The following is a 63,401-nucleotide window of genomic DNA, read 5'->3' as shown; positions in this document are numbered from 1 at the left end:
GCTCGGTGGACACTTATCTCAAGTGCTGGGATGTCACCAGGCACATGCCACTAGCGCGCCCGGCGATCGGTCCGTCGATTAAAGAAACAAATCTCCGCGGGCCGGATATGGTGGCGTTATGTGTCACGATTCGATGGGCTGCGTGCGTTAAAGGTGGGGGAACAAAAGATTTGTGTTACTAAAATGGAAGAATTGCTCCTGGTAGTGCGCTGCGTAGGTCTGGTCCGAGGAACCGAATCTCTGGTCTACAACCCGACCGGGGTAGTAGTTCTATGTTTGGTGTCAATTAAAAACTTGAGGATCTGATTCTGATTTTGGTGTGTATTTGCTTCTTTCCTTATTCACGCATTCCAAGGAAAATCTTAAACGGCAAGGTGTATAATTTTGGCGTGTATTTAAGCATTTAAGTGTTGCCTTTTTTTTCTTACGGAAATTTTTAAGTGTTACATGGATAGGCCCGATATACGTCCTCGTACATCCTCGTGTTTTAAGCATGTACTCCCTCCGTTATAAATTACTCGTCGTAGAAATGGATGTATCTAGAACTAAAATACATCTAGATACATTCATTTTTGTGACGAGTAATTCAGAACGGAGGGAGTATAAGTGATCCCTAAAAAAAGCATGTATAAGTGATGCTAGTCACTTTTATCTTAAAGCATTTTTCAAAATAAGCAATTTCTAATGGTTGTGGTATTCTTTTTTAGCTTCAAAAAACTTTTTGGTGATGGTAGTGGTGGTGGTTGTTCAAGAGTTCTCACGGTACACTCGAGAAAATCACATCACCAATACAACCCGAAGGAATGTGCAACAATGCCGGTACAAAGTTTATGAAGACAACCTTCTCTGACTAATATGTGTGTTGCTCTGTTGGCACAACGTTTAACCCATTTGATTTTATGCTCACTCATGATAGGTTAGCAGTTCCTTGATCTCTTCTATGATAGGGCCATGCCTCGACCGGTCCAGCTCCTGTGGCATCAGGTTTGTGCCCACGTCTTGGTTGTGTGTCTCAAGCAAGAGTCGATGAGCTACCACGTCCATGGCGAGTTGTACTACTCGCCGGCAAGCAAGCAACTCGTTTAGCTCGGTTTTCGTAGCAGATGGGGTGAGGGTGGGGGATGACATGTTCTAGCCAAGAACTTGCCATAATGGTCACGCACGGCCGCTCCGCCGCCACCATAGCCATCTACCTTTATAGCAGCCCGTCTGCATTTGGCTTCAGCCAACACACCATTGGAAGGCGTCATCTCTCGATTGATGTAGGATACCCAGTCAACTAGCCCGTGAGCCCCTTCCTCTCGTCTACAAACAACGCAAAACACTTTGTGGTTGATGTGACGACAGTGCAATTCCGCTTCCAGAGCCAAGTCATTTTGCACTATGCGCCAAACACATATCATTTCTTTGTTTGGAACATCAAGGGCCCACAACTCTTGCCATCCTCGATGTGAAGCCACATAAGATAAGATCTCTGGTATTCCCGCCTTGTGACTGTTCAGCTCCATTTTCAAATGATAGGCCAATCCAAGTGTATAAGTTCCACTCTTTGTGTAATTTCACACCACATAATCCTCTCTGTTTGAGCCGCCAAAGACCACTTGCTTTATATCTAAGACATCACTATTGTAGAAGACCCATTGAGGTTTTGGCATATCCTAGTCCTCACAAATCGCTGATGGTGTTGACATTCAGGTTTTCCCTGGCTCCCATCGGTCTTCTTGATCCCTATCTTGGAATCCAATTACCGGACTGCCCCTCAATATTTGCCTCATACCCTATTCTTCAGATGAATTCTTCTTCCATCAGAGCATGCCCAAACATGCCCAAAGAAAGGCGACTAAGTCATCTTAGTTTGTGAACAATGACCCAGGTGCATAAACAGGTGCTTCACCACCACATATGGAAATTATTTCCTTTGCTTGACATGAAGGCCTATCCAGAAAAATTGTCAGCATACGAATGTGGTTCTGATCCCTCTGATGATGCTAGAAGTCGTTTTGGAAGTGAAGAAAAAGAAAATTAGGCTTGTGATACACCTTCCTTTACCTACTTCTAGATTAGAATAATTAAGTAGAGAAATCAAATCGGTAGTTGTTAGGATGAATAAGACGTGGGAAAGATATTCAATCTTTGAGCAGATTTATACTTTGCCATGTGGAAGAACCACTCCTCGGGGCAGTAGCCTGATACGTCCATTTTGCATCATGTTTACCTGCTGTTATTTATAATGTTTTTATGCATGATAATGCTTTTTGAAGTAATTATAATGCTTTTTCTCTCATAATATGCAAAGTTCACACAAAGAGGGAGAATTCCGGCAGCTGGAAATTTGGACCTGAAAAAGCTACGTCAAGCTACCTATTCTGCACAACTCCAAATGAGCTAAAATTCACGAGGAATTTTTGTAGAATATATAAGAAATACTGGAGCAAATAACTACTGGAGGGGGGCCACCTGGTGAGCACAAGACACCAGGGCGCGCCAGGCCCCCAAGCGCGCCTTGGTGAGTTGCGCTCAGCCCAGCCCACCTCTGGTGCCCATCTTCTGGTATATAAGTCATTTTGACCTAGAAAGAATAAGGAGAGGGACTTTCGGGACGAAGCGCCGCCGTCTCGAGGCAGAACTTGGGCAGGAGCACTTTTGCCCTCCGAGGGAACTTCCCTCCTGGAGGGGGAAATCATCATCATCATCATCATCACCAACAACTCTCCCATCTTGGGAAGGGCAATCTCCATCAACATCTTCAACAACACCATCTCCTCTCAAACCCTAGTTCATATCTTGTGTTCAATCTTTGTACCGGAACCTCAGATTGGTACTTGTGGGTGACTAGTAGTGTTGATTACATCTTGTAGTTGATTACTATATGATTTATTTGGTGGAAGATTATATATTCAGATCCATTATGCTATTTAATACCCCTCTGATCATGAACATGTTTATCACTTGTGAGTGGTTACTTTTATTCTTGAGGTCACGGGAGAAATCATGTTGCAAGTAATCGTGTGAATTTAATATGTGTTTGATATTTTGATAATATGTATGTTGTGATTCCCTTAGTGGTGTCATGTGAACGTCGACTATATGACACTTCACCATATTTGGGCCTAAGGGAATGCATTGTGGAGTAGTTATTAAATGATGGGTTGCGAGAGTGACAGAAGCTTAAACCCTAATTTATGCGCTATTCCGTAAGGGATCGATTGGATCCAAAAGTTTAATGCTATGGTTAGAATTTATTCTTAATACTTTTCTCGTAGTTGCAGATACTTGCGAGGGGGTTAATCATAAGTAGTAGGTTTGTTCAAGTAAGAACAACACCTAAGCACCGGTCCACCCACATATCAAATTATCAAAGTAGTGAACACAAATCAAACCAACATGATGAAAGTGACTAGATGAAATTCCTGTGTATATTCTTCAAAATATAATCTTATCAACTCTCAAAATGATATAAGTGAAGCATGAGAGTGTATGTATTTCTTTAAAATATAACCACCGCCGTGCTAAAAAAGATATAAGTGAAGCACTATAGCAACTGCCTAACTCAAAAGATTTAAGTGAAGCACATACTCTCTAACAAATCATGATAAGCGTGTGGCTCTCTCAAATATGTGTGTTCAATAGAGATGATTGTGATAAACTAAAAAGCAAACAAAGCAAAGACTCACATAATACACGATGCTCCAAGCAAAACTCATGATATGTGACCAATAAAAATATAGCTCTAAGTAAAATTACCGATAGTTGGTTGAAGAAAGAGGAGATGTGTTTCAGGGCATCAAGCTTAGTCGCTTGAGAGTCCTAGAATACTACCTTGGGGTGTCTCAAGCATCCCCAAGCTTAGACTCTTACCACTTGTTATTCCTAGAGGGCCCGAACCTGAGGAGCCCCTTTGTGTGAACTCTCTTCTGGCACTTTTGGCTACGTTCGCCATCCTACCGAGGGCACTCTCAGTAGGCAGGTACTCCAACATTCTTTATATGAGTAATTATTTTCTCCGATCCTAAATAAGGGGTGTGCATGGTGCTTCACCCTACCAAGACAAACCAAAAATCACCAATCATGCTAATGTCTACTCACTCATCTTATCTCCGGTTACAATAGGCCTTGGTTTAGGAGAAAAGTGAGAGAAAGTTATATGCCCTCTTTTGGGAGATAGAGGTTGTTTAGTTTTGGTTATAGCAAAACTGCTGTCAACTAAGGCCCTGTTTGATAGCAGAGTATTTTTTAAGTTTTTTGATAATACTATGGTTTTTGAGATTATCATAATTTTATTTACAATGAGCTGTTTTACTGCCTCTAAAAACTGTGGTTTAATTACTACAAACCAAACTATAGTTTTTTCTCTGCACAGAAAAAAGAACCTCGGACCTCTTTTTAAAAAAACTGAGCAACCGAAGAGACGGGACCGGCGTCATTATCTTCTTTCCCGTTGTGCTCAACAACTCGGTTCTTGCTATCTTCAAAGGACGGATCCTTATTTCCTCCTACTCCTACTAGTTCTCATTATCCATGAGCTAATTACTCCGCCGTGGTTGCTGCTGCTAATCACCATTAGTCTAACCAATCCATATATTCTAGTACTCCACCACGGTGGTACTTCCATCCACTATTTTTCGTCTACTGCTGTTCGTTCTTGTTGCCGAACTCATTGCTATCTGCATGTGCCTCCGGTGAAGGAGACTTCATTGTGTTTTGTGGTGTAGCCAAACAGGCCCTCTGTATAGTGAGTACTCTGAAAAAACGTTGTTATATTAAAATCATGGTATTTTGTACCTACAGGTTAAATCTCTACTTATATAATAATAAATGGACTATTGCTTTTGACGGTACGTCACAAAAGTTGCCCTCAAAGTAGTCATAAATTACTCACTATGCCATCTATAAGTGAAGAAAAACGATTCGTTTTTATTTCAAAGTCGCACCCCGGATTCATTGTTCTCATATACTAATACACTTACATAACATGAGCACCTGAGCAGCGCAATGCCTAGGACCTCCGCCCTCGAGGGCGACCAAAGGTTCCATACCTGGTTTTTACCCCCTTTTTTATCTCCTTTTTTCTCTTCATCTCCTACACGCGGTTATGGGTCGGCCCATTTGCAGGCCGTAGCACCCCCTGTTTCTATTTATTTATTTATTTGCTTTTTACTTTCTCATTTCTGTTTTAGTTCTTCCTACTTTAAATTAATTTGGGATCTCGAACCAAATTTCAAAGTGAGTTTTAAAAAATATTGAGAAATCATAAACTGTTTGCGAATTCAAAAAACATTTGGAAAATTATAAAATGATCATTATTTCAAAAAAATGTTCGCACATTATAATTTTTTTCACAATTTCAAATAAATGTTCATGAAATAGAGAATGTTCATGATTTTTAAAAAAGATACAGTATTCAAAACACTTTTGGGAATATTAAAAAAATGTCCAGGAAATTTTAGAATATGTTCACAAAAATTAAAACAGATCCATAAATAATGAACAAAACGGACCGTCGCTTACGTAGATGTTTCATTAGGGGATCTGAAGAGGTCGTCTTATGATTTTATTTAGTCCCTCGAATCGGGTAAAAAAGGTTTCCGTGTCTTGTACAACTTTGAGCCCACAAAAAATTGACACAACTTCCTATGGGTTAATTTTTGTAAGCTATATAAAATGACTAAATTTCTATTTTGCCTGCATACATAGCTACGTTTATTCTGGTACCACAATACTGATTATAATAAACATGGCTACGCTAGGTCAAGGCGAGACACATCATTCATCAGTCTAGTTCAGACAGGGTCCATCAATGCAGTTTGCTCAGCCAAAAAAATATTTCGTTATGTCGCGTTAGGAAATCAAGTCGTGATAAGACCATCGCATTTTTAGTTTCTGAAGTGACTTTTTAAAAGTCTCGTATCTCGTCATGACATGACTTAAACATAGTTTGTGAAATGACATTTTAAAAGTCCTTATCTCATTCTGGCATTTGATCCAGACTTTTTTTCTGCATCATCTAATAATTTTCTCCCGTTGCAACACACGGGCATATTTGCTAGTTACTCTAGTTTTTGATACTTTGTTTCTTTATAGTACTTTGCTAAGCACAAATCGGCTAAAAAACTGAAGCAGAAAGTTTAGTTTTGGCTAGTTCTACATGATAAAACCAATACGAGTAGTCCTCTGCAAAGGGAAAAAAACATGCACCTTCTGCATCTCCTTTGGGACAACCCCATTCTCCATCTCTCGGACTGCCCTTCTGCAGAACAATGTGGAATATTTTCTGACCCTTAATAAACAGAGGCATCTCTCATATTGATGAAATTTACAATCTCAACTTCCTCAAGCCCCCTTTTCCAATGGAAATCATCATTCTTGCAATCTGGAGGATCTGGAAAACTAGAAACGGTCTCATTTTTCAGAATGAAAAACCTTCTTTGGATGGTGTTGGAAGCACAGGGTAGAAGTAGATATTACCATGGTCCTCTGCGCAAATTACCTCTTTCCGAATGGCTTCAGCACTCCATAATGCTCCCTTTTTACCACAAGTATTTCCTTGTAGCTTCTTAGCTTTTTCCAGATGTGCATGAAACTTTTTTTTTACTTGATACAAAATTGCAGTAGCAAACTCTTTACTGTTTTGGGGTAAACAAAATTAGCAGAACCTTGCCACACCTTGTCTACTAAGTTGTCAAAAGCCACAAATAGCTCGGTGAAATTGGTGGCTGTAACCGTGGCAAGATTTGAGTCTACGGCATGTGAAGCGACCTAAGAAAGTGTGGCATGCCATAATTGTGGCAATGACACAAACAATAGCCATAGACAGTAGTCACACTTGTATGGCAAAGTTTAACCCTGAAAATGTGTTTAATGGCATGGTAGAGTAAGAGGCTGTGAAGTGCAGGAAGGTATGGCTGAAAAGACAGTAACAAGATGAGAGTACTCAAAACTTGTAGCGTCAACGTCAAATCATGTTTCCAGATCATTAGGGCATAAAAGATCTTCAATCAAGATGATATCTTGATTATGAGTCACGATAATAAAATGAAGATGGAAAATGACATCTAAAATTCATGGGAAATTTGGAGGTTTGCCACATGGAGTGATAGATATCTAAACTAGCCAAAAATTATCTAGTGCTGAACTCTAGGGTGCAGTCGCCATCAGATTTGTGTACAGCTGCGACTAATAGGATGCAAAAAATATAGAAAGAAGAAGGTTGGCCAAAGTATCCTTCTAATCTCGAGCTCAAATGCTCCTGCCATGAAAAATATAAAATAAAATAAATGCAAAAAAATCTGATTTTCTTTTATGGCAAACTTTAAATGTTCGAAGTGCATGCAAATTCTCATCATGAAATCACATTGAAGCAAGTCGTGTTAAAAAAAAAATCAGCGCTCAAAATGCGTTTGAAAGTAACATTTTCATAGTATCGATTTTGTTTTCTACCACGCCTTGCACCGATGTGATTTTGTGATGAATTTTCGCATGCACTCCAAACATTCTTTAAAGTTTGCCACAAAAAATATTCAGAATTTTTTTCTATTTTTTCAAATTTACTGTTCACACGGGAGCATTTGAGCTCAAGCTTAAAAACTCCACATCTGTACATGTACCGATGTATATTACTAGCCTGCTATACAAAACTGAACATTCATAGTTCACATTTCGGCCTTATCAGGAAAGCTTAGCTGCATCAACGCTGCTCAATTCTGCAGCTTCATAGTTAAGTAGCTTGTGCAGCGGGAGGAAATATGGTGCTATTGATGCCAACACAATGCAAATTAATGCTGCAGTTCCCACCCACCAGGCAAAATGTGGGATCCCGAGCAAAAGTTCGTCGCAAACTGCACAACAATGGAAATCACACACATTGTATTAGACATGCTGTTTAGGTGCTTGCATCAAACTATCAATCTAATCTATACAAGGGCCAGGCAATGATGGCCAAGAGCAAAGAAATGCATAACCAGATCTAAATAATTTGACAAATTCAAAGAGAATGACTGGAACTATTTTCAGTGAAGCTCATGCTATGCAATTTTCTAAATTCCTTTTGTGAGATGAGGACGGTGAATGATTTATAATAGAAACCACTGAATATGCGCAAGCCACAGTTTACCAGACAGGTTTGGGCTTACGTATCGATGTCATCAGATGGTCTCAGAGTAAATAAGCTGCACATTTCTGCTTTGTGAATACAGAAACTTACTACTTATAGTTATTGTTGCTTATGTGTACAGTATCACTGCACCTACTCATTTATGCTAATTCACATGTCCTTGGAGTAACCAAGCTTAGCTGTATAAAAAAATTAATCACCAGGACAAAAACGAGGAATCGTGAACCTAAATCGAAGATTCCAAGGTCTGTGTATAGAACCAATGTTCAAGAGCCAATTTTAGATATTTCCAACTGAGAATTGCTTCTGTCGGAATTCATAATGTATAAACCCAAGATCTCTACCAGGGCCAACTTCTCAAGACCACTCTCGAATTTTTATCCATTAAAGCCAGTGACCTATGAATGTCTATATCATTTGGTTACTTTTGGTGGCTTGACTGAGATCCAGTGACTTCACCACGTTGCAACTTTAGGCTCTTCATTTCCATCCAAAACAGACCCAACGGTCCATATCACACAAAGGCAAAAGCCCTCAGCACTTAGCAGTTTTGGACGAGGGCGGACTGAAGAAAACACTTCGCCGGAATCTGCTTCGCTCTCCCGCGCCGCGCCGGCGTGTCGTACAGGGAGACGGCGCTGCTCCGCCGCATCGGAGAGGAAGGGGAACCGCACCACACTGCAGCATCACGGAGAGAGAGCAAGGGATCCGCGCCGGCCACCGCATCGGAGAGGAACAGGAGCCGCGCGGCCGCGCCGGCCGCCGCATCAAAGAGGAAAAGGAGCCACGCGGCCGCACCGTCGCTGGAGGAGAGGGAGGGGCGGGCTGCCGCCGGAGGAGTACGAGGGCCACGCGTGCCGCCGCCGCCGCTGCCGTCGGGCGGGACCTCTGCCATTCCGCATCCAGTTGAGGTCGCACCGTCGCTGGAGGAGAGCAGGGGCGGCCGCCACCGGAGGAGAGGAGTAGGGACACGCCACCACTACAAGATCGTTCCGCCAAGGGGAAGTCCATCGCTGCCGCCATTGAAGGAGAAGTCCATCAGCGTCACGCCCGCGAGGTAATTTTACATGTCCCTGCTGGCCAGTTCAGTACATGTATGTAGCTCATGAGGTTTGGCATGGCCAATTGGCCGGGCGTACAAGTTCAGTACATGTACAGGTCCATATACTAGTACCAATCAGGTTCAGTACATAAGCAAACTGATTACCGATCAGGCTCATGTACAGATTCAGTACATGTAGTCATATCTAAGTAAAACTGATTACTGTTAGTCATATTTTAATTAACTTTACTAAACTGAAACTGATTTATTTTAGTGATATGTAAGTAAAACTACATCTCCAGCATACTAACTGAACTCTAGCATACTAATATTGTCACTAACTGAACTTTTTTCAGGTGTGAGTAACTGAAATCAGCATGAGTGCTCTGCTCTGAAAATCGAGAATTCTGTTATGCCTCACAATTTTCAGTGTTGTGGGATGACAGAAATTGGTAAGGGAATACCTCAAGTTGGTATGAGGTTCAGAAGTGTAGATGAGGCTTGGGCATTTTGGGATGCATATGGGGGTCACACCGGCTTTGATGTGAGAGACATACACAAATAAAAGTAGACTTGATGGTAAGGTTGGTTCATGCAGATTTGTTTGTTCCAACGAGGGTCGTCAAAGAAAAGGGTAAACTGATCGTGCACCAAAGCGTTTTAGAGCTGAAACAAGAACTGACTGCCAAGCTCATATGTGTTTTCAATTGGATCGAGAGGCCGGAAATTATGAAGTAACCGAGGTTGTGCTTGAACACAACCACTTGCTGCAATTGCCACAAACTCGCCACTTGATGATATCCCAAAGAAAGATTTCAGAAAGACAAGCTTTTGAAATTGAAACCGCTGATGATTCCGGCATTATGCCACAAGCTGCACATGAGTTTGCTTCTCGTCAAGTTGGTGGACCGATTAACCTTGGATATACTTGCCGTGACCAAAAAAATCATTTGCGAACCAAGCGGCATTGAAGAACCATTTGAAATCTGATTTCCATATTGTTCGATTCTTGATGCATTTTGAGAGAACAGTTGAAGTAAAAAGAAGAAAGGAATTGGAATCGGAATATGAGGCAAGAAAAAAGTTGCCAAGAATAAAAATGAGCACACGGATGTTGGTGCAAGCAAGCAAAGTGTACACTCCGACTATTCTTGAAGCTTTCCAAAGTGAATATGAAAGATCCATGGCTGCTTGCACTAGAGTGTTGGATGAAAATAACAAATTCGCTGTTACTATTGAGAGGTTGCATGGTGATTTGACTTATGAGGAGGAGGAGGAGCGCATAGTGGTTGGTGATCCTTTGAACCAAAGAGTTTCATGTAGTTGTCAAATGTTCCATAGAGCGGGAATATTGTGTGGACATAGTTTGAAAGTTCTTGATTTGATGAATGTAAAGACATTGCCACCACACTATGTCCTAAAGAGATGGACTAGAGAAGCACGAAATGGAAGTATACATGATAGGCAAGGAAGGAAAGTGGTAGAAAATCCAAAATTGGAAGCTCAACTTTGGTACAAAGACATGTCTCATAAATTTCATGATATGGCATATAAAATAGCCAACTCTCCCGAATGTCGTTTGCTGCTAGCGAATGCATTGTGTTTGGCCACAACTAGAGGATAAACTCAATGCATCAGCTACGAGTGCTACAAATGCATGTTCCAATGACCAAGAAAATGTTGATCCAAATGTGCAGCAAGCCAATGAGTTGCTTAGTTCAGCACGACTGAAGAAAAAGGAGGTTCCATCTAAAAATTTAAGAAGGAAGCTAACTTGGTTTGAGAAGTTACGCAAGGGGCGAAAGCCAACTAAATCAGCGGCAACAACAAAAAAAGGAGCAAAGGTAAGCTGCAGTATGTATCTATAATGAGTTGTTATTCATTGCTAAACTAACAAAATGATTTCTCATTTACATTGGCAGCAGCAACAACAAAAGAAAAAAGATAGCCAGCAACCTCAAGTGCAAGTGGAGAACGATGGCACAAACAAAGGAGGGAGTCCCATGGGAGAAAGTGAGAAGCGTCAAGAATATGATGCAATCGGCAGCTTTACCGAGCTCTTGACAACTTCACGAGTTGACGATCATATCTTTATGATGATCTGATCTAGTATCTTCAAAGTGGTTAGGTAGTATTTTGGACAGGACTAACTACAATATTTTGGGGTTTAACCATAGTCTCTTTTGGCCTAAGTGTACAAGTGAAATGGCCTGCTTTTGTGTACTTGAATGATTACTCGACATTGGCATTTTTTGCTGTAGCATTTGGATGTTCTATGATGCAGCCTTTCAATGTCAAATGCTACTATATAATCTGTTTCATGAGTATTGTCAGTAAAAATATGTATGTGCATGTATGATCTATTTATTTCAGCTAAGTGGAAGGTACAGCCAAATGATAACCTCGCTTCCTGTATGTTGAAACAGCTATAGACATGCAGTTTATATATTCAGAAATGAAGATTAGATAGTTGGCATGTAATCTGTTTTAACTGAATCCTACCAGCAGTGTTCTGTCGCTGTTGGGCTGCAAAACTGGCCAAGTGAACTTTTTGCCTTTGTGTGATATGGACCATTGGATCTGTTTTGGATGGAGATGAAGAGCCTAAAGTTGCAACATGACTTCACCAAGTGAAGTCACTGGATCTTAGTCCTATGTCTATATCATTTAAATTTTCAGGCTGCAGATCATCTCCTTCACCCATACACATTAGTATTACAGGTTAACTAGTAGTATACATTAGTATGTCAGGCTATCCTTCACAAGAAGTCTCTGCTCGGAGTGATTATAACAAATGATAATTTGGCGAAACACACTTGGAAGGGAGGCAAGCATATTGCTTTTGTAAAAAAGAACTGATGCCACATCTATTCTTCACATGCCCCTTTGCTCAATTAGTGTGGTGAGAGATTTTTGTGGCTTTGAACCTTGTGCCGCATAGAAGTATTTCTAATATGTTCGGGAATTGACTTTTGGGTATTGATAGACCGCTTAAGACGGAAGTTCTTGTGGGAGTGTGTGCTCATTGTTAGTGGATATGGACGAGTTTTGCTAAGCACAGGGTTTATTTCCCCAATATGGATGGCGGCTTAGCAGTAGACTTTTGATGCATGAGTTGTAGCATGGGTGTATTGCTTCAGTCTTTATGATGAGATAATTTTGTATTAAACCCAACAAATAAATAAAGAGACAGTGTGCATTGCTCGATGCCGAGGCCAGGGGTGCAACCTCCTATGCGAAGAAGAAAAGGTACAAAATCGGTAAATTATTTTGTTGTGTGAAAGGTGTTATCCAAATTTCAAGCACTTATTAAGCCTGTTAGGATTGACCTTTTCTTCCTAGTTAAACCGGGTAACAAACATTGAGCAATGAGTAGGGTCAGCCAAGATTTCAAATAAATGATGTTGCTGAAAACTAAGATTCATTCTATGGGATTGCACAAAAGTGACCAAACTACATACCAGACCAATCTAATGGTAAGTTTGCTCAGCATGGTCAGTACAGTTACTAAAATTTCTGTCCTAGTTAGACTAATTGGATATGAATGAATATCAGCGGAAACAGGAAACATATATAAACACTACTATTAGCATACCAATGACTATTCAGTTCTGAATATCACTAGGGAAAATGAACTGTAATGAAACAACACTAGCATACCAATGTTGAACAGGGCAAGCTCTCGCTCTGGCACATTTGGCTTTGCAACCACACCCTCAGGCTCCACCATGACAAGAACATAAACCTAAATTCGGTCACAAACAGACATTGTAAAATCATCATCGCAGCCTAACAACAGATCTGGTTAAAGAGTTGCTGAATACCAACCGGCCTGGTCCTCTCAGCCTTGAAAATTATCTTCTCCGTGTTGAGCAACCTCCTGTTCTTACTCCCCAAATCCTCAACGGCATTAGGACCGTTCACGAGGCGAATCGAGAAGCTGGACGGTATCTATAAACACAAGCAGAGCCTTCAGCAGCAGAAGCTGCAATTGACTGGTGAAAAAGGTTTCTTATCCTCTTCTTTTTCAGTCGATGGGAAGGGCAGGATCGTACGGAGGTCGGATAGGAGATCTTGATTTCGTACCACGCGGGCGGCCGTAGCTCGGCGAGCCTGTAGAGCCTCCGGCCGTAGCGAAGCGGGATGGTCTCGCCCACCAGCTCATCGCCGACGCTAAGGGCCCTGGCCTCCTCCAGGCTGCTGCGGGGGTACAGACGGGGGAGGTGTTGGCGCACAGTACAAGGAAGAGCCGCGGATGGAGGCAACGAAAGAAGCGCACCTGCGCGCGGAGGAGAGCAGGAAGAGGATGGTCAGGAGGAAGCACAGGCAGCGGCATAGCGATGAGAGTGAAGGCGGCGGAGATGGCATTCGCACGGCGGGGCACTCTTCGGCGACGGCGAGATGTCTTCTGTTTGGTTCGTAGGATTATTGAATAAATTCTTCTACTCCGTCTGTGCCATAATAGCATTTTTGACACAGGGAGTACATACGTAGTATGACATCTCTATTCCTAATCTCTATTTTTTTTTGAGGTAAATGTCGCCGCTTTATTACCTTAAAACGAAGTTTGGGATCTCGTCCGTAATTACATCCAAAATACAATCTGGAGGTGTGCCAACCCAAATCCTACAAAGTTCTTCACCTACACCTACTTTTGCTAATTTATGCGCGGCAACATTTGCTGAACGCCTAACCCAAGAAACTCTGAAATCTTCAAACGAACGGAGCATCGTCTTGATCTCCTCAAGCCACGGTCCCATTACTGACAAGTTCTTCTCTGGTTGTTTGAGCACATGTACAAGCGACTGACAGTCCAGTTCAAGATGCACCTTTTGCACATTGATATCCGCTGCTACCCGAAGGGCCCGTTTGCATGCCATGATCTCGGCCACTTCAGGATCGACCACCTGCGGGAACAGGTGACACGCACTCGCCAGGAAGCCACCATTCGCATCTCGCAGCACTACTCCTCCTCCCGCTCTTCCACCGTGTCTTGAGATCGCTCCATCGGAATTCGCTTTGATCCACCCCTCATCTGGCGCAGACCACCGTTGAACGGCCGCTGGTTTGGTGATTCTGGGAGACTTTGCATGAACCTCTCTCCATTCCTTCACGTGAGAGCAAACTCTCTCTATGATTTCATGTGGGGCTTCAATCCTCCTTCCATCTCTTGTCTCATTATGAGCTAGCCACATAGCATATACAGAATGGATCATCATCTCCCTTTCATCCTCGTTGGCCGTGGCGAACCATTCGAGCAGCCAGTTGGCCAACTCACTCTGGGAGGCTGTGAAGATCGGTGGGGCTGCCACCGAGACTCCCATTTCCGAGCGAAGCTGGCTCCAAAACTGAACCGAGTGCTGGCATGACCAAAATCGATGCAAGATCGTTTCCTCTCGCCCGCATACCACACAAAACACCCCTGGTTTGATACGCCTGCGATGGAGTTCCACCCCGACAGCCAAGCCGTTCCTAATGACCCTCCACATGTGAATTTTTGCTTTGTTCGGTGCACCAGTATCCCACAGCCCCAGATAACCTTTGTGTCTGCTTACGGAGCTTGATGATTCCGGCTGTCCGGATCTCACCTTGTTCATAGTCATTCTGAGGTGGTAGGCCGAGCGCACCGAGAACACCCCATTCTTAGTATAGTTCCAAGCTAAAGTGTCTTCTGTTCATGGTCCCGCAACTGCAATTTGTTTTATGTCAGCCGCATCATCAGGGGAGAACATCTCATCAACCCGAGCCGAACTCCACGAGGTGCCATCCGGTGACAGCAGATCCGCCACCCTTGTCACTCCCTGGACATATACGGCTCCCAATGGATTCATACTCCCGCTCCTAGGGATCCAATTGTCATGATGAACATTAATCTTGGACCCATCTCCGACTCTCCAAATCAGCCCCTCCCGCAGCAGGTCACGCCCATGTAGTATACTTCTAAAAGTGAATGATCCCCGATTGACTGTCCGTGTGTTGTCACGGGCCAACAATTATTTTTTCTCTCTATTCTAACAAACATCATGCTCCTTTTCATTGAACTTGGCTTCATTGAACTTGACGTCCATCACATTCTCTTTTCATACATCATTTAGCATCTCAATCATTGCCCCTTACTTCCCATACATCATTTATCCTCTTAATTGTTCTTCTTGACTCTACATGTAACTTCTATGTCATCATCTTGTTGTCTCACTCTTACTATGTACACCGTCTAAAGTAAAACACCATAAAAGATATTAGATATAAGGCACCCCACTGTACTAAAAATAGTAAGAAAAAGGGGCATATGGACATGAAATGACGTGCGCGCCATTCCAATGTCGGCGCCAGTGAAATGCAGCATCCGCTTTGGGCCTGCGTCATTGCGAAGCGTCCGCTCTACAGTGGCATGAATGCAGGACATTTGGCGTCCGTCGGGAACGCACACGGGCAAGTGAAGAGGGTTTGGGTGAGTCAGGGTAGTCAAGAGCAGGGCATGGTAGCGGTCCATACGCTCGCAAAGGCCCCCCTCCCACTTTGTCTCCGTTTGTGGGGAAAAGCGTGTCTAGACTGGCCTGCGGACCGATACAGGACCGCGTCCGATGTAAGAACACATCCGGAGGGTTGCTGGCGGTTTGAAGGTCGGTGTTAGAGATACCCTAAGGCTTTTGTTGCATCATTGTCATCACATCTTCTCCTCCACAAGCCCTTCCACTTCGATTCTACAGAATATAACTAAATGAAAACCTCTTTGGTCATTGTGTCACTAGTATGTTACCTCGTCACCCTGCTCCAAATCTACTTTGATCCTACTGAAAACAGCTAAATAAGAACCAAGAAAGAAAGATGTATACAAAAAACATGTCAATTATTATTCAGTAACTAACCAATGGCTTCGAAATCTGTTGAGAAATAGCTGAAACCAATCTGTTTTAACCATTGTGAAAGGGATTTGATGAACTTTAAAGAAAATTTCACGAGCATCCTCAATTTGTTCAACCAATTTATGCTTACTCAATAGCTCCAGAACTTGTGGAATATAAGAAATATTATAAAAGATATACCCTGAAAGGTGAATAATCAACTATGTTTCTTACTGTTTCAAAGCATAGACAACATGATATAAGTATTCAATGGCAACTGACTGAACCGTAGTAGAAGAAGCAGAGTTATCCCATCCACTGCTAGCCTAGCATCAGAAACTGGGTCTGAGTCAGCGCCTCCACGGTAGGAACCAACCACACTTGCCTCCCTAGCCAATCTTGGTGGACTGGGAGAGGGGGGATCCATTGCCTGCTGCTAACCGCCGTGAAGCAAGCCTCGGCCATAGCCCTGTGACCTTGGCCCAGAAAAGCAATCACGACGCCATGTCTGTGACCATCATCGTCGATGCACTCGATGGTGTGGCAACGTAACGACCACCTCCACCTCGCCTAGTGCCCACAAGGAGAAATCTTGCTGCACGCGGGCATCACCCTGACCGAGCCCAACCACACCTGTCCGAAGTAGGAACCACCGTCCTGCCTCGAGCCTAGATCTGGTCCGCCTGAGCACGAGCCCTAGATCCAAGACCAGGCCGTCAGATCCTTGATGTTGATGTCTCTACAGGATTGCACCGCCTTCACCACGCCCATCGCCTCGACCTGCAAGGGTCTCCGCCACCACCCCGTGTTGCCCGCTCTACACTAGCCGCCAAAGGAGACGACTTGAACAAAGCCAACACGCCACCGCCAGGCCGGATGCACATCCCACCACGCCCAAGCCCTCCACCAGCTGGATCCCATTTGGAACAGACTAGGCAAGCCGGAGCCACTCCTGCCACGCCCAAGCCGTCGTGGCAGATCACTCCCCACCAGAGACCTAGAGGTCCTCTGTCCACGCCCCACGCCACAAGCTAAATCCTAGCTACAAACCTGTCGAATCTGGCCAGGACTTGGCCCACACGCAGCCGCCCGATGCCAACACAACCGCATCCACTGCACTTCGAACGGGCCCAACATATTTATAAGGCAAGAAAAGTAAGTACTATTAGAATTGGAAAAGGAATACTAGATAATAGGTGCAAGTTGCTTCATCTTCTATTTATTCTTCAATACCAAACGAGGTTTTATTTATTGGATTTCCAGTAAAGCTGCATTAACATATGAAAATACAGATGAAACAATATAAAAGGAATGTAGCATAGCTTATTATTGGTGGCCTTAAAGAAAGAGTAAGTATATGACAACAATATCTATGCATTTACGAATTGAATATGCAGATTGAATTAGATAGCTACAAGTAACAAACTAAAAGATAACTCACGAAGTTTCAATAAAATTGGCAAATTATCTTATAGTATTACTCCTATTAGAATCTTCATGCATAGGTTGCTAGATAGGTTGTGAAAATAATCATTTTTTCATTGACTCATAACACATAACCATACCACGTTCACATGTTTATGCACATGAAGAAAACCAGATACAACTGTGTAAGTTAAGAGGATGCGGGACCGTATCCTTCAACGTATTATTGGATAAGCCCCTATAGAAAAAATAGAAATATTTCATAAATGAGAATCAATCTATCGATTATTTTTCATGGGCCTGCATATTGCAGATGCTTAGGGCCTATAAGCTACGCTGAACGAAAGCCGACAGGTAAACAGGAGGAAGCTTCGACCTTCCAGTCGGCGTCCAGCGCACATCACTGGCCCCGAACGGACCAAGTAATGAGATTGGTTGTGTCTAATGAGGAGCCGACATGTAGGTGTTTATTGATTTTTATTTTAGTAGCTTTTGCTTACTCTATATGTTGGTTGCTTTTGGGCAGATTGTAAATTGAACATGAATCATGTATCCTCCTTTGCTCTGAGCCTACCTGCTGCTGCTATAGCTGCCTATACCCAATATTTTTGTTCTTTTCTGCTCTAATTCCTTGATCTGCTCCTTTCTACTTACTGCTACAAAGGCCAGGTCTCTAACATAATTTTAACATGGAAAGTGAATGTGCACCTAGTAAATATCAGTGAGTGTGCCAGTATATGTGCATCCAATTCAATTCGTAATTTTTTTGCTGACGAAACTAATCTCCAAAACAGTGTGGACTAAATTATTTTAAATTGCAATGATGTGGAAAACTAAAAAGCCAATTTATTATATCACCAATAACATCAAAAGAGAAGTATTTGAACTGGCCACGAGACTGAATATAAATTTGAAATTTGTATATGTTATGAAAATTTATATTCTTACATCTACATTTTACCTGATCCCTTTTACTCAAAGGTAAAACACGCTACAGAATTTAGCATGTACATGTGCGCATGCAGTTAGGGGCTAGGGGCAAGATACCAAATTATTCAGTCCAGCTTTAGTATATATTCATCTAAACTATGATTCATTCATAACCACATCAATTGTCATGCTGAGAAAGAGAAAGCTCTGATGCTTAATGCTTATATTTCTGAAAATTTGGTGGTCCACCACAGCATGAAACATTACCGGTACAAGACGTAACACGAGATAGAAATCAAGGTTCTCCCTTGCCGTGCTATAAGCTCCATATGAAATTCATCAATGCCCATCAGCCTTATCCACCACAAATATAGCCCTGACACACAAACAATAGAGATGCAGATTCAGGGATATATCATTAGCACACACCAAAAGAATTTGTATTAACAACTTCATTCAATCCCAACCGCCAATTCCCGAAGCCAACTTATCAAATCAAATCAGTAAGTTGGCATGCTCAATAACAAATTAGTAAGAGAGCCCGATGAACACGGCAAGCCAAAGAATCTTCGAGAACTCGTCCACTTCTTTTACAGCCATCTCGCCCGACGTAGCTGCATACCTGATGTACCTTCCACTTCGCTCCATCTATTCAAGCTACGCCTGCCCAAGCCTGTGTTGGGGAACGTTGCAGAAAATTAAAATTTTTCCTACGGTTTCACCAAGATCCATCTATGAGTTCATCTAAGCAACGAGTCAAGGGAGAGAGTTTGCATCTACATACCACTTGTAGATCGCGTGCGGAAGCTTGCAAGGTGATGATGGAGTCGTACTCGACGTGATTCGAATCACCGATGACCAAGTGCTGAACGGACAGCACCTCCGCGTTCAACACACGTACGGGACGGGAGACGTCTCCTCCTTCTTGATCCAGCAAGGGGAAAGGAGAGGTTGAGGAAGACAGCTCCACCAGCAGCACGACGGCGTGGTGATGGTGGAGAGGCAGTACTCCGACAGGGCTTCGCCAAGCACACAACGGAGGAGGAGAGGTGTTGGGGAGGGGAGGGCTGCGCCTTGGAGGGTGGTCTGGCTGCCCTCCCCTCACCCCTCAATTTATAGGGGGAAGGGAGAAGGGGGCCGGCCCCCTAGAACCCATCTAGGGGGGGTGCGGCGGCCAAGGGGAGAGGGGGAGAGGGTGGCTTGCCCCCCAAGCCAAGGGGGGCGCCCCCTCTAGGGTTCCCCCCTCAACCCTAGGCGCAAGGGCCCAAGGGAGGGGGTGCGCCCAGCCCACCAGGGGCTGGCTCCCTGCCCCAAGCAGCCCATGTGGCCCCCCGGGAGGGGTGGCCCCTCCCGGTGGACCCCCGGAACCCTTCCGGTGGCCCCGGTACAATACCGGTATGACCCCGAAACTTCCCGGTGTCCGTTTGACAACTTCCCATATATATAAATCTTTACCTCCGGACCCTTCCGGAGCTCCTCGTGACGTCCAGGATCCCATCCGGGACTCCGAACAACATTCGGTAGTCACATACTAGTCTTCCTAATAACCCTAGAGTCACCGAACCTTAAGTGTGTAGACCCTACGGGTTCGGGAGACATGCAGACATGATCGAGACGCTCTTAGGTCAATAACCAACAGCGGGATCTGGATACCCATGATGGCTCCCACATGCTCCTCGATGTTGTCATCGGATGAACCACGATGTCGAGGATTCGATCAAACCCTGTACGCAATTCCCTTTGTCAATCGGTACGTTACTTGCCCGAGACTCGATCGTCGGTATCCCAATACCTTGTTCAGTCTCGTTACCGGCAAGTCACTTTAGTCGTACCGTAATGCATGATCCCATGTCCAACACCTTGGTCACATTGAGCTCATTATGATGATGCATTACCGAGTGGGCCCAGAGATACCTCTCCGTCATACGGAGTGACAAATCCCAATCTCGATCCGTGTCAACCCAACAGATACTTTCGGAGATACCTGTAATGCACCTTTATAGTCACCCAGTTACGTTGTGACGTTTGATACACCCAAGGCACTCTTACGATATCCGGGAGTTACACGATCTCATGGTCGAAGGAAGAGATACTTGACATTGGCAAAGCTCTAGCAAAACGAACTACACGATCTTTTATGCTATGCTTAGGATTGGGTCTTGTCCATCACATCATTCTCCTAATGATGTGATCCCGTTATCAACGACATCCAATGTCCATAGTCAGGAAACCATGACTATCTGTTGATCACAACGAGCTAGTCAACTAGAGGCTCACCAGGGACATATTGTGGTCTAAGTATTCACACGTGTATTACGATTTCCGGATAATACAGTTATAGCATGAATAAAAGACATTTATCATGAACATTGAAATATAATAATACTTTTATTATTGCCTCTAGGGCATATTTCCAACAGTCTCCCACTTGCACTAGAGTCACCAATCTAGTTACATTGTGATGAATCGAACACCCATAAAGTTCTGGTGTTGATCATGTTTTGCATGCGAGAGAGGTTTAGTCAGCGGATCTGCGACATTCAGATCCGTGTGCACTTTGCAAATCTCTATGTCTCCATCTTGAACATTTTCACGGATGGAGTTGAAACGACGCTTGATGTGCCTGGTCTTCTTGTGAAACCTGGGCTCCTTCGCGAGGGCAATAGCTCCAGTGTTGTCACAGAAGAGTTTGATCGGCCCCGACACATTGGGTATGACTCCTAGGTCGGTAATGAACTCCTTCACCCAAATCGCTTCATGCGCTGCCTCCGAGGCTGCCATGTACTCCGCTTCACACGTAGATCCCGCCACGACACCCTGCTTGCAGCTGCACCAGCTTACTGCTCCACCATTCAACATATACACGTATCCGGTTTGTGACTTAGAGTCATCCAGATCTGAGTCGAAGCTAGCGTCGACGTAACCCTTTACGACGAGCTCTTCGTCTCCTCCATAAACGAGAAACATGTCCTTCGTCCTTTTCAGGTACTTCAGGATATTCTTGACCGCTGTCCAGTGTTCCTTGCCGGGATTACTTTGGTATCTTGCTACCAAACTTACGGCAACGTTTACATCGGGTCTGGTACACAGCATGGCATACATAATAGATCCTATCGCTGAAGCATAGGGGATGACACTCATCTCTTCTTTATCTTTTGCCGTGGTCGGTGACTGAGCCGAGCTCAGTCTCACACCTTGTAACATAGGCAAGAACCCCTTCTTGGACTGATCCATTTTGAACCTCTTCAAAATCTTATCAAGGTATGTGCTTTGTGAAAGACCTATGAGGCGTCTCGATCTATCTCTATAGATCTTGATGCCTAATATATAAGCAGCTTCTCCAAGGTCCTTCATTGAAAAACACTTATTCAAGTAGGCCTTAATGCTGTCCAGAAATTCTATATTATTTCCCATCAAGAGTATGTCATCTACATATAATATGAGAAATGCTACAGAGCTCCCACTCACTTTCTTGTAAACGCAGGCTTCTGCATAAGTCTGCATAAACCCAAACGCTTTGATCATCTCATCAAAGCGAATGTTCCAACTCCGAGATGCTTGCACCAGTCCATAAATGGATCGCTGGATCTTGCATACTTTGTTAGCGTTCCGAGGATCGACAAAACCTTCTGGCTGCATCATATACAGTTCTTCCTTAAGATGCCCGTTAAGGAATGCTGTTTTGACGTCCATCTGCCATATCTCATAATCATAGTATGCGGCAATTGCTAACATGATTCGGACGGACTTCAGCTTCGCTACGGGAGAGAAAGTCTCGTTGTAGTCAATCCCTTGAACTTGTCGATAACCCTTAGCGACAAGTCGAGCCTTATAAATGGTAACATTACCATTCGCGTCCGTCTTCTTTTTAAAAAATCCATTTGTTTTCTATCGCTCGCCGATCATCGGGCAAGTCTGTCAAAGTCCATACTTTGTTTTCATACATGGATTCTATCTCGGATTTCATGGCTTCAAGCCATTTGTTGGAATCCGGGCCCGCCATCGCTTCTTCATAGTTCGAAGGTTCATTGTTGTCTAACAACATGATTTCCAAGACAGGGTTGCCGTACCACTCTGGTGCGGAACGTGTCCTTGTGGACCTACGAAGTTCAGTAGTAACTTGATCCGAAGTACCTTGATCATCATCATTGTTTTCCTCTTCAGTTGGTGTGGGCATCACAGGAACGGTTTCCTGCGCTGCGCCACTTTCCCGCTCAAGAGGTAGTACTTCATCGAGTTCTACTTTCCTCCCACTTACTTCTTTCGAGAGAAACTCTTTTTCCAGAAAGCATCCGTTCTTGGCAACAAAGATCTTGCCTTCGGATCTTAAGTAGAAGGTATACCCGACAGTTTCCTTAGGGTATCCTATGAATACGCATTTTTCCGACTTGGGTTCGAGCTTTTCAGGTTGAAGTTTCTTGACATAAGCATCGCATCCCCAAACTTTTAGAAACGACAGCTTAGGTTTCTTTCCAAACCATAATTCATACGGTGTCGTCTCAATGGATTTAGACGGTGCCCTATTTAAAGTGAATGTAGCTGTCTCTAGAGCGTATCCCCAAAATGATAGCGGTAAATCGGTAAGAGATATCATAGACCGCACCATATCCAATAGAGTGCGATTACGACGTTCGGACACACCGTTTCACTGAGGTGTTCCAGGCGGCGTGAGTTGTGAAACGATTCCACATTTCCTTAAGTGTGTACCAAATTCGTGACTTAAGTATTCTCCTCCACGATCTGATCGTAAGAATTTTATCTTTCGGTCACGTTGATTCTCTACCTCATTCTGAAATTCCTTGAACTTTTCAAAGGTCTCAGACTTGTGTTTCATTAAGTAGACATACCCATATCTACTCAAGTCATCAGTGAGAGTGAGAACATAACGATATCCTCCGCGAGCCTCAACGCTCATTGGACCGCACACATCGGTATGTATGATTTCCAACAAGTTGGTTGCTCGCTCCATTGTTCCGGAGAACGGAGTCTTGGTCATTTTGCCCAAGAGGCATGGTTCGCACGTGTCAAACGATTTATAATCAAGAGACTCTAAAAGTCCATCGGCATGGAGCTTCTTCATGCGCTTGACACCAATGTGACCAAGGCGGCAGTGCCACAAGTATGTGGGACTATCGTTATCAACTTTAAATCTTTTGGCATCTATACTATGAACATGTGTAATATTACGCTCGAGATTCATTAAGAATAAACCATTGACCATCGGAGCATGATCATAAAACATATCTCTCATATAAATTGAACAACCATTATTCTCAGACTTAAATGAGTAGCCATCTCGTATTAAACGAGATCCAGATACAATGTTCATGCTCAAACTTGGCACTAAATAACAATTATTAAGGTTCAAAACTAATCCCGTAGGTAAATGTAGAGGCAGCGTGCCGACGGCGATCACATCGACTCTAGAACCATTCCCGATGCGCATAGTCACCTCGTCCTTCGCCAGTCTCCGTTTATTCCGCAGCTCCTGCTGTGAGTTACAAATATGAGCAACGACACCGGTATCAAATACCCAGGAGTTACTACGAGTACTGGTAAGGTACACATCAATCACATGTATATCAAATATACCTTTGGTGTTGCTGGCCTTCTTATCCGCTAAGTATTTGGGGCAGTTCCGCTTCCAGTGACCCTTCCCCTTGCAATAAAAGCACTCAGTCTCAGGCTTGGGTCCATTCTTTGACTTCTTCCCGGTAACTGGCTTACCAGGCGCGGCAACCTCCTTGCCGTCCTTCTTGAAGTTCTTCTTACCCTTGCCCTTCTTGAACTTAGTGGTCTTATTGACCATCAACACTTGATGTTCTTTCTTGATTTCAGCCTCTGCTGACTTCAGCATCGAGAACACTTCAGGAATGGTCTTTTCCATCCCCTGCATGTTGTAGTTCATCACAAAGCTCTTGTAGCTTGGTGGGAGCGACTGGAGGATTCTGTCAATGACCGCCTCATCTGGGAGGTTAATGTTCAGCTGGGTCATACGGTTGTGCAACCCAGACATCTTCAGGATGTGCTCACTGACAGAACTGTTTTCCTCCATCTTACAACTGTAGAACTTGTCGAAGACATCATATCTCTCGACCCGGGCATGAGCTTAAAAAACTAGTTTCAGCTCTTCGAACATCTCATATGCTCCGTGGTGCTCAAAACGCTTTTGGAGCCCCGGTTCTAAGCTGTAAAGCATGCCGCACTGAACGAGGGAGTAATCATCAGCACGAGACTGCCAAGCATTCATAATGTCTTGGTTCTCTGGGACGGGAGCGTCACCTAGCGGTCCTTCTAGGACGTATTGTTTCCTGGCAGCTATGAGGATGATCCTCAGGTTCCGGACCCAGTCCGTATAGTTGCTGCCATCATCTTTCAGCTTGGTTTTCTCTAGGAACGCGTTGAAGTTCATGTTGACATTAGCGTTGGCCATTGATCTACAAGACATATTTGCAAAGGTTTTAGACTAAGTTCATGATAATAAAGTTCTAATCAAATTATGAACTCCCACTTAGATTAGACATCCCTCTAGTCATCTAAGTGTTACACGATCCGAGTCGACTAGCCCGTGTCCGATCATCACGTGAGACGGACTAGTCATCATCGGTGAACATTCTCATGTTGATCGTATCTTCCATACGATTCGTGTTCGACCTTTCGGTCTCCGTGTTCCGAGGCCATGTCTGCACATGCTAGGCTCGTCAAGTTAACCCTAAGTGTTTTTGCTGTGTAAAACTGTCTTACACCCGTTGTATGTGAACGTAAGAATCCATCACACCCGATCATCACGTGGTGCTTAGAAGCGACGAACTGTAGCAACGGTGCACAGTTAGGGGAGAACACTTCTTGAAATTTTTTGTAAGGGATCATCTTATTTACTACCGTCGTCCTAAGTAAACAAGATGCATAAACATAATAAACATCACATGCAATTATATAGTTGTGACATGATATGGCCAATATCATATAGCTCCATTGATCTTCATCTTCGGGGCTCCATGATCATCTTGTCACCGGCTTGACACCATGATCTCCATCATCATGATCTCCATCATCATGATCTCCATCATCGTGTCTTCATGAAGTTGTCACGCCAACGACTACTTCTACTTCTATGGCTAACGCGTTTAGCAATAAAGTAAAGTGAGTTACATGGCGTTCTTCAATGACACGCAGGTCATACAAAAAATAAAGACAACTCCTATGGCTCCTGCCGGTTGTCATACTCATCGACATGCAAGTCGTGAATCCTATTACAAAGAACATGATCTCATACATCACAATTCATCATTCATCACAACTTCTGGCCATATCACATCACATGATCAATCGCTGCAAAAACAAGTTAGACGTCCTCTAATTGTTGTTGCATCTTTTACGTGGCTGCAATTGGGTTCTAGCAAGAACGTTTTCTTACCTACGAATCACCACAACGTGATTTTGTCAACTTCTATTTACCCTTCATAAGGGCCCTGTTCATCGATTCCGCTCCAACTAAAGTGGGAGAGACAGACACCCGCCAGCCACCTTATGCAACTAGTGCATGTCAGTCGGTGGAACCGGTCTCACGTAAGCGTACGTGTAAGGTTGGTCCGGCCCGCTTCATCCCACAATACCGTTGAGCAAGAAAAGACTAGTAGAGGCAAGTAAGATGACAAAATCCACGCCCACAATAAAATTGTGTTCTACTCGTGCAAAGAGAACTACGCATAGACCTAGCTCTGATGCCACTGTTGGGGAACGTTGCAGAAAATTAAAATTTTTCCTACGGTTTTACCAAGATCCATCTATGAGTTCATCTAAGCAACGAGTCAAGGGAGAGAGTTTGCATCTACATACCACTTGTAGATCGCGTGCGGAAGCTTGCAAGATGATGATGGAGTCGTACTCGACGTGATTCGAATCACCGATGACCAAGTACTGAACGGACAGCACCTCCGCGTTCAACACACGTACGGGACGGGAGACGTCTCCTCCTTCTTGATCCAGCAAGGGGAAAGGAGAGGTTGAGGAAGACAGCTCCACCGGCAGCACGACGGCGTGGTGATGGTGGAGAGGCAGTACTCCGATAGGGCTTCGCCAAGCACACAACGGAGGAGGAGAGGTGTTGGGGAGGGGAGGGCTGCGCCTTGGAGGGTGGTCTGGCTGCCCTCCCCTCACCCCTCTATTTATAGGGGGAAGGGAGAAGGGGGCCGGCCCCCTAGAACCCATCTAGGGGGGGTGCGGCGGCCAAGGGGAGAGGGGGAGAGGGTGGCTTGCCCCCCAAGCCAAGGGGGCGCCCCCTCTAGGGTTCCCCCCTCAACCCTAGGCGCAAGGGCCCAAGGGAGGGGGTGCGCCCAGCCCACCAGGGGCTGGCTCCCTGCCCCACGCAGCCCATGTGGCCCCCCGGGAGGGGTGGCCCTGTTGGAAATATGCCCTAGAGGCAATAATAAAAGTATTATTATTATATTTCCTTGTTCATGATAATTGTCTTTTATTCATGCTATAACTGTATTATCCGGAAATCGTAATACACGTGTGAATACATAGACCACAATATGTCCCTAGTGAGCCTCTAGTTGACTAGCTCGTTGTGATCAACAGATAGTCATGGTTTCCTGGCTATGGACATTGGATGTCGTTGATAACGGGATCACATCATTAGGAGAATGATGTGATGGACAAGACCCAATCCTAAGACTAGCACAAAAGATCGTGTAGTTCATTTGCTAGAGCTTTGCCAATGTCAAGTATCTCTTCCTATGACCATGAGATCGTGTAACTCCTGGATACCGTAGGAGTGCTTTGGGTGTATCAAACGTCACAACGTAACTGGGTGACTATAAAGGTGCACTACAGGTATCTCCGAAAGTATCTATTGTTTTATGCGGATCGAGACTGGGATTTGTCACTCCGTGTAAACGGAGAGGTATCTCTGGGCCCACTCGGTAGGACATCATCATATGCGCAATGTGACCAATGAGTTGATCACGGGATGATGTGTTACGGAACGAGTAAAGTGACTTGCCGGTAACGAGATTGAACAAGGTATCGGTATACCGACGATCGAATCTCGGGCAAGTAAAATACCGCTAGACAAAGGGAATTGTATACGGGATCGATTGAGTCCTTGACATCGTGGTTCATCCGATGAGATCATCGTGGAACATGTGGGAGCCAACATGGGTATCCAGATCCCGCTGTTGGTTATTGACCGGAGAACGTCTCGGTCATGTCTGCATGTCTCCCGAACCCGTAGGGTCTACACACTTAAGGTTCGATGACGCTAGGGTTTTAAAGGAAGCTTGTATGTGGTTACCGAATGTTGTTCGGAGTCCCGGATGAGATCCCGGACGTCACGAGGAGTTCCGGAATGGTCCGGAGGTAAAGATTTATATATAGGAAGTCCTGTTTCGGCCATCGGGACAAGTTTCGGGGTCATCGGTATTGTACCGGGACCACCGGAAGGGTCCCGGGGGCCCACCGGGTGGGGCCACCTGCCCCGGGGGGCCACATGGGCTGTAGGGGGTGCGCCTTGGCCTACATGGGCCAAGGGCACCAGCCCCAAGAAGCCCATGCGCCTAGGGAACCCTAGAGGGAAGAGTCCTCAAGGGGGAAGGCACCTCCGAGGTGCCTTGGGGAGGATGGACTCCTCCCCCCCTCTTGGCCGCCGCACCAGATGCCATCTGGAGGCTGGCCGCCGCCCCTTGGGGTGGGAAACCCTAAAGGGGGCGCAGCCCTCCCCTTCCCCTATATATATGAGGCCTGGGGGCTGCCCATAACACGCGATTTGATCTCTCGTTGGTGCAGCCCTGCCCCTCTCCCTCCTCCTCCTCTCCCATGGTGCTTGGCGAAGCCCTGCTGGATTGCCACGCTCCTCCACCACCACCACGCCGTTGTGCTGCTGTTGGATGGAGTCTTCCTCAACCTCTCCCTCTCTCCTTGCTGGATCAAGGCGTGGGAGACGTCACCGGGCTGTACGTGTGTTGAACGCGGAGGTGCCGTCCGTTCGGCACTTGATCATCGGTGATCTGAATCACGACGAGTACAACTCCATCAACCCCGTTCACTTGAACGCTTCCGCTTAGCGATCTACAAGGGTATGTAGATGCACTCTCCTTCTACTCGTTGCTGGTCTCTCCATAGATAGATCTTGGTGACACGTAGGAAAATTTTGAATTTCTGCTACGTTCCCCAACAGTGGCATCATGAGCTAGGTCTATTGCGTAGATTCTTTGCACGAGTAGAACACAAAGTAGTTGTGGGATGAAGCGGCCCGGACCGACCTTACACGTACTCTTACGTGAGACAGGTTCCACCGATTGACATGCACTTGGTGCATAAGGTGGCTAGCGGGTGCCAGTCTCTCCCACTTTAGTCGGAACGGATTCGATGAAAAGGGTCCTTATGAAGGGTAAATAGCAATTGGCATATCACGTTGTGGTTTTGCGTAGGTAAGAAACGTTCTTGCTAGAAACCCATAGCAGCCACGTAAAACATGCAACAACAATTAGAGGACGTCTAACTTGTTTTTGCAGGGTATGCTATGTGATGTGATATGGCCAAGAAGAATGTGATGAATGATATGTGATGTATGAGATTGATCATGTTCTTGTAATAGGATTCACGACTTGCATGTCGATGAGTATGACAACCGGCAGGAGCCATAGGAGTTGTCTTTATTTTTTGTATGACTTGCGTGTCATTGAAGAACGCCATGTAACTTACTTTACTTTATTGCTAAACGCGTTAGCCATAGAAGTAGAAGTAGTCGTTGGCGTGACAACTTCATGAAGACACGATGATGGAGATCATGATGATGGAGATCATGGTGTCATGCCGGTGACGATGATGATCATGGAGCCCCGAAGATGAAGATCAAAAGGAGCAAAATGATATTGGCCATATCATGTCACTATTTGATTGCATGTGATGTTTATCATGTTTATGCATCTTGTTTACTTAGGACGACGGTAGTAAATAAGATGATCCCTTACAAAATTTCAAGAAGTGTTCTCCCCTAACTGTGCACCGTTGCTACAGTTCGTCGCTTCTAAGCACCACGTGATGATCGGGTGTGATGGATTCTTACGTTCACATACAACGGGTGTAAGACAGTTTTACACAGCGGAAACACTTAGGGTTAACTTGACGAGCCTAGCATGTGCAGACATGGCCTCGGAACACGGAGATCGAAAGGTCGAGCATGAGTCGTATGGTAGATACGATCAACATGAAGATGTTCACCGATGATGACTAGTCCGTCTCACGTGATGATCGGACACGGCCTAGTTGACTCGGATCATGTAATCACTTAGATGACTAGAGGGATGTCTATCTGAGTGGGAGTTCATAAGATGAACTTAATTATCCTGAACATAGTCAAAAGGTTTTTGCAAATTATGTCGTAGCTCGCGCTTTAGTTCTACTGTTTTAGATATGTTCCTAGAGAAAATATAGTTGAAAGTTGATAGTAGCAATTATGCAGACAGTAGATAGCTTATGTCCTTAATGCACCGCTTAGTGTGCTAAACCCCAAACGTCGTTTGTGGATGTTTCGAACATCGAACATACACGTTTTGATAACTACGTGATAGTTCAGTTAAATGGTTTAAGTAGAGGCACCAAAGACGTTTTCGAAATGTCGTGGAACATATGAGATGTTTCGAGGGCTGAAATTAGGATTTCAGGCTCGTGCCCACGTCAAGAGGTATAAGACCTCCGATGATTTTCTTAACCTGCAAACTAAGGGAGAAAAGCTCAATCGTTGAGCTTGTGCTCAGATTGTCTGAGTGCAACAATCACTTGAATCGAGTGGGAGTTGATCTTCCTTATGAGATAGTGATGTTTCTCCAAAGTCATTGCCACCGAGCTGCTAGAGCTTCGTGATGAACTATAACATATCAGGGATAAATAAGATGATCCTTGAGGTATTCACGATGTTTGACACCGCGAAAGTAGAAATCAAGAAAGAGCATCAATTGTTGATGGTTGGTGAAACCACTAGTTTCAAGAAGGGCAAGGGAAAGAAGGGATACTTCATGAAACGGCAAATCAGCTGCTGCTCCAGTGAAGAAACCCAAGGTTGAACCCAAACCCGAGACTAAGTGCTTCTGTAATAAGGGGAACAGTCACTAGAGCAGGATTACCCTAGATACTTGGTAGATGAGAAGGCTGGCAAGGTCGATAGAAGTATATTGGATATACATTATGTTAATGTGTACTTTACTAGTACTCCTAGTAGCACCAAGGTATTAGATACCGGTTCGATTGCTAAGTGTTAGTAACTCGAAATAAAAGCTACGGACTAAAACAGAGACTAGCTAAAGGTGAGCTGACAATATGTGTTGGAAGTGTTTCCAAGTTTGATGTGATCTAACATCGCACGCTCCCTCTACCATCAAGATTAGTATTAAACCTGAATAAGCGCTCTTGCACCTAAAGAAATGGTTTATTGAATCTCGATCGTAGTGATACACATTTTCATGCCAAAAGATATAAGATAGTAATGACAGTACCACTTACTTGTGGCACTGCCATGTAAGTCATAATGGTATAAAACGCATGAAGAAGCTCCATGTTGATGGATCTTTGGACTCACTCGTTTTAGAAAAGTTTGAGACATGCGAACCATGTCTATTGGTGTATACGCATGAAGAAACTCCATGCAGATGGATCGTTTGGACTCACTTGATTTTAAATCACTTGAGATATGCAAATCATACCACATGGGCAAGATGACTGAAAAGCCTCGTTTTCAGTAAGATGGAACAAGATAGCAACTTGTTGGAACTAACACATTTTGATGTGTGCAGTCCAATGAGTGTTGAGGCATGCAGTGAATATCGTTATGTTCTTACTTCACAGATGATTCGAGTAGATGTTGAGAATATTTACTTGATGAAACACAAGTCTGAATTATTGAATGGTTCAAATAATTTCAGAGTGAAGTAGAAGATCATTGTGACAAGAGGATAAAATGTCTATGATATGATCATAGAGATGAATATCTGAGTTACGAGTTTTGGCACACAATTAAGACATTGTGGAAATTGTTTCGCAATTAATACCGCCTGGAACACCATAATGTGATGGTGTGTCCGAACATCATAGTTGCACCCTATTGGATATGATGCATACCATGATGTCTCTTATCGAATTACCACTATCGTTCATGGGTTAGGCATTAGAGACAACCACATTCACTTTAAATAGGGCACCACGTAATTCCGTTGAGACGACACCGTTTGGAGAAACCTAAGTTGTCGCTTCTTAAAGGTTTGGGGCTGCGACACTTATGTGAAAAAGTTTCAGGATTAAGCTCGAACCCAAAACGGATAAAATACATCTTCATAGGACACCCAAAACAGTTGGGTATACCTCCTAATTCAGATCCGAAAGCAATATGAATTGTTTATAGAATCGGGTCCTTTCTCGAGGAAAGGTTTCTCTCGAAAGAGTTGAGTGGGAGAATGGTGGAGACTTGATGAGGTTATTGAACCATCTCTTCAACTAGTGTGTGGCAGGGCACAGGAAGTTGTTCCTGTGGCACCTACACCAATTGAAGTGGAAGCTTATGATATTGATCATGAAACTTCGGATCAAGTCACTACCAAACCTCGTGGGATGACAAGGATGCGTACTACTTCAGAGTGGTACGTAATCCTGTCTTGAAAGTCATGTTGCTAGACAACAATGAACCTACGAGCTATGGAGAAACGATGGTGGGCCCGGATTCCGATAAATGGCTTGAGGCCATAAAATCCGAGAGAGGATCCATGTATGAGTACAGATGGATTTCAAAAGGAAGACGGACAATGATGGTAAATGTCACCATTAAGAAAGCTCGACTTGTCGTTAAGATGTTTTCTGACAAGTTCAAGGAGTTGACTACGATGAGATTTTCTCACTCGTAGCGATGCTAAGAGTCTGTTGGAATTATATTAGCGATTACTGCATTATTTATGAAATCTTACAGATAGGATGTCAAAACATTGTTTCCTCGACGATTTTCTTGAGGAAAGGTTGTATGTGATACAACCGGAAGGTTTTGTCAATCCCGAAAGATGCTAATAAGTATGCAAAGCTCCAGCAATCCTTCTAAGGACTGGAGTGAGCATCTCGGAGTTGGAATGTATGCTTTGATGATGATCAAAGATTTTGGGTTTGTACAAAGTTTAGAGAAACTTGTATTTCCAAAGAAGTGAGTGGGAGCACTATAGAATTTCTGATGAGTATATGTTCTTGACATATTGTTGATCAGAAATGATGTAGAATTTCTAGAAAGCATATAGGGTTATTTGAAAGGTGTTTTCAATAGAAAACCTGGATCAAGCTACTTGAACATTGAGCATCAAGATCTATAAGATAGATCAAAATGTTTTTAAATGAGCACATACCTTGACATGATCTTGAAGGTGTTCAAGATGGACCAGTCAAAGAAGGAGTTCTTGCCTGAGTTGTAAGGTACGAAGTTAAGACTTAAAGCTCGACCACGGCAGAATAGAGAGAAAGGACGAAGGTCGTCCCCTATGCTTAAGATGTAGGCTCTTCAGTATGCTATGCTGTGTACCGCACCTGAAGTGTGCCTTGCCATGAGTCAGTCAAGGGGTACAAGAGTGATCCAAGAATGGCTCACAGGACAGCGGTCAAAGTTATCCTTAGTAACTAGTGGACTAAGGAATTTTCTCGATTATGGAGGTGGTAAAAGAGTTCGTCGTAAAGGTTACGACGATGCAAGCTTGACACCTATCCGGATAGCTCTGAGTAGAGAGACCGGATACATATAATGGAGCAATAATTTAGAATAGCTCCAAGTAGAACAGTTGTTTGGAATAGCTCCAAATAGAGCGTGGTAGCTGCATCTAGGAGATGACATAGAGATTTGTAAAACACACACGGATCTGAAAGGTTCAGACCCGTTGACTAAAACCTCTCTCACAAGCAACATGATCAAACATAAAACTCATCGAGTGTTAATCACATAGTGATGTGAACTAGACTACTGACTCTAGTAAACTCTTGGGTATTAGTCACATGGCGATGTGACCTGTGAGTGTTAATCACATGGCGATGTGAACTAGATTATTGACTCTAGTGCAAGTGGGAGACTGTTAGAAATATGCCCTAGAGGCAATAATAAAAGTATTATTATTATATTTCCTTGTTCATGATAATTGTCTTTTATTCATGCCATAACTGTATTATCCGGAAATCGTAATACACGTGTGAATACATAGACCACAATATGTCCCTAGTGAGCCTCTAGTTGACTAGCTCGTTGTGATCAACAGATAGTCATGGTTTCCTGGCTATGGACATTGGATGTCGTTGATAACGGGATCACATCATTAGGAGAATGATGTGATGGACAAGACCCAATCCTAAGACTAGCACAAAAGATCGTGTAGTTCATTTGCTAGAGCTTTGCCAATGTCAAGTATCTCTTCCTATGACCATGAGATCGTGTAACTCCTGGATACCGTAGGAGTGCTTTGGGTGTATCAAACGTCACAACGTAACTGGGTGACTATAAAGGTGCACTACAGGTATCTCCGAAAGTATCTATTGTTTTATGCGGATCGAGTCTGGGATTTGTCACTCCGTGTAAACGGAGAGGTATCTCTGGGCCCACTCGGTAGGACATCATCATATGCGCAATGTGACCAAGGAGTTGATCACGGGATGATGTGTTACGGAACGAGTAAAGAGACTTGCCGGTAACGAGATTGAACAAGGTATCGGTATACCGACGATCGAATCTCGGGCAAGTAAAATACCGATAGACAAAGGGAATTGAATACGGGATCGATTGAGTCCTTGACATCGTGGTTCATCCGATGAGATCATCGTGGAACATGTGGGAGCCAACATGGGTATCCAGATCCCGCTGTTGGTTATTGACTGGAGAACGTCTCGGTCATGTCTGCATGTCTCCCGAACCCGTAGGGTCTACACACTTAAGGTTCGATGACGCTAGGGTTATAAAGGAAGCTTGTATGTGGTTACCGAATGTTGTTCGGAGTCCCGGATGAGATCCCGGACGTCACGAGGAGTTCCGGAATGGTCCGGAGGTAAAGATATATATATAGGAGTCCTGTTTCGGCCATCGGGACAAGTTTCGGGGTCATCGGTATTGTACCGGGACCACCGGAAGGGTCCCGGGGGCCCACCGGGTGGGGCCACCTGCCCCGGGGGGCCACATGGGCTGTAGGGGGTGCGCCTTGGCCTACATGGGCCAAGGGCACCAGCCCCAAGAGGCCCATGCGCCTAGGGAACCCTAGAGGGAAGAGTCCTCAAGGGGGAAGGCATCTCCGAGGTGCCTTGGGGAGGATGGACTCCTCCCCCCCCCTCTTGGCCGCACCCCAAAACCCATCTAGGGCTGGCCGCCGCCCCTAGGGGGTGGGAAAACCCTAAAGGGGGCGCAGCCCCCTTCCCCCCTATATATATTGAGGCATGGGGCTGCCCATAACACGCGATTTGATCTCTCGTTGGTGCAGCCCTGCCCCTCTCCCTCCTCCTCTTCTCCCATGGTGCTTGGCGAAGCCCTGCGGGATTGCCACGCTCCTCCATCACCACCACGCCGTTGTGCTGCTGTTGGATGGAGTCTTCCTCAACCTCTCCCTCTCTCCTTGCTGGATCAAGGCGTGGGAGACGTCACCGGGCTGTACGTGTGTTGAACGCGGAGGTGCCGTCCGTTCGGCACTTGATCATCGGTGATTTGAATCACGACGAGTACGACTCCATCAACCCCGTTCACTTGAACGCTTCCGCTTAGCGATCTACAAGGGTATGTAGATGCACTCTCTTTCTACTCGTTGCTGGTCTCTCCATAGATAGATCTTGGTGACACGTAGGAAAATTTTGAATTTCTGCTACGTTCCCCAACAGGCCCCTCCCGGTGGACCCCCGGAACCCTTCCGGTGGCCCCGGTACAATACCGGTATGACCCCGAAACTTCCCGGTGTCCGTTTGACAACTTCCCATATATATAAATCTTTACCTCCGGACCCTTCCGGAGCTCCTCGTGACGTCCAGGATCCCATCCGGGACTCCGAACAACATTCGGTAGTCACATACTAGTCTTCCTAATAACCCTAGCGTCACCGAACCTTAAGTGTGTAGACCCTACGGGTTCGGGAGACATGCAGACATGACCGAGACGCTCTTAGGTCAATAACCAACAGCGGGATCTGGATACCCATGATGGCTCCCACATGCTCCTCGATGTTGTCATCGGATGAACCACGATGTCGAGGATTCGATCAAACCCTGTACGCAATTCCCTTTGTCAATCGGTACGTTACTTGCCCGAGACTCGATCGTCGGTATCCCAATACCTTGTTCAGTCTCGTTACCGGCAAGTCACTTTACTCGTACCGTAATGCATGATCCCGTGTCCAACACCTTGGTCACATTGAGCTCATTATGATGATGCATTACCGAGTGGGCCCAGAGATACCTCTCCGTCATACGGAGTGACAAATCCCAGTCTCGATCCGTGTCAACCCAACAGATACTTTCGGAGATACCTGTAATGCACCTTTATAGTCACCCAGTTACGTTGTGACGTTTGATACACCCAAGGCACTCTTACGATATCCGGGAGTTACACGATCTCATGGTCGAAGGAAGAGATACTTGACATTGGCAAAGCTCTAGCAAAACGAACTACACGATCTTTTATGCTATGCTTAGGATTGGGTCTTGTCCATCACATCATTCTCCTAATAATGTGATCCCGTTATCAACGACATCCAATGTCCATAGTCAGGAAACCATGACTATCTGTTGATCACAACGAGCTAGTCAACTAGAGGCTCACCAGGGACATATTGTGGTCTAAGTATTCACACGTGTATTACGATTTCCGGATAATACAGTTATAGCATGAATAAAAGACATTTATCATGAACATTGAAATATAATAATACTTTTATTATTGCCTCTAGGGCATATTTCCAACAGCCTGACCCAACCTAGCTTTGCCTTGTTACAAAGTGCATCAGCGGATAAGAAATAACCACCTGACCTAGGCGGATGAGAGGCCACTACTGGATATTTGGATGTCGTTTCAAGCCTCTCTCCATCACCTCTCGTTGTTCCAAGACGCCACTGGATCCCGTTCCCCGGTTGCCGTGAGGCTCCCGGTGGAGGGACATGCGACGGCTAGGGCATCATGGCAGAGGGGGAGTGCTTAGGTTTAATGGCCGTCATGTGTTAGGCCGCCGGGGTCGCCGATGGGGTGGTGGTCCATCTGGTGGGGGCGTCGACATCACTGACGTGGAGGCGGCGTGGAGGGGGTGGGAGAAGGCGACACTCCTTTTTTCTTCCACTCCACTGTGGATTATTATGCAAAGAGATTGCATTATTACCAGAAAACAGGGAGATAATTTGCCGATTATTCCATCAGGAGAGACCTGGGTGAAGGAAAGAGATCTGATGTATGATTGGAAGCAAAACGATCAAAACAAACGACGTACCATGACCTACCATCACGATCGCGGACTCCTTTTTGGGAGTAGAGATTGCGAGGCGGGGATGGGTGCGGCCAACGAAGTCGCAGTAAGTCGTCATCTTCCAGGAAGACGGCGCCCGCGGGAGGTCGGCGTCGAACAGGAAGACGGCGGCGGCACACAAACCTAACTTCCGAGCAGGCTGCCTCTGAGCGGAACCGTTTGCTTGCCAAACAGGATGAAACAACCCGTGGACGAGGATGTTGGTGTGACGAAAAAACGACAAAAAAAATCATAAAACAGATAACAAATTAAATTGGTATATAAATGCTTTCATGATGAGGTTTATTTGTTTCCAGAAAACTCGTTATTTGTTCCTAAAATAAATTGCATTAATAAGAGAGATTGATTGATTTGAATAAATTAGGAAAGTTTAGTCCGTGATTTTTTATATGTTAGGAAAGTGTTGCTTTGCTAAAAAAATAAAGAGAAAATAAACCAATGTGGAGAGTGGTGGTGGGAGGAGAGACGAAAAAACCAGCGAAAAAACGGTTGTAAGTGGTGGGACGAAAATAAACCATACTATTCAACCAACTCAGACATCTCTACTCCTAATGCAGCAGTTGGTAGCCTGGTACGCCGGTTTTATTTTCGTCTGGTTTTACTTCCTCCCACTTCCCACCACCTCCTTCCATGCTGGTTTTCTTATCCATTGGTTTATTTCCTCTCCACTATTTTCTTTAGCACTTTCCTATCATACAAAAGATTACGGATCTAACTTTACAAATCAACCGATCCCTCTCATTAGTGCAATTTATTTTAGGGAACAAACAACAATTTGCAGAAAACAAATAAGGGATTTTAAGGAGATTAACTGTAAATCATGACAAACAAATCTTATTATGAAAGCATTTCCTTCCAATTATAGTGCTTTTTCTCCACCATCGCTTTCTTTCCTAAAAGCTTCTTCTCAGGATAAACACCCCTCCCCAACCCCCCACAAATTCGGTGCCCCTCTCCCTCTGGCCAATATCTCCTCCCAAACCGTATGTGTAGGGTTCCGGTGCCGATGCCGTCGCTCAGTTCGCCTACAGCGAGCCGGAGAAGGTTGTGGTGGCAGTGGCGATGGCGACAGTCACAAGGGAGGAGGAGGACGTGGAGGAGCTGGAGAGCACGAGCATCGGTGAGTTTCACCGCAACCCGACGCCCATCTAAACCAATGCTATGGAGGATGAGCTCTTATATACGCGCTCGTCTAGCTTGCCGCAATCAATGGCGCGCGACTGGGGCATCAAGAGTTCTCCCTCTCATCGTCCTCTTTCGCTCGACGCAACGTGCGCCTCTCCATCACCCTCTGGCTCGGCGGCTGCGACGCTACGTGAAGCACGGTGAGAAGGAATACCCTGAGGCGGCAGGTATCGCCTCCGGGTCAAGACTACTGCCCTTAGTGCAGCCCCTTGCATGGGCATGTTGTTTCATTTCTTGGAAAATTGTTTTAGCCTCCAACGCTAAAAGCCTACAATCGTAATTATCTTGCCATTCCACATGAACTTCTCTTGGTTCCTTCTAACTTGCTTTATTTATTGTTCTGTTCATATTTGGAGAACGTAGAATAATAATGCAAAGAACAGTGTTGCTTTGTGAACGTGAATTAGGCTGAAGCCCTGCTTACTGAACTAGGCAATGGATTAATTATTACATCATCCCATCATGTATTCTTGACCTGGCTTGCTCTTGTACTATTATATCTTTTGAATCTTTTTAATCACAGAAGTTTGTAATTAATTTTTTTGATCGAACTAAATTTTTTTGGAAAATTTTACCAACAACTAGATCATGATGCCGCGTGTTGTTGCGCCCGTCTATTTTTTGCAATCAAACGATAGGATCTTTGCTAATGCGTGGAGTACTTAAACAACTTTGTCCCTATTGAGTGTCAGATATGAATTTTGTTGAAATTCTACAAGAATGGTTGTCACTTGCTATAGGAAGAAGAAATATCCATCATGACACCTCATATTCTGGTAAGTTGTAAAACATTATAAATCAGCCTACATATACTAAACTCTTTCACTGAGCATGTGATGAAGTATTTTTATTTCGCTTGATCAATGCATTTACCTGAAGTGCCCAATAAATAAATAAGAACGAAATGAGTTAGGGTTAATTATTTGAGATAATTACTTTTTATCTTTGCAGAGAATCATTGTTTGATCAATCTTGCTAACCAAATGTGATAAACTTTAGCAGCATTTTGCATCTTGCACGATCGAAATGTTTTTGTAATCACCAAAAAATGTCTTATGTTTTGAGACAGAGAGAGTAAGTGATATGCATGTCAACAAACTTATTTGTCGTCCCTTTGGACTTCCAGTTATGGCTATGATCCTTTTGGCATGGGCAAGAAGCCAGAGGACTTTGGTAGTTCACATTTTGCAGGTACAGAGACCAATATGTGACCTACCATAATTAAAATGATTTAGCTGCTGCGCTTGCACCATGACTCTAGAATGTATTTTTCTTCTTATTATTTGCATGCCATAATGCAGTTGCATCCGTTTTCGTAAGGATCTGGAGGTGGAGAGCAATATTGACGTCCATGTTATTGTTTCAAGAAGTTGTTGGATGGTGGCACGAGATGGATGTGCCTCATGCAAATGGCTCTTATGATCCTAAGTTAGATGTACGGGTTTGCCAAAATTAGATCTTACAAAATGTAGTACAATATTATTCTATAGTTTTTCTCCTTTGTTATTTAATACAAAATTACAGTAGGGGTTGTTGTTGCCGCTCTCTCTCACACTCGCTCGGACATAGGTGAAAGGAGAAGGACACAGATATTTCCGGCGCACATACGCCCCGCCGCACGAACGGCCTTATTTTACTAGGCACATACTCCGGACGCAGCAACACACCGCAGCCTACCCAGAGGAGCTCTCTCACAGCCGACCGGGCGCATACCACGGTCCTGGCGAAGACTACCTCATCTTTGGTTCCTAGGCTCGGCTCATACAGGCGCCCAACAACACAGTGGCTACTGAAGACTACTTCTCTCCTAGCTACTCGGCACTCTACACAACACCAATACATGGCTTATATAGCCAGACTCATCAGGCGTTGGCCTCACGCACGCACGCACTACCCATCGTAACCGGCCGCTAACAGCACACGCTCCATGCACTAACCCATGCGCCAACTAACAACCTGCTAGCTACATGCAAGGTCATCCTTAGAACGTGGGCAGCCCACAACAGCCGCTTGACCCAGCAAAAACAAACATGCATGTAGCTACACAACGCCCTGGACGCTGCTCATGCACGAACGCGACTCCGCCAGCTTGCCGCTCCACGCCGTCGTCAAGATTAGTGCTGACAGGGGTTTCCCCTTCTGTTTATGCGCCAAAAAATGAAATTTGTAGTTTTGCTTCATAGCTCTTATTAGAGGGTAAAAATGATATTTTAGTGTTACTATCAGTGACATTGATGTGGACGACAATAGTTTTTTGTGTGTGTTTGATGCACTGCTCAATTGACTGCCTCATTCTTCATTGCTTCATTTCCACAGTGAGAGACATGATATGCATTTCATATATTTTGTACAAATTTTGAATGTGAGGACTCCATGCTGCTCTGTTAAGATAATTAATGTGAACATCTCAAAGCCACTCTTGAAAAGCAGTATGAGAGACTTCTATTCTATACCTTACTTTTCCTTTTTATTTATCAAGCCTTTCCGTAGAAAGGTAGTGACTAGATTGTTACAAGTACATCTCTGTGGCACGGGTAGACTGACGTTGAGGGGGAAGACAAGGCATGCATGGCTGGAGAGGGAACCTGAGGCCTTGGCGGCGAGGATGTGTCATCCGCGTACAGATAGACGCTAGGAAAGTGGCCGCTCGGGTACATCTCCTTCGGGATCAGCCACTACATGCGCCTCTAGGTGATCACTAGAACCAAAATATTTTGATCTGTTGGAATGGTCACATTGCCATTTGTACTTGCTCATCATAAATTGAGGAAAAACATGTGCCGGCCGCTTGATATTTCTCACATCATGCTTTAAATTTACTAGAGCTTGGTGGATATGATCGGAGTGATATCCTCATAAGGAAGTCCAACACAAAGATATTTAGCACCCTAAGTAGTATTTCTGATTGTGCATGTACATATTCCATGCTTTTCCACTCATGCAAGAGAAGAACTTGGATCACTAAGGATAAGATGCTCTTGTGGTAAACTCCTCCTATGTTCTGGACCAAGAAGATGATTTTGTTTGTGACATCAACTGCATTTTGACTGACAGCTGAAAGCTTGCTGCTTGGCCGATCTTACTATTGGAGGTACAATCTTATCTCCGTATTTTTGTTATTAGTTGAAAGCTACTACATAACATCCATGAACAAATGCACTTCCAATAGATTTATGGTCGTCATTAAGCTAAACTTTACATTTAATTGGCATATGCTGTCTTAATGATTTGAGTAGAAATTCTCACTGCTCCATCACAACTTCAACTTTGTATTCTTTAGATTGTAGGTGGATATTTGATCTAATATGGCGGTCTACGCTCATAGGAAAGTAGAAACAACAAAAATGATATTATCGTATTGTTTCAGTCTTTATGTGCATTAATTTTAACTCTTCATGTATTCTGCTTCTTTGTGGTGGCGACACCCAAAGCCACATGATTCTTCTGTAACTTGCGGATGCCATTTCAGCTTTTGTGTACTAACAGAGATACTAAAAAAATGAGATACGATGAAAAAATTCATGTCTTAGTCGCGGCGACACTGAGAGGAAGGCATAATCCCATGATGGTGTCGTATGCAAGGATGGGGAGAAGAAGGGCAAAGGCTTGCTGTCTAAAACAGTGCAAGCAGTGTATGACTATTGAAATATGTCAATGATATGTATACAAGTTTCAACAAAAACATTATTTAACCCTTATACAATATGTTGTTCTGTGATCGGTCGCTACCGAACAGTTTGTCCTTTACGAAATATGTGTTGTTCTGTGATTGCTACTGAACAGTCTGTCACGTATAGTGAAGGTAACACATGTTGTAGAGTAGAGCAGAGTTAGCGCTCTTTGATTCAGTTGTTGTTGAATGTGTAGATGTTATCAAATGATGTATGTCTCAGTTTCATTATTCATATTAAAGCGGGGCTTTCATCCAATGTTGATAATATTTTGTGTGCACATAGCCCACGTTTAGAGTATCAAGTTGATGGTAAAACTTTATTTTGAAATCTGTGTGTGCCATATAAATTAGGATGGATGAGAGCGGTATTTATTTGACCAAGTTGGGTGAAGAAGGGAAGTGTAGCCTCGAAGGTCAGTCTTTATCGCGCCTTTGTCATCATTAGATGTGTAGAAGACAATCATGATGATAAATATGTTCATCAAGATTTTGAATATGAGCAAGTATAATGTGATATTTGGAGCCACATGCGACATATTGTGAACTACCGTATATTTTTTTAATAATGTTTGTTTGCTTAAGTTTATTGTTCCGTGGGCCCGTGGCAACGCACGAGCGTTCTACTAGTTAGGAGTAGAGATGGAGCAGTTGGTATGATTGCGTTCAGGTTTTTTCATCCCATCACTTTTGTCCGTTTTTTTGACTTGTTTTTTTCATCCCCTCCCCTACCCCACCACCGGTTTAGTTTCACGTCACCCTCTCACACAAGAAAAAAAATCTAAACAGATCAGAACTTTTTATAATGACGCAAATTATTTAGTAATGTCTTTGTGTGAAAAAATCAATCACGATCGATCTTTAAAGATCAAATCTAAATTAATTAACCTTACCATAAATCATTCAATCACATTAGTTAATCTTTTCATACTGGCAAAATTACAGTTTCTTTATAGAGATTTGGTAACTTTTCTGATTTTGTTTTTGTCTCTCCTCCCACAGCCCCCCTCGCACGAAAACTCAGACCACAAACCCTGTATCGAGGCCCCTCACACGAAAAAACGAGGCCGCCCTCGATCTATTCACTATGACAACAGGAACCATGTCTACGCCGCCGCCGATCTATCCCCCTTTGCCGCCGCCGAGGTGCTAGAGGAGCCGCCGCCGCCTTCATTGCGTACCTCCAGGTCGTTGTCTGGACACCGCTGCCGAGGGCCGCGTGTTCGACACCCTTGAGCCGCTATTTCTTTTCGAGGCCACGACGGGGAGGCCCGTGCGCTTGCGCGTGCTCGTGTACGACCCACGGCTCCCGTGGGCGGGCTGCATGGCGCGTGCCGCTTGCGTGCCGACGGCCATGCTCTTCTCGCGGCTCTGCTTGGTGGACGTCATCTACGGGGAGGTCTACTCGGTCCGCTTCGACCCGCCGGTCATGGAATGGAGCGCGTTGCGGGGCCTGCTGAGCGATGGAAGTGTCGTCGTTTGTGGCAGCGCCATAGTCGTACCAGCTGTTGCATGAAGTGGTGGGCCCGTTCGAATAGTTTGTGGACGCCGACGATGTCTTCATCAACTCATTCCATAAAAAGCCACTCTTCATCAACTCCAAAGGGCCGACCCATTTCATCCGCCTGCGTCCGTTTGGGTCGGCACGGACAAAAGTGGTGGCCCAACGTGCCGACCCAAACCCAAATCACGTCTGCGTCGCGTCCGCGCCGACGCATTTGCGGCCCAAATTTGCGCCAGAAATGCGTCGGTGCGGACGCCGAACGGACGCTTCTGAAGGAAATATGGCCTAGAGGCAATAATAAAGTTATTATTTATTTCCTTATTTCATGATAAATGTTTATTATTCATGCTAGAATTGTATTAACCGGAAACATAATACATGTGTGAATACACAGACAAACAGAGTGTCACTAGTATGCCTCTACTTGACTAGCTCATTAATCAAAGATGGTTATGTTTCCTAACCATAGACAAAGAGTTGTTATTTGATTAACGGGATCACATCATTAGGAGAATGATGTGATTGACATGACCCATTCCATTAGCTTTGCACCCGATCGTTTAGTATGTTGCTATTGCTTTCTTCATGACTTATACATGTTCCTATGACTATGAGATTATGCAACTCCTGTTTGCCGGAGGAACACTTTGTGTGCTACCAAACGTCACAACGTAACTGGGTGATTATAAAGGAGCTCTACAGGTGTCTCCAAAGGTACATGTTGGGTTGGCGTATTTTGAGATTAGGATTTGTCACTCCGATTGTCGAAGAGGTATCTCTGGGCCCTCTCAGTAATGCACATCACATAAGCCTTGCAAGCATTGCAACCAATGAGTTAGTTGCGAGATGATGTATTACGAAACGAGTAAAGAGACTTGCCGGTAACGAGATTGATCTAGGTATTGAGATACCGACGATCGAATCTCGGGCAAGTAACATACCGATGACAAAGGTAACAACGTATGTTGTTATGCGGTCTGACCGATAAAGATCTTCGTAGAATATGTAGAAGCCAATATGAGCATCCAGGTTCCGCTATTGGTTATTGACCGGAGACATGTCTCGGTCATGTCTACATTGTTCTCGAACCCGTAGGGTCCGCACGCTTAACGTTACGATGACAATTTCATTATGAGTTTATATATTTTGATGTACCGAAGTTCGTTCGGAGTCCCGAATGTGATCACGGACATGACGAGGAGTCTCGAAATGGTCGAGACATAAAGATTGATATATTGGAAGCCTATGTTTGGACATCGGAAGTGTTCCGAGTGAAAACGGCATTTTACCGGAGTACCGGGAGGTTACCGGAACCCCCCGGTAACCTCATGGGCCTTAATGGGCCTAGTGGAGGAAGAGGAGAGGAGGCCTAGGGGCTGCCGCGCGCCCCTCCCCCCCCAAGTCCGAATTGGACAAGGAGGGGGGGCGCCCCCCCCCTTTCCTTTCCCCCCTCTCTTCCTTTCCCCCCAAGTCCTAATCCAACTAGGGAAAGGGGGGGGGGGAGTCCTACTCCCGGTAGGAGTAGGACTCCTCCTGCGCGCCTTCTCCTAGGGCCGGCCGCACCCTCCCTTGCTCCTTTATATACGGGGGCAGGGGGGCACCTCTAGACACACAAGTTGATCCTCGTGATCGTTTTCTTAGCCGTGTGCGGTGCCCCCTTCCACCATACTCCTCGATAATATTGTAGCGGTGCTTAGGCGAAGCCCTGCGACGGTAGAACATCAAGATCGTCACCACGCCGTCGTGCTGACGGAACTCTTCCCCGATACTTTGCTGGATCAGAGTCCGGGTATCGTCATCGAGCTGAACGTGTGCAGAACTCGGAGGTGCCTTACGTTCGGTACTTGGATCGGTTGGATCGGGAAGACGTACGACTACTTCCTCTATGTTGTGTCAACACTTCCGTTGCCAGTCTTCGAGGGTACGTAGACAACATCTCCCCTCTCGTTGCTACGCATCACCATGATCTTGCGTGTGCGTATGAATTTTTTTGAAATTACTACGTTCCCCAATAGCTTCTCGCGCCTTCTCGTTGTCCGCCGCGTCCCTACATGGCGGCCGTCCAACTACCCGGTGCCCACGCGGTCAGCTTAATTTATGATGACGGGCCCACGCGTTAGTGACGGCGCTCGTCCTTTTTTAAGCCGACCGTGCGGCGGGGCCGTCCTCATCCAAACTCGCCGTCCACATCTGCCATCCTTTGCTCCCTCGTCGCCGGCAAACCCTAGCCACCATAATCACAACAGAGATGGGCCTCTTCTCCGGCGCCAGCGGCAGAAAGGCCAAGGGCAAGTCCCCCGCCACCTCTTTCCCCTCACAGTTCCTCCCGCCTCCGTCGGCGCCGGCGCCTCGCCGGCAGAGGCAGCACGCGAGCGTGCCAATGCACCAGGTGGAGTGGCACTGGCAGCACCGCCAGCCTCTGCCGTATCCCGACATGATGCTACCGCATGATTGTCATCTGGATCCAGTGAGGATCCCAGTGCCGGCGGTGCCACAGTCGGTTCATGCTCACGCGGAGGAGGTGCGGCGCCGGCGGGCGCTGCTGACACCGGAGCAGCGCCGCGAGGCCGCCTACGCAACCTACTCGCCCAACTGGGCGAGGTGGTTCGCCTTCGAGCACGAGGAGGCGAGGCGACGGGGCGTGCGCGAGGTCGACCGGAGGTCGCCGCCACCGGCGCTCGTCGTCCGCGAGGAGGACCAGGCGGCGGAGGACGCCTACCAGGCGACACTTGCGGCCGTCTTCCGGGAGAGCGAGGAGGACGAGCGGCGCAGGGCGTAGGCGGCGGAGGTGGCGGAGGCAGAAGAGGAGGCTCGATACGAGGCGGCAATTTTCGCAGGCCCTTGCCCTCTCCGCGGCGGGTGACAGCGTGGTGCCGCCGGTGGCCCCGCCGTCCCCCATCAAGCCGGAGGCGGAGCCCAAGCCGTCCCCCATCGAGCGCTACTCTTGGACGGGAGTAGTGCTCGAGTGGGTACGCGCGCCGCCGGTCTAGATGGGAGCGACGCCGGTGCAGGAGCAGGCGTACCTCGAGCACTGCCGCAGCATCAGGGTGGACGAGGAGCGCCGCGACGGCGAGTACCTCGAGATGCTCGAGTGCGACCTCGAGGAGGGGCAGCGCGAGGCCGAGGAGGAGGCGCGCCAGGCCGCGGCTGCACAGGCGGCTGCACAACCCCCCGCGCCGGCACAGCCCGACATGACGGCGCTCTGGAACACGACGTTCGCCTGGGCCTGGCCGGCGCCGACGCTCATCGACCTCACGGACCCCGAGGACGACGACGAGGACGTCTAAGGCAGCGCGCCACCTCGTAGTTTAGGCTGTTTTTATTTTTTAAATGCAAATGTGGACGCGTGGACTCTAGCCGGCCTTCGTGGTCAGCTTTAATGTTTAATTAATGCTGTTTTTTCTTTTTAATATGCATGCGTTCATTTTTTTTGCGCCGTCAAAAATGGGTTCAGGCCAGCGTTGGGCGCACGCGCCGACCCAAATGCGAAAGCAGACATCCGTGTCCGTCTGGCCAATCCAAACGGACAAAAAATGAACGAAATCGCCGTCCGTTTGGATCGGCCCGTTGGAGTTGCTCTAAGCTCGAGATCAAGGTGAGTTCCCTTGTCCGTGCTCCCCCTCCCACACACACTTCTTTACTATTTTTCCGAAGTGAAAGATGGATCAAAGCCAGCTGGAGAGACGTGAATGTTCAATTCAAAGATGAAAGATCGTCTTATTTATTCAAACCCCGTTTGTTTTGTTTTCTGCATAAAGTCTATGTTATGATTGACTTTACCATTGCTGCTCACTTCCACATTTGCTGTATTTAACTGTCTTCCTCCCAATATAATTTTACAGCTAGTTTTTCTGTTCCCTTGTAAATCTGCAGGAGAGGGAGTTCAGTTCAGATTGTTTATAAAGAGATGAAAATTGGCGCTGTTCTGACCTCTGCTGGAATCAGCATTGGTCTCTGTATACTTTTTCTGTCATTCTATTCCATTTTGAGGAAGAGCCCACAAAATGTTAAGGTCTATTTTAGGAGAAGGATTGTTGAACATCATAATAGGCTCCGAGGAGCTTTTATTTTGGAGATATTTGTTTCATCCCACATAGGAATAGCTGCTGGAATAGAAATCAATTGCTTCTATACATGTAAGGCATCATGGGTACTCTTCTTACAGGTAACATACCTACTTGATCGCATACTCGAGTGCATTTGCTTGTTGGTGTGCCTCTCTTTTTTCTTGTAGTGATCCAGAAGGGTCCTCAAAGTAGTTCTTCCGTTTGATGCATTAGCCTTTTTTCTTTTGTTTTTTGAGATATGCTAACTTGTCTAAAAAACTGTGATGGGTTTACATATTTGCAAAATTTTGATTTCTACATGTGGAGGTATGCTGTCACAAAGAAGGGGTGTCCCTAACACGTTGTTGATTCCATTTCTTCTACTATATTATATGAATATTCAGTCTGATTGTTGATTCAAAAGTCTTCTAGGGAACAAGATGCCTAACTCATTATCATGTTGTGTGGGTTAAAAAATTTACAACGGATGGTGGTTATAAAGCTTGGCTGAAATTCGCTTGTAAGTGATGTTCTGCAGGTAACTTTCAACAGTTGTAATCCCCTTAATTTCCAACTAATTGAATTGTTACTTATATGCAATATGAGGTGAATTATTCTGGATCCATATATGTATTTATCCCTGATGATTGGGCATCTCCAATGTATGTCGGGTACATTCCCTACAAGATTGCAAAGCACCTTCGTAGTCTTCCTATCAAGTGAAATCGACATGTTCAATGTATGTTCATCCGGGTTGGATCAATACATTTGCTATGCAGACTGCAAAGAAGCAATTGGTGGAATAGGAACTGGTAGCAATAATAACATGTCAAATATGCAGTATTCTTGGATGTTGTCAAGGACATTTGTTATTTGGGTATTTAGAAATTGTTTAAGGGACTAAAAGCATATAGGAAAACTGATGGGTCTTTCCTATTATTTCGTCCGGAGGAGAATGTCATTAGGATGAAAATCGATTCAGATAGGATGTTCATGCCTGCACTAACTATTCAGCAATTCATGAATGGAGTGAAGCAAACCGTTTTAGCAATTAAAAGATTGGTAAGTGATTTTTATGTCTCCTGATTATGCCCATTTCATTGGGCTATGTACGTCCATGATCCCCTAACTTCTTATTTAATATTTTGGGTCCCTCCTATTGGTAAACCTGTTGGGGAATGTAGCATGCAATTTCAAAAAAATTCTTAAGATCACGCAAGATCTATCTAGGAGATGCATAGCAACGAGATGGGGGGAGTGTGTCCACGTACTCTCGTAGACCGAAAGCGGAAGCGTTAGCTTAACACGGTTGATGTAGTCGAACGTCTTCGCGATCCAACCGATCAAGCACCAAACGTACGACACCTTCGAGTTCTGCACATGCTCAGCTCGATGATGTCCCTTGAACTCTTGATCTAGCAAAGTGTCGAGGGAGAGTTTCGTCAGTACGACGGCGTGGTGACGGTGATGGTGATGTGATCCGCGCAGGGCTTCGCCTAAGCACTACGACAATATGACCGGAGGAGTAAACTGTGGAGGGAGGCACCACACACGGTAAGAAACAACTGTTGTGCTTTGGGGTAGCCCCCTGCCCCCATATATAAAGGAGGAGATGGAGGAGGCTGTCCAAGGGGCGCGCCATAGGGGGAAACTGACTAGGACTCCTAGTCCAAGTCGGCCCCCTTCCTTCTTTCGGAGGGGGAAATGGGGAAGGAGAGGGGAAAGGAAAGGGGGGCCGCGCCCCCTTCCCCTTGTCCAATTCGGACAACCCATGGGGAGGGGGGCGCCATCCCTGCGGGCTCCCCTCTCTCTCCCCTATGGCCCATGTAGGCCCATTATTTTCCTGGGGGTTCCGGTAACCTCCCGGTACTCCGAAAAATACCTAAAATGCTCCGGAACTATTCCGGTGTCCGAATACTATCGTCCAATATATAAATCTTTACCTCTCGACCATTTTGAGACTCCTCGTTATGTCCGTGATCTCATCCAGGACTCCGAACAAACTTCGGTCACCAAAACACATAACTCATAATACAAATCGTCATCGAACGTCTAGCGTGCGGACCCTATGGGTTCGAGAACTATGTAGACATGACCGAGAAACATCTCCCATCAATAACCAATAGCGGAACCTGGATGCTCATATTGGTACCTACATATTCTACAAAGATCTTTATCGGTCAAACCGCAATGACAACATACATCATTCCCTTTGTCATCGGTATGTTACTTGCCCGAGATTCGATCGTCGGTATCTTCATACCTAGTTCAATCTCGTTTTTTTACTATGCTAGTTCAATCTCGTTACCGGCAAGTGTCTTTACTCATTCCGTAATGCGTCATCCTGCAACTAACTCATTAGTCACATTGCTTGCAAGGCTTATTGTGATGTGCATTACCGAGAGGGCCCAGAGATACCTCTCCGATAGTCGGAGTGACAAATCCTAATCTCGATCTATGCCAACCCAAAAAACACCTTCGGAGACACCTATAGAGCATCTTTATAATCACCAAGTTACGTTGTGACGTTTGATAGCACACAACGTGTTCCCCCGGTATTTGGGAGTTGCATAATCTCATAGTCGAAGGAATATGTATAAGTCATGAAGAAAGCAATAGCAATAAACTGAACGATCAACGTGCTAAGCTAACGGATGGGTCTTGTCCATCACATCATTCTCCTAATGATGTGATCCCATTCATCAAATAACAACACATGTCTATGGTTAGGAAACTTAACCATTTTTGTTTAACGAGCTAGTCTAGTAGAGGCTTACTAGGGACACAATGTTTTGTCTATGTATCCACACATGTATCACGTTTCCGGTTAATACAATTCTAGCATGAATAATAAACATTTATCATGATATAAGGAAATATAAAATAACAACTTTATTATTGCCTCGAGGGCATATTTCCTTCAAAACATTCGTTGTATATCATGCTAGTACTAATTGGAAGGGGGGCTATTCTAGGTCTTGCACCTACTCCTGAATACACCTTTATTATTTGTATTGAACAGTTCAACACACTATATCACAAGTAGTGGTCTCGTCCTTATCAAAATAAATTTGATCATAATATGTATCCATAAATTTTCTCACACAGACTTGTTCAACTATAAAATTGACTGTTCCTAACAGTTCACTGAATAATTTTGCAGGAAGAGATCTTGTGTGAGGCAAATAAGTGCCTTATAGAAGAAAAGAAAAATGTAAGTTCCCATTGCATGTATCAATTAGCTTACTAAATTCTTTCCCTCAGAAGAAATAAATTAACTCGCCATTTTTCTGTCCTTTCTAGGCGGATCTAAAATGTTTTCCCAATTTTCCTTCCACCGTTTTGTAACCCTTTGCAGAATGGTCCGGGGAGGTTTGCAACATTGTCTACTCATCTCTGATGGGAAATCTGTATCTGTTTTTTATTGTGTCTCTATGGAACCGATGCAGAGGTACCCTTCTTTGCCTGGGAGTTATATGTGGTTTATTTTGCTAAATCTGGTTTGGTTTTACTCTAAATTCTACTACTTGATTAGTGGGGCATGGAGATGATGGTGAAGCATCATGCTGTGGTGGCAGCGATGAAGGTAACCTCGTCGAACGCTTGAGTTCACACCGATACTCCATCAAAAACAGTTCATGCCTATATGAAATTCTTGACGATAGTTCACATCTAGGTGGTAAAGAAGGGTACATGTAAGAAGCTCATTTTTTATTTATCTGGTGGCGTCAATAGACCATAAAATTATCTTCATTTATAGTGCTAAAGATATGTCAATACATGTTCTTACATTTAGGCTCCTAAACCCGTTGAATGAATTATATACACAAGACTTATAATTGTCCTTCTATAAATTAAGACCGACCTTTGCTGCATTGCTATTAATGAGTATAAGAAGATTATTTTTCAGAGCTTTATTTTTTGGAACAATTTTCTATTACAGAAGTTGATATTCGATCTTGTTATTCATTTCCCGGAATCTTTTACTGATCTAGAGCATCACTAACAAGAGCATGGGGATTGCTTCTAGGATTCTACGGATTTTCTCCCATAACCTCCTGAAGTGACGCAATTCTGCAATATTCAACCATGAAAATGAAACAGTAAGCGCTGGCGGACTACTCCTATGATCTCACAAGTATTAAATTGCAGCTTGTAAATCTCCTTTTAAGAATTGGCCCGCGATGTTCTTGCATTAATCTACTCCTGTATAGCTTTTTGGTTTAATTAAGATTTATTTCATTTTGTTTTTTGGTTACTCACCTTGTAATCAACTCTGTATTTGATGGTTTGGAAATCAGTCCAGGTGCATGGAAATGAATTTAGTTTAATAGTGTGATACGTCCATTTTGCATCATGTTTACCTACTGTTATTTATAATGCTTTTATGCATAATAATGCTTTTTGGAGTAATTCTAATGCCTTTTCTCTCATAATACGCAAGGTACACATAAATAGGGAGAATTCCGACAGCTGAAAATCTAGACCTGAAAAAGCTACGCCAGGCTACCTATTATGCACAACTCCAAATGAGGTGAAACTTCATGAGGAATTTTTATGGAATAAATAAGAAATAGTGGAGCAAATAACTATCGGAGGGGGGCCACCTGGTGAGCACAAGACACCAACCTGGTGGGTTGTGCTCAGCCCACCTCCGGTGCCCATCTTCTGGTATATAAGTCATTTTGACCTAGAAAAAAAATAAGGAGATGACTTTCGGGACGAAGCGCCGCCGTCTCGAGGCGAAACTTGGGCAGGAGCACTTTTGCCCTTCGGCGGAGCGATTCTGCCGGGGGAACTTCCCTCCCGGAGGGGGAAATCATCGTCCTCATCATCACCAACAACTCTCCCATCTTGGGGAGGGTAATCTCTATCAACATCATCAACAACACCATCTCCTCTCAAATCCTAGTTCATCTCTTGTGTTCAATCTTTGTACCGGAACTATAGATTGGTACTTGTGGGTGACTAGTAGTGTTGATTCATTGGTACGCGTCGGTGCTATGCAAATGGTTTTTAACCCCTTTCTGCAACGGCATTTGGAACCGTCGCCAAGTGAGTGTTGGAGATAGGGGGTCCTTCCCACACAACCCAGAAACCGTCGGGGATAGAGAGCCAAGATGCATATACAGTACTCCTACTCGTTTGTGCTTGCATTGCCATCGCAGTCGGTATTCTGTGGTGCTACGTTTACGATGCGCGACCCATCACAAACGGTTCACTATTATAGAATGTGTATGATAAGCATACAATCACACACATTCGCTTGTCCCAAACCATATGTGATAACTAATTAAGAAGATTAGCTAATCATTGTACGAGTGTCGGATAAAATTACGAAACGTCGGACCGTCGTAACATCGTCGTACACGGCAACTATCGCACACGCTATTCTGTGGTGCAACATTTATGATGCATACTTCATCAGAAACATGTCCATAATTTCGAAGCGTGTGTGATAAGGTGACCATCACAAATATTTAATAAGAAAGAACTGTGTGCGATGCTGTTGTTAATCGCACATGTTTTTTTCTTGGCTGATCATGTGTGCAGTGGAGATTGATCGCACACGTAGCGGATGCTAGAAACGTTTCTGATCTCCATGTCTATCACAGATGTTTCGCTTTCGCCAACTGTGTGTAGTGTAATCCCTAATTTAAAAATCATATGTTTTGAATTTGATAGTAGGCAATCACTTATTTCATATCCAGCCATGTTTATTACAAATATAGGTTGAACTACGAATGCATAATTCGATGCAAAGGTACATATACTAAAGAACTACAGAAGCACCAAGTAAAGAATGATGAACCATAGTTGTACTAAAGACTGTAAAGAGAGAGGTGGAAGACATTCTGGTTGTTGGAGAAGGTGAAGCGGAATGCCCATATTATGCCCTGCTCCATGTGTAATGCACGCACGACTCTAGGCCAACCCCTTGTGATGGCTGCCCGTCCATCCTTCACCGTCTTCATCACAACTTCTCAATGCTCATTGTAGTTTGGATGAAATACTTTAACCTTCATTGTGTGTCCACCAATCATGTACTTTGCGAGGTAATATTGAGTGAATTGCTTTGGGAACCACTACGGACGAAAAAGATTCAGACATTGTTGTCTAACAACTCATTATGGGCAGTCAAAAGAGAAGGTTGCAGAGTTTGAAGTTACCATCCTACAACTCACTGTTGTGTTGGATAGAGCATAAACAAATAATTTGCTTGCCACCATCTGTATCTTTTTGCTAATAATCCTTATCAGTTTCCTCACTTGATGCTTGTTCATGAATATCTCATTGCCCCATACGCAAAAAGGGTCGATGCGTGGATCCTTGCCAAGGTCATATGTACCTACAAGCAACAAGTCAATATTAGAAGCTAACAAGTGTCCAGGACTGGATCTATATGCACTACATTATGGAACGACGGGGGGAGTACAAGCCGAGGGATGATGCTAACCTCGGCGGAAAATGGTGGCCACTCTCGTTGTTGTCCTGCATAAGTAGTGGAAATGCATGATAAGTACAACAACCTTAACATCAAACAAATATAGCTAAGGTAAACAACATCATCTCCAAATGATAGCTTGGATGTGTTGGTTTTAGCATGCTGTTAAAGCATATATAAAATGGAAGGCAATGTCACTGATAGCAGGCTTAACAGCCATCAAATATTGCAATTCAAACTGGTATTGTTGAAAATGAATAGAACGTAAGTAATGCTTAAACATCACATTGAATAAATGTGTAAAACTGAAATAAAGGGCATGTGTTAACTACACCAGGCATAAACTAGAACTAAATATAGCTGTTCAAGCTGGTATTGATGCAGTCGAGCGGCATTGTTCCGACTTGCACATAATGAACAACAAATTGTGAATGACTGAAATAAACAAGGCATAAATGATCAGTATAACAACCAAATATAGCCATTGAAAACTGGACAGAGTCTCAATGCAACCAACATAACAAGTAAATACAGATAAACATGGCATATGCTTGAAAACTGGACAAATGCTCACTGCAACCAACCTAACAAGCAAATACAGATAAACAAGGCATCTGCTTGAAAACTAGAGAAATGCTAGAAAAGCAACCTAACAACCAAATACAGATAAACAAGGCATCTACTTGATAACTGGACAAATGCTCACTACAACCAAACTAAGAACCAAATACATATAAACAAGGCATCGGCTCGATAACTGGAAAAATGCTCACTGCAACCAACCTAACAACCAAACACAGATAAACAAGGCATCTACTCACTATAAACAACCAAACATAGCAATTCGTGAAACTGAAATGGACAATTCATACTTAAACATCATATAGTCCTATTGAAAAATACATTTTTACATAACTAAAATAATTAAACACGACACAGTTATAGCACTGCATGACAAATGCTACTACAACAAAGGGTACAAGTTGGCAAGATAGAAAATGTAAGATTTGCTGATAGAATATTGCCTCACATTTCATGGACGGGATCCTTCCAGTTGGAAGAGCACAGACCCATGGTGCACTCTCTGATGTCACAGATGGGTTGTTTCACCTTGGAAGAACCTTTGTGGGTGCCCTCCTCGTGGTCGTGGTCGTGGTCGATGAGATCTGACTTGGCAATTGAGGATCCCAAGCCGCTGCCGTAGAACATGCCCTTCAGAAATGACAAAATGGGCTCAATGGCGTATAAGGATCACAAATCCTTGACCGCTTGGCAGAGGAGATCAGCGGCAGGGCCGTCGAAGAGATCGACGGTGGTTGAACCAGAGGGGTTGGGGATGGACCACATAACCTGTGAAATGGCCCGCGTGAAGCCGTCCCTATCGACGAGCTTGAGTCGTAGCCAACTTTCCCGAGATACAGTAATACGCAAGCCCGCTGACATGAAGCCTTCGGCATGGCCATCTCGCCAACGTATTCACCGGCTTCCGTGGCAACGTGTTGCTCCGGGATCAACAGGTCGGGGCGAACGGCGGCCACCTCGCCAACATCCACCGGAGAGGCCATGATAAACCTCTTCTTGGCCAAACAGTTGTCGGGCTCCCCGGGATACGTGGTCGACCTTAGGCTGCGACATTCTGGAGCAGGGGATGTGGATTTGGCGGGGAGGGACACTGCAAGCCTCATCTAAAAACTTAGGGGAGTGGGGCGACGGTATGGGAATCGCCGGGTAACCTAAACTTTATTATCTAAGCTAGGAGGAACGGGCAGACCGGCATGGATTGGCGGTGGCGGTGACCGCGATCTAGGGTTCGAGGGGTGGAGGGGGCCGGGTAGGGGGACTGTGGAGGGGGGATGGTGGTGTTTGAGGATACGCCGCGGCTACGGAAAGTTTTAGTAATGGTGGGTGGAAATGGTGGTGGACGAGGGAGGGCGGCGGTTCAAATGCCTCGGCTACTGCAATTTTACTATAAGGTCGGTGATGGACGAGTGTGGGCGATGGTTGAAGTACAACGACTACTAAAATTTGGGTAAAGGAATTGATGCGGGGCGGGAGTGCCCAAGATCGCGCATGGTCCAATAAGAATATGCGTGTATGATAATAAGGACAAGTGACGGAACCACCGATTTTTGCAACGCTCAAGGCGGGTAGTTTATTTTTATATTTCTATCTAGATGGTCTATCGTACACGGTTCGTCCTAATTTCTAAATAAACTTACCCGCCTTTAGCTTGCGCAGTCGTGGTGATCTTGCAGCGCACTTGCATCGCACATAGTTAAGCTAGTACCTCCACCATTTGCTCGCGCTTGCGCAGTCGTGGTGATTTTACAACAAAAAATAACCTATAAAAACATAGTCTACAAGTTAGGAAAACAAGGATCCCAAGGTTTATATAATCAGCATGTCAGGTTATTATAGATATATTATCTCTTTATCTCTATAATGACCGTGTCATGGCAATTAAATGAATCTTGAGATATGTAACTTCTCACCGGGTCACCCATCCTTGGACTACTCCAGCCTGAGCATGCTTAACTTCTGTGTTCTATTCGACTAGGCTAGCGGATGGAAGCGGCACCTTGCTGATAGGAATTGCGTCCTTGCCTTTTAGGCGTTTCACGCTGGTCACCCTATGGGACCTACTCCCTCCTATCATGCACATTTTTGCTTTTAGAAACCGTGTGCGATATTTACATGGCTGGTGTGTCGCTGTCTAGCCTTCAATGGGCACTGACACTGGTAGCGGGAAAGCGATTAGAGGAGTGGCGGGAAACGGTGGCCTGTTTACAAAACGTAGTAGAGAAGGAAGCGTCGGCTAGCACGATGCATGCGCATAGTGCTTACCCATGTACTGCATGTGCTGTCGAAAGGGCTGAGGGTTGCCGTTCGATCTGGGAGCATCCAACGGTGCAGACGTATGATCCGTGGGGTTTGGGTTCTGGCCAATCAGAACACACGACTCAGATCGCACGCACAGCAGGGGGGAAGGGGGTGTCACGGCCACGGTTTGGTAGGCACACAGCTTTCGTGAGTGAACCGTGTGCTATTTGAAAACTTTCCGTGAGAAGAATCTCGGTTTTTAAATCCTAGTAAATCCAAAACTCACCAGAAAATCATGAAACTTGGCATGGTGTCACGACATGGCACATATATGTCGAGGAATTTTTTCCGTCCATTTTGGCGCAAGCTTTATTACAAGCCGCTTACAAACAGAAGCTTCTCTCAAAGAAGCCTCGTGGTTTCGATAGGAAAACGTGTCCCACTTGTGGGGGAAACGATAATCACTGCCTCTTTTCGCCTTCTATGTTCTTCTACCGGCAACATGGAATGACAAGATATCCATGCTAAAGTTTAAACTTATTCAGGGTTCGTTTGGCCTTTTTATACACTAATTGAGTTTCCTAGGCATTTAGTGTCCATAATTCAAATCTGAACTACAAATACATGCTCCAGTTCACCAAAATGGCTAGAAAAATTATACATGTGTCTTTGGGTGCATGTTTAGGTCCCATGCCAGGAATGAGAATGAATTACAATCGTATCAGCGTCCTGGCTTGTCCTCAAACATTTGGAATCTTGGTTTTTAAATCCCCATAAATCCTGAACTCACCAGAAAGTCATGAAAGTAGGCATGGTGTGATGTCATGGCACATATATGTTGTGGTAAAAACATTGTCCAATTTGGGCCAAGCTTTATTACAAACCTCTTACAAACCAGAGCTTCTCTCATAGAAGCCTTGTGGTTCTGATAGGGAAACGTGTTCCCCTTGTTGTCGAAACATAATCACTGCCTCTTTTCGTCTTGTATTTTCTTCTACAGGCAACATTGAACGACATGATATCCATGATGAAATTTAAACTTATTTAGGGTTCGTTTGGCCTTTTATACACTAATTGAGTTTCCTAGGCATATTTAATGTCCATAATTCAAATCTGAACTTCAAATACATTCTCCAGTTCACCAAAATGGCTAGAAAAATTATACATGTGTCCTTGGGTGCATGTTCAGGTCTCATTTAAGGAATGGGATCGAATTACAACCATACTGGCATCCTGGCTCGTCCTCAAACATTTAGAATCTTGGTTTTTAAATCCCCATAAATCCTAAACTCACTAGAAAGTCATGAAAGTTGGCATGGTGTCACGTCATGGTGCATATATGTCGTGGTAACAACATTGTCCAAGTTGGGCCAAGCTTTATTACAAACCTCTTACAAAACGGAGCTTCTCTCAAAGAAGCCTCATGGTTCCGATAGGGAAACGTGTTCCCCTTGTGGCGAAATGTAATCATTGCCTCTTTTCGCCTTGTATTTTCTTCTATGGGCAACATGGAACGACATGATATCCATGATGAAATTTAAACTTATTCAGGGTTCGTTTGTCCTTTTTATACACTAATTGAGTTTCCTAGGCATTTAATGTCCATAATTCAAATCTGAACTACAAATACATGCTCTAGTTCACCAAAATAGCTAGAAAAATTGCACATGTGTCCTTGGATGCATGTTTAGGTCCCATGCCAGGAATGGGGACGAATTACAACCGTACCGGCATCCTGGCTTGTCCTAAAACATTTGTAATCTCGGTTTGTAAATCCCCATAAATCCAAAACTCACCAGAAAGTCATCAAAGGTGGCATGGTGTCACGTCATGGCACATATATGTCGTGGTAAAAACATTGCCAATTTGGGCCAAGCTTTATTACAAACCTCTTACAGACCGGAGCTTCTCTCAAAGAAGCCTCGTGGTTCCGATAGGGAAACATGTTCCCCTTGTGGCGAAATGTAATCGCTCCCTCTTTTCACCTTGTATTTTCTTCTATAGGAAACATCGAACGACATGATATCCATGCTGAAATTTAAACTTATTCATGGTTCGTTTGGCCTTTTTATACAATAATTGAGTTTCCTAGGCATTTGATGTCCATAATTCAAATCTGAACTACAAATACATGCTCAAGTTCACCAAAATGGCTAGAAAAATTGTACATGTGTCCTTGGGTGCATGTTTTGGTCCCATGCCAGGAATGGGAACGAATTACAATTGTACCAGCGTCCTGGCTCGTCCTCCAACATTTGGATTCTTGGTTTTTAAATCCCCATAAATCCAAAACTCACCAGGAAGTCATCAAAGGTGGCATGGTGTCACGTCATGACACATATATGTCGTGGTAAAAGCATTGCCAATTTGGGCTAAGCTTTATTACAAACCTCTTACGAACCGGAGCCTGTCGCAAGAACCCTCGTGGTTTCGATAGGGAAACGTGTCCCCTTGTGGGCCAAACAATAATTGGTCCCTCTTCTAGCCTCGTATTTTCTTCTACACGCAACACGGAACAACGGGAGATTCGGGCTACACTTTGAAATTATTCAGGGTTCGTTTGACCCTTTTTATTCATTAATTGAGTTTTCTAGACATTTAATGTCCACAATTCAAATCTAAACTACAAGTACATGCTCCAGTGCACCAAAATGGCTAGAAAAATGTACATATGTCCTTAGGGTGCATGTTTAGGTCCCATGGAACGAATGGGAATGAATTCAACCGTCTCGATGTCCTGCCTTGGCCACAAGCATTGCAAATCTCGATTTTTAAATCTCTGTAAATCCAAAACTCACCAGGAAATCATGAAACTTGGCAGGTGTCGGTGTCAAAACCGGCGGATCTCGAGTAGGGGCACCCGAACTGTGCGTCTAAGGTTGATGGTAATAGGAGACAGGGAACACGAAGTTTTACCCAGGTTCGGGCCCTCTTGATGGAGGTAATACCCTACGTCCTGCTAGATTGATATTGATGAGTATGGGGGTTACAAGAGTTGATATACCACGAGATCGTAATGGCTAAAACCCTAGAAGTCTAGCCTGTATGATTATGATTGCCTCTACGGACTAAACCCTCTGGTTTATATAGACATCGGAGGGGACTAGGGTTGTGCAAAGTCGGTTACAGAGAAAGGAATCTTCATATCCGAACGCTAGGCTTGCCATCCACGCCAAGGAGAGTCCCATACGAACACGGGAAAGAGTCTTCTATCTTGTATCTTCATAGCCCATTAGTTTGGCCCATGTCACACAGGCCGGACACCCAAGGACCCCTTAATCCAGGACTCCCTCGGTAGCCCCTGAACCAGGCTTCAATGACGAGGTGTCCGGTGTGCATATTGTCTTCGACATTGCAAGGCGGGTTCCTCCTCCGAATACTCCAAACAGCTCTCGAATACAGAGAACGTCTCCGGCTCTGTAAAACACCACATATATCCGCAAAGAGTATAATATTTTATGAGTCCGATCCACTGACAACTTTTGTAGCGTGACATCATGTCATAGCCCGGTCATTATTTCGAACTATTTTTAGCCTCCCGCTCCATGTTTCAAAATGCGGTTTTATTGGCATGTCTTGTCAAAGCAAAGATCATGTCCCCTCATTGCGGGATTCTCATTAATACGGGCGTGGGTAACCCAACTGCGCCGCCTGCACGACCCTTGGGGAATAGACGAGTTTTAAGGCGAGTGGGGAGGCGCTTGATATTCAATGCCTTTATAAAGGGATAAGGATTCACCTCTTTCACCAACGTCCTCTTCCTCTCTGCCCATCCATTCTCGAGCTCCAGCACCCAAGCTTCCATCCTTTCTGCCTCCAAGAAGCACTCCAACCATGTACGGATCTGGAGCGCAAGGCAAGTGGATGGTTTCCTCCATCAAGGAGAAGTACATCACCAGGCTCCGGGAGGCCGGGTACCTAGCCAAGGAAATCACCCACCGGCTTCCGGCCAAGGGACAAATCGTCCCCACCCTAGATCCCCATGAGAGGGTCATGTTCATCCCCCACTTCGTCCGCGGGTTGGGATTTCCTCTCCACCCTTTCGTCCGCGGGCTCATGTTCTACTAAGGGCTGGATTTCCATGCTCTGCCCCCAACTCCTTCCTAAATATCTCGGCATTTATTGTCATGTGCGAGGCCTTCCTCCGTATCCCACCCCACTTCGGACTGTGGTTGAAGATCTTCAACGTGAAGCCGAAGGTGGTGGATGGCCAACATGCAGAGTGCGGAGGCGCCATGGTGAGCAAGCTGCCCAATGTCACATGGCCCAAGGGCACCTTCGTGGAGACCGTCAAGGGGTGGCAATAGCAGTGGTTCTATGTCACAGAGCCTCGCGACGCCACCTGGGCCGCGGCTCCCGAATTCCAGTCCGGTGCCCTGATGCGGCTCACCTCCTGACTAGAGAAGGGCCTGGACTAGTCTTCGTCGGATGAGCTGACTGCACTCCAGATGCGCATCAAGCGCATGGTGGACAAGAACGCCAAGCTTGTTAATGTGATCTAGGTGATGCTCGCTCGCTAGATCCTGCCGTGCCAAAGCCGGACTTGCCACTTGTGGGAGTTCTATCCGGCCAAGCACCAGACCCTGCAATAGTTCTTAGGCTCTACACACGAAGACTTCTGGAAGGTGCTCTTCAAGGCCAACAAGACGTGGCAGGCGATGACCGAGGACCGCGGGCATGACCTGGCCCATCCCGCTAGTGCGATAAGTTTTCCGTATTTCAAGGTGTACCCTTTACTTGCATACTCAAGGAAGATGTCTAAACTTCCCTATTTGTTTTTTCAGGGCTGGACAAAGAAGGCAGAGCGGATTTAGTGTCCGGCTCCGCTGCCCGAAGAACCAGCTATCCCGCGTTTGACGAAGATGCTGGTTCCAGCGCCCTATCAAGCACCGGAGAAGAAGGCCAAGAAGAAGGCCAAGGGGACCAGGGGTGGTCTCCGCCATAAAGGCACTTCGGACGTGACGTCCGAAAACACTGACACCCACTCCCCTCCCGCCACCGACGACGAGGAAGAGGACGAAAGCGATTCTCCCCCCGAGAGGGGAAGGAAGAAAAGGGCGGCCTCCACGCATCTGGAGGTAGAGGCGTCCCAGAAGGAGAAGGCCTTCGCCCCGGACAACCCCGTGTGGGACATTGACAATAGCTCTGAGTGGCGCCCTAGGGATAAGCCCCTGGCCGAATCGTAAGTACTGAAAGACGCACACAAATATCCAGCTTCTTTACTTCATAGTTTTAACATGTTGAATCATGCACTTGCAGTCTGGCTTGTTCCGACCTCGAGCGATCCTCATCTTCGGGAAACTCGCTGGACCAAAGGTAATGGTCAGCGAGTCCCTTCCGGCGGCCTCCTCTCCCAAGAATGTGGAAGACGCTGAAGTGCTATCCCGAAGGACACTCCCGGCTCAGGGGGAGGCACAGGAGGCCATCACGGTGGCGCCAGAGGATAACACCTCGGCCGCTGGACACATGGGGGAGCAGATCCCCATGGAGACTGGCGATGGGGGCCATCTACAATTCGTCCCCTAGCCAAATACGATCCCGGAGACCTATATGGCTCCGAAATCCGGCAGGCAGCCTCCTTCAAAGGAAGGAGGTGCGCCAATTCCATCGGTGACCTCTGTCCATCCAGAGGCACCGGATACTCTATTGGAAGCGCTGCGAAGTGCTTCCATTGTTGAGGAACACCGTACCCTCATGGGTACGGTGGTTGAGAGGATTCAGTCCGCCAAGAGCGGACTGACCGAAGCCTCCACAAGCCTTCTAACAGGCTTTGAGGTAAGCAACGCGGTTGTATAAAAAGAATGTCATAGTATAGACAGTAGCCCCTGAGACTTTGTCCGGTGTTCGGGAAGAAAAGCCGGACAAAGGATCAAGTAATTTTCGCAAGAGACTAACTAAATATGTCTTATGTGAATAAGCAGGCGTTGTTGCTGGCCGCAACCTCTCATGTTGCTGAGGTCTCCGGACTAAAGCAGAGTCTGGAGCGGCCCAAGGAAGAGCTCGGCCGTGTAAAAAAGTAGCTAGAAGACAAGCAAGGTATGCAATGACCTTCCGTATATCCGGAAAGGATGAGTGATTTGTGCTGACCATAGGGCCATGATATTTATTAGGGGCGACGACCGAGGTGGAGGCCCTCAAGAAGGCGCTGGCCGAGGCCGAGGAGAGAGTGGCAAAGGAATAAGCCGCCCGTGAAAAGCATGAGGCCAGGGTTGGTGAGGTCCAGCAGGAGCTCCAGGACGCCGTGAAGAAATACGAGTCCTTGGAGCGCCATGTTGCGGATCAAGATTCTAAACTCACCAAGGCCCGCCAAAGCACACAAGATGCTCGGGTCGAAGCCCAAGGCACCCTTCAGGAGATCCAAGAGGCCAGAAAAATTGCGGCGGGTAAGGCCTTCATTATGCAGAGCAAATATATGAAGAAGATGTATCTCTTACTAACCCGGATTTGGAGTTCTCTAGGAGCATTTGCGGATTTACCACGCAGTGTTGCCGCTGCTGCGGAGTTCTTCCGAGCCGAAGAGGGGGGCTCGACGGAGAAGCTGTTCTGGTCGCAATACCTTGCGCCAGAACATCCGGTGCCCTTTAGCGATCAGCTAAAACAACTGGTGGAACTGCATAGGGTGGCCGAACTAGCCATGAAGGATTTGATAATCCAGCTATGGCCTGCCAAAGTCATACCCAGCAGCTACTTCAGGCTCGTGAAGCGTCTGGTCAATGCCTGCCCCCGACTTGACGTCGGCAAGCGGTCGGTCTGCATCAGAAAGGTGCATGGATGGCCTTCGTCCGTGTCAAGATACAATGGGCGAAGATGGACGCCGTCAAGCTCGCAACCGAGGGACCGCCCGCTGGCAAGGAGCACCACACGCCAGAGCGGTATTTTTAT

The 63,401-nt window shown here is 45.2% G+C and overlaps 1 protein-coding gene across 2 annotated transcripts; it reads right to left on the bottom strand.

Moving 5' to 3' along the window:
• Positions 1–7,028: 7,028 nt before the first annotated feature.
• LOC119317108 lies at positions 7,029–13,589 on the bottom strand. Of its 2 annotated transcripts, none has more exons than XM_037591506.1 (5): positions 13,432–13,589; positions 13,208–13,352; positions 12,981–13,103; positions 12,813–12,897; positions 7,029–7,835 (listed from the first exon to the last, which is right to left on the bottom strand). In XM_037591506.1, exons 1-5 carry the CDS (start codon positions 13,518–13,520, stop codon positions 7,666–7,668), a joined length of 612 nt encoding a protein of 203 aa, XP_037447403.1. In that variant the 5' UTR covers positions 13,521–13,589; the 3' UTR covers positions 7,029–7,665. The 2 variants fall into 2 exon arrangements, with proteins under 2 accessions (XP_037447403.1, XP_037447404.1); XM_037591507.1 differs by having other exon boundaries at positions 13,208–13,349.
• Between the last annotated feature and the right edge of the window lie 49,812 nt (positions 13,590–63,401).

This window comes from Triticum dicoccoides, chromosome 6A (genome assembly GCF_002162155.2).
Source record: "Triticum dicoccoides isolate Atlit2015 ecotype Zavitan chromosome 6A, WEW_v2.0, whole genome shotgun sequence".
NCBI lineage: Eukaryota > Viridiplantae > Streptophyta > Magnoliopsida > Poales > Poaceae > Triticum > Triticum dicoccoides.
The sequence above is the reverse complement of the archived record's forward strand: the minus strand, read 5'-3'. Positions and strand labels throughout refer to the sequence as shown.

Excerpts from the sequence above, each read along its gene's own strand:
- LOC119317108 (XM_037591506.1), bottom strand. The coding sequence starts at position 13,520 with ATGCCATCTCCGCCGCCTTCACTCTCATCGCTATGCCGCTGCCTGTGC. Across the intron at positions 13,104-13,207 it reads AGATCTCCTATCCGACCTCC|ATACCGTCCAGCTTCTCGAT; the intron begins GTACGATCCTGC and ends TTGTGTTTATAG. Across the intron at positions 7,836-12,812 it reads GCTTGCCCTGTTCAACATTG|TTTGCGACGAACTTTTGCTC; the intron begins GTATGCTAGTGT and ends ATTGTTGTGCAG.